This window comes from Arachis ipaensis, chromosome B6 (assembly GCF_059453495.1).
Source record: "Arachis ipaensis isolate K30076 ecotype BB chromosome B6, ASM5945349v1, whole genome shotgun sequence".
In the NCBI taxonomy this organism is placed as follows: Eukaryota; Viridiplantae; Streptophyta; class Magnoliopsida; order Fabales; family Fabaceae; genus Arachis; species Arachis ipaensis.
Genome location: NC_142441.1, coordinates 22,521,239 through 22,579,763, shown reverse-complemented (window position 1 = coordinate 22,579,763; position 58,525 = coordinate 22,521,239). Strand labels below are relative to the sequence as shown.

Below are 58,525 nucleotides of genomic sequence, written 5' to 3'. Positions count from 1 at the left end.
CGAAAATATCTCCCCCTTTTTCAAAATCTCTTTTTAATTAACTAATTATTTCAAATTTTAAATCTTAATTTTCGAAAATTACTAACATTTTTCAAAAACTATTTTCGAAAATCACTAACTCTTTTTCAAAAATTATTTTCGAAAATTCTCCTTCTCTCTCATCTCCTTCTATTTATTTATTCATCTATTAACACTTCATCCCACCCAAATTCGAACCCCCTCTTCCATCTGTGTTCGAATTTCTTCTTCTTCTTTTCTTCTACTCACACTGGGACCTCTATACTGTGGTAAAAAAGACCCCTATTATTATTATTTTTCTGTTCTCTCTTTTTCATATCAGCAGGAGCAAGGACAAGAATATTTTTGTTGAAGCAGATCCAGAACCTGAAAGGACTCTGAAGAGAAAACTAAGAGAAGCTAAATTACAACAATCCAGAGAGAATGCTTGGTGACTTTACTGCACCTAATTCCAATTTACATGGAAGAAGCATCTCCATTCCTACCATTGGAGCAAACAATTTTGAGCTGAAACCTCAGCTAGTTTCTCTGATGCAGCAGAACTGCAAGTTTCATGGACTTCCATCTGAAGATCCTTTTCAGTTCTTAACTGAATTCTTACAGATCTGTGATACTGTTAAGACTAATGGAGTAAATCCTGAAGTCTACAGGCTCATGCTTTTCCCTTTTGTTGTAAGAGACAGAGCTAGAGTGTGGTTGGACTCTCAACCCAAAGACAGCCTGAACTCTTGGGATAAGCTGGTCACGACTTTCTTAGCCAAGTTCTTTCCTCCTCAAAAGCTGAGCAAGCTTAGAGCTGATGTTCAAACCTTTAGACAGAAAGAAGGTGAATCCCTCTATGAAGCTTGGGAAAGATACAAGCAGCTGACCAAAAAGTGTCCTTCTGACATGCTTTCAGAATGGACCATCCTGGATATCTTCTATGATGGTTTATCTGAGTTATCAAAGATGTCATTGGATACTTCTGCAGGTGGATCCATTCACCTAAAGAAAACGCCTGCAGAAGCTCAAGAACTCATTAACATGGTTGCTAATAACCAGTTCATGTACACTTCTGAGAGGAATCCTGTGAATAATGGGACGCCTATGAAGAAGGGAGTTCTTGAAATTGATACTCTGAATGCCATATTGGCTCAGAATAAAATATTGACTCAGCAAGTCAATATGATTTCTCAGAGTCTGAATGGAATGCAAGCTGCATCCAACAGTACTCAAGAGGCTTCTCCTGAAGAAGAAGCTTATGATCCTGAGAACCCTGCAATAGCAGAGGTAAATTACATGGGTGAACCTTATGGAAACACCTATAATCCATCATGGAAAAATCATCCAAATTTCTCATGGAAGGATCAAAAGCCTCAACAAGGCTTTAATAATGGTGGAAGAAACAGGTTTAGCAATAGCAAGCCTTTTCCCTCATCCACTCAGCAACAGACAGAGAATTCTGAGCAGAATCCATCTAGCTTAGCAAATCTAGTCTCTGATCTATCTAAGGCCACTGTAAGTTTCATGAATGAAACAAGGTCTTCCATTAGAAATTTGGAAGTACAAGTGGGCCAGCTGAGTAAAAGGATCACTGAAATCCCTCCTAGTACTCTCCCAAGCAATACAGAAGAGAATCCAAAAGGAGAGTGCAAGGCCATTGACATAAGCACCATGGCCGAACCTGTAAGGGAAGGAGAGGACGTGAATCCCAAGGGGGAAGACCTCCTGGGACGTCCAGTGATCAATAAGGAGTTTCCCTCTGAGGAACCAAAGGAATCTGAGACTCATCTAGAGACCATAGAGATTCCATTGAACCTCCTTATGCCATTCATGAGCTCTGATGAGTATTCCTCTTCTGAAGAGAATGAGGATGTTACTGAAGAGTAAGCTGCCAAGTTTCTTGGTGCAATCATGAAGCTAAATGCCAAATTATTTGGTATTAAGACTTGGGAAGATGAACCTCCCTTGTTCACCAATGAACTAAGTGATCTGGATCAACTGACATTGCCTCAGAAAAGACAGGATCTTGGAAAGTTCATAATACCTTGTACCATAGGCACCATGATCTTTAAGGCTCTGTGTGACCTTGGTTCAGGAATAAACCTCATGCCCCTCTCTGTAATAGAGAAACTGGGAATCTATGGGGTGCAAGCTGTTAAAATCTCACTAGAGATGGCAGACAATTCAAGAAAACAAGCTTATGGACAAGTAGAGGACGTGTTAGTGAAGGTTGAAGGCCTTTACATCCCTACTGATTTCATAGTCTTGGATAATGGGAAGGATGAGGATGAATCCATCATCCTAGGAAGACCTTTCCTAGCCACAGCAAGAGCTGTGATTAATGTGGACAGAGGAGAATTGATCCTTCAAATAAATGAGGACAACCTTGTGTTTATAACTCAAGGATCTCTCTCTGCATCCATGGAAAGGAAGCAGAAAAAGTTTCTCTCAAAGCAGAGTCAAACAAAGCCCCCACAGTCAAACTCTAAGTTTGGTGTTGGGAGGCCACAACCAAACTCTAAGTTTGGTGTTGAACTCCCATATCCAAACTCTAAGTTTGGTGTTGGAGAGTCTCAACAATGCTCTGGACATCTGTGAGGCTCCATGAGAGCGCACTGTCAAGCTATTGACATTAAAGAAGCGCTTGTTGGGAGGCAACCCAATTTTTATCTAACTATATTTTTTCTTAGTTATATGTCTTTATAGGTTCATGATCATGTGGAGTCACAAAATAAATATAAAAATTGAAAACGGAATCAAAAATAGCAGAAGAAAAATCACACACTGGAGGAAGCATCTGCCTGGCGTTCAACGCCAGAACAGAGCATGGTTCTGGCGCTGAACGCCCAAAATGGGCAGTATCTGGGCGCTGAACGCCCAAAATGGGCATCATCTGGGCGCTGAACACCAGAATTGCACCCTGGAGAGGAGCTGGCGCTGAACGCCCAGAACAAGCATGGTTCTGGCGTTCAACGCCAGAAATGGGCAACAAATGGGCGTTGAACGCCCAAAATAGGCACCAACCTGGCGCTGAACGCCCAGAGTTGTGTGCAAGGGCATTTTACATGCCTAATTTGGTGCAAGGATGTAAATCCTTGAACACCTCAGGATCTGTGGACCCCATAGGATCATCTCAGGATCTGTGGACCCCACAGAATCCCCACCTACCTTATCATCTCTCTTTCCATTCATGATCATCCCTTCTGTTTTCCATTTACCACTCACATCCATACACCCATCTACCTTCAAAATTCAACATCTCTCTCTCCCACCCAATCCCACCCATATGGCCGAATACACACATCCCTCCATCTCCTCCATATCTTCTTCTTCTTCTTCTATTCTTTCTTCTTTTGCTCGAAGGCGAGCAACATTCTAAGTTTGGTGTGGTAAAAGCATAGCTTTTTTGTTTTTCCATAACCATTAATGGCACCTAAGGCCAGAGAAACCTCAAGAAAGAGGAAAAGGAAGACAATTGCTTCCACCTCTGAGCCATGGGAGATGGAAAGATCCATCTCACAAGCCCATCACTAAGAAAAGGATGGAGAAAACAAGAGAGCACATTCATGGATCTCAACAGGCACATGAAGAAGCTCATCATCAAGAAATCCCTGAGATACCTCAGGGGATACAGTTTCCTCCACAGAATTTTTGGGAGCAAATTAACACCTCCCTAGGAGAATTAAGTTCCAACATGGGACAACTAAGGGTGGAACATCAAGAGCACTCCATCATCCTTCATGAAATAAGAGAAGATCAAAAATCAAGGAGGGAGGAGCAACAAAGACAAGGAAGAGACATAGAAGAGCTCAAGGACATCATTGGTTCCTCAAGAAGGAAACTCCACCATCACTAAGGTGGACTCATTCCTTGTTCTTACATTCTCTGTTTTTCATTTTCTATGTTAAGTGCTTATCTATGTTTGTGTCTTCATTACATGATCATTAGTAGTTAGTAACTTTGTCTTAAAGTTATGAATGTCCTATGAATCCATCACCTCTCTTAAATGAAAACTGTTTTAATTCAAAAGAACAAGAAGTACATGAGTTTCGAATTTATCCTTGAACTTAGTTTAATTATATTGATGTGGTGACAATGCTTCTTGTTTTCTGAATGAATGCTTGAACAGTGCATATGTCTTTTGAAGTTGTTGTTTAAGAATGTTAAATATGTTGGCTCTTGAAAGAATGATGACTAGGAGACATGTTATTTGATAATCTGAAAAAATTATAAAAATGATTCTTGAAGCAAGAAAAAGCAGTAAAGAACAAAGCTTGCAGAAAAAAAATATATATATATATAGGCGAAAAAAATATAGAAAGAAAAAGAGAAAGCAAGCAGAAAAAGCTAAAGCTCTTAAAACCAAGAGGCAAGAGCAAAAAGCCAGTAACCCTTAAAACCAAAAGGCAAGGGCAAATAAAAAGGATCCCAAGGCTTTGAGCATCAGTGGATAGGAGAGCCTAAAGGAATAAAATTCTGGTCTAAGCGGCTAAACCAAGCTGTCCCTAACCATGTGCTTGTGGCGTGTAGGTGTCAAGTGAAAACTTGAGACTGAGTGGTTAAAGTCAAGGTCCAAAGCAAAAAAAAAAAGAGTGTGCTTAAGAATCCTGGACACCTCTAATTGGGGACTTTAGCAAAGCTGAGTCACAATCTGAAAAGGTTCACCCAATTATGTGTCTGTGGCATTTATGTATCCGGTGGTAATACTGGAAAACAAAGTGCTTAGGCCACGTCCAAGACTCATAAAACAGCTGTGTTCAAGAATCATCATACTGAACTAGGAGAATCAATAACACTATCTGAACTCTGAGTTCCTATAGATGCCAATCATTCTGAACCTCAATGGATAAAGTGAGATGCCAAAACTATTCAAGAGGCAAAAAGCTATAAGTCCCGCTCATATGATTGAAGCTATGTTTCATTGATAGTTTGGAATTTATAGTATATTCTCTTCTTTTTATCCTATTTGATTTTCAGTTGCTTGGGGACAAGCAACAATTTAAGTTTGATGTTGTGATGAGCGGATAATTTATACGCTTTTTGACATTGTTTTTAGTACGTTTTTAGTAGAATCTAGTTACTTTTAGGAATATTTTCATTAGTTTTTATGTTAAATTCACATTTCTGGACTTTACTACGAGTTTTTGTGTTTTTCTGTGATTTCAGGTATTTTCTGGCTGAAATTGAGGGACTTGAGCAAAAATCAGATTCAGAGGTTGAAGAAGGACTGCTGATGCTGTTGGATTCTGACCTCCCTGCATTCAAAATGGATTTTCTGGAGCTACAGAACTCGAAATAGCGCGCTTCCAATTGCGTTGGAAAGTAGACATCCAGGGCTTTCCAGCGATGTATAATAGTTTATACTTTGCCCAAGTTTAGTTGACGCAAACTGGCGTTCAACGCCAGCTCTCTGCCCAGTTCTGGCGTCCAGCGCCAGAAACAAGTTGCAAAGTGGAGTTCAACACCCAAACTGGCACAAAAGCTGGCGTTCAACTCCAAGAATGACCTCTGCACGTGTAACATTTAAGCTCAGCCCAAGCACACACCAAGTGGGCCCCGGAAGTGGATTTATGCATCAATTACTTACTTCTGTAAACCCTAGTAGCTAGTTTATTATAAATAGGACCTTTTACTATTGTATTAGATATCTTTTGATCATTTTTAGATCTCTAGACCTCCATGGGAGGCTGGCCATTCGGCCATGCTTACCTTCTATTCACTTATGTATTTTTAACGGTAGAGTTTCTACACTCCATAGATTAAGGTGTGGATCTCTGCTGTTCCTCAAAGATTAATGCAAAGTACTACTGTTTTCTATTCAATTCATCTTATTCCGCTTCTAAGATATTCATTCGCACTTCAACCTGAATGTGATGAACGTGACAATCATCATCATTCCCTATGAACGCGTGTCTGACAACCACTTCCGTTCTACATTAGATTGAATGAGTATCTCTTAGATCTCTTAATCAGAATCTTCGTGGTGTAAGCTAGAATGATGGCGGCATTCAAGAGAATCCGGAAAGTCTAAACCTTGTCTGTGGTATTTCGAGTAGGATTCAATGATTGAATGACTGTGACGAGCTTCAAACTCGCGATTGCTGGGCGTAGTGACAGACGCAAAAGGATAGTAAATCCTATTCCAGCATGATCGAGAACCGACAGATGAATAGCCGTGCCGTGACAGGGTGTGTTGACCACTTTCACTGAGAGGATAGGATGTAACCATTGACAAGGGTGATGCCTCCAGACGATTAGCCGTGCCGTGACAGGGCATTTGGATCATTTTCCCGAGAGAAGACCGAAAGTAGCCATTGACAATGGTGACGCATTACATAAAGCCAGCCATGGAAGGGAGTAAGACTGATTGGATGAAGATAGCAGGAAAGCAGAGGTTCAGAGGAACGATTGCATCTCCATACGCTTATCTGAAATTCTCACCAATGATTTACATAAGTATTTCTATCCTTCTTTTATTAATTAATTTCGAAAACCCCATTACTATTTTATTTCTGCCTGACTGAGATTTACAAGGTGACCATAGCTTGCTTCATACCAACAATCTCCGTGGGATTCGACCCTTACTCACGTAAGGTATTACTTGGACGACCCAGTGCACTTGCTGGTTAGTTGTGCGAAGTTGTGAACCATGGTATTGGCATCATGTTTTTGGCGCCATTACCAGGGAAAAAAAGAGCGATGAATTTTACATAATCAAAGTGTAATCACAATTTCTGCGCACCACTTTCTCTCTGCATAACTTGTTCTTTTTGATCCTCTTAGAGGTTGATGGAGAGGCAGGATTGTGTATATGTACTTTTGGGTTTTGGATATGTATGTATATATGTGTAGATATTCTGTGGCCAGTCTTGACTTCGCAGGCTGAGTTAGGAGCTTGTTATTTTGTATCTTTGGCACTCTATTCCTACTTCTGTTATCATATGTTCAATAGTTATGGTTTCCTTAGCACGCAAGTTAACTCGTTCCTTGAGCGTTGCACTTTTATTTCGCGATTTTTGTTTCTTCTATTCTTCAAGGCTCCTAGCATATTATAATTCTTCTGCTATTATATGTACTCATTTTATTTTAGAGGTCGTAATACCACACCACCTCTGTTTTACGACTTAAGCGTAAAGCTTAGTGTGGTAGGGTGTTACATTATGGTATCAGAGCAGTTCGTTCCTATAGAGCCTGAAAGACGGACTGATTGTACTTCTGTGCATTCTCTGTATATGTGTTTATGTGCTATTAAGATATCTGATTGGTATATATGGCATAAACTTTTGTGAGCATGCATTTGGAACTTAAAGCATTAGACCTGCGATATTGAGACTGATAAACTTAATATCACTTGTTTAGTGTGTATAAGAACCAGATGTCGACTCGTGGACGCGGTCGCGGGTGAGATACAGGTAGGATAGGCACCGTTACTCCTAGCCCGGTAGGGAATGATCCAGTAGACTTTATGGCTACCCTGGGAAATATAGCTACAGCTATGCAGGCAATAGCTGAGGTGCTGGGTAACCAGATAAATCAGGGTAATCACGGGAATAATAATGATGAGGATGGTCCTATGACACTTACTACGTTTCTGAAAGTTTGCCCTCCGACTTTTAGGGGAACCTCAAATCTCACTGATGCAGATAATTGGATCCAGGCTATGGAAAGGGCGTCACAGGTTCTTGAGGAGCAATGGGTTGAATTTGGAACTTATCAACTGCAAGGTGAGGCTCAGTATGGGTGATAGTGGACACGATGTATCCTACAGGCAGGTGGCGCTGTGATAGTCGGGATATTGGTTATTTAAGAATCATATTTTGCTTGATTATTTTGAGAAGTCAGTATAGTTTATGCCGGAAAGGTCAGAAGTGCCGGTTGTGGTGAATAGTTACTATTTAAACTCCATGATAGTAAACTGTTCTGGAACTGAATGTCAGGGTATTATGTTATTAACTGCGGGAGTATTAGGTGATGATCAGAGTTTAGAGCAGATTATAATTGTATGTGAATTTCCAAATATGTTTTCGGATGATATTAATGAATTTCCACCTAACCGAAAAGTTGAATTTACAATTGAGTTGGTGCCTGGAGCCGGTCCGATTTCGATTACTCCTTACAGGATGTCACCTTTAGAAATGGCTGAATTGAAAGGTCAGCTGGAGCCTGAAGGATCTGTTGGGTAAGCATTTTATCCAACCAAGTGTTTCTCCGTAGGGAGCGTTAATATTACTAGTAAAGAAGAAGGATGGAAGTATGCGCTTGTGTGTTGATTATCGGTAATTGAATAAGATCACTGTGAAGAACAAATATCCGTTACCTAAAATCGACGATCTAATGGATCAGTTACAGGGTGCCAGTGTGTTTTCTAAGATTGACCTGCGATTTGGGTATCATCAGATAAGGGTTAGAGACGAGGATATTCCAAAAACTGCTTTCAGGACACGATATGGTCATTATGAGTATACAGTGATGTCTTTTGGGTTAACTAATGCCCCAGCAGTATTCATGGATTATATGGACAGGATTTTCTGACCGTATCTGAATAAGTTTGTTATTGTCTTCATTGATGATATTCTTGTTTATTCTAAGACTGAAGAGGAGCATGCTGATCATTTACGAACTGTGCTACAAATTCTGAGAAACAGGAAGTTATACGCTAAGTTATTTAAATGCGAGTTTTGGAAGAGTGAGGTAAAGTTTCTCGGTCACGTGGTGAGAAAGCAGGGAATAGCCATGGATCCTGCTAAGGTAGAAGCAGTGATGAAATGGGAGTGATTAACTTCAGTAATAGAGATTAGGAGTTTCCTAAGTTTGGCGGGATAGTATCGGAGATTCATTAGAGGATTTTCACAGCTCGCCTTACCCTTAACTAAGTTGACTAGGAAGGATACGCCTTTTATCTGGACTCCAGAGTGTGAGGAGAGTTTTCGAGAATCGAAGCACAGATTGACTACTGCACCCGTATTGGTATTGCCTGAGCCAAGTGAACCGTTTGAAGTATATTGTGATGAATCACTAAAGGGTTTAGGGTGCGTTCTAATGCAGCAACAGAATGTTGTAGCATACGCCTCACGGCAGTTAAGGCCGCATGAAATGAACTACCCGACACATGATTTAGAACTTGCTGCTGTTGTGTTTGCTTTAAAGATCTGGAGGCACTATCTCTATGATGTTAAGTTTCATGTTTCCTCAAACCATAAGAATTTGAAGTATCTTTTTGAGCAGAAAGAGTTGAATATGAGTCAGAGAAGGTGGATGGAGCTTTTGAAAGATTATGATTTTGAATTGAATTATCATCCAGGAAAAGCGAATGTTGTGGCGGACGCTTTGAGTCGAAAGTCTTTATATGCAGCTTGGATGATGCTACGGGAGGAAGATTTACTGAAAGCATTTCAAGGTTTGAATTTGGGAATTAGAGAAGAATTTAGAATTTTGTGTTTGAGTCAGTTGCAGATTTTAAGTGATTTTAAATCAGAACTTCTGAAGGCTCATCGAGACAGTGAAGCGTTACGTAAGGTATTACCAGTAGTCGAACAGGGAAAACAATGGAAAGTGTCAGAAGGACAGGATGGTTTGTGGAGGTTCAAGAACCGGATTGTTGTGCCAGATATTGGAGACCTGCAACAAAGTATCTTGAAGGAAGCTCATAAGAGCGGATTTTCAATTCATCTAGGGAGCACTAAAATGTACCAAGATCTGAAAGCAATGTTTTGGTGGCCAAGAATGAAGAATGATGTGGCATTGCATGTTTCTAAATATTTAACACGTCAGAAGGTTAAGATTGAGCATTAGAGAACATCAGGGACCCTTCAGCCTTTAGAGATTCCACAATGAAAATGGGAGAGTATCGCAATGGATTTTGTGATAGGGTTGCCTAGAACCCAATCAGGTTATGACGCTATTTGGGTGGTTGTGGATCGATTGACGAAATCAGCTCACTTTCTTGTTATCCGAATAAGTTGCACAATGGAGGAATTGGCTCGAATGTATATCAAAGAGATTGTCAGGTTGCATGGTGTGCCTTCTACTATCATATCTGACAGAGATCCTCGTTTCACATCAAGGTTCTGGGGAGGTTTTCAACGTGCATTTGGGACTCAGTTAAGCTTGAGTACTGCGTATCACCCTCAGACAGATGGTCAATCAGAGAGAACTATTCAGACCTTGGAAGATATGCTAAGGGCCTGTGTTTTAGACCAGCCGGCGAGTTGGGACCGGTATATGCCATTAGTAGAGTTTGCTTATAATAATAGCTATTATGCGAGCATCAGAATGGCTCCATATGAGGCTCTGTATGGCAGAAAATGTCAATCTCCGTTGTGTTAGCATGAAACTTGAGAAAGGAGTTTATTAGGGCCTGAGATGATAGCTGAAACGACTGAGCAAATAAAGAAGATTCGTAGTCGAATACTTATAGCCTAGAGCCGCCAGAAGAGTTATGCTGATCAGAGGCGAAAGCCTTTGGAATTTGAAGAAGGGGAACATGTCTTTTTGAAAGTTACACTAACCACTGGAGTGGAAAGAACCATTAAGACTAAGAAACTAAATCCCCGTTATATTGGACCGTTTGAGATCCTAAAGAGAATTGGGCCAGTGGCTATAGAATTGCCTTACCGCCGTATCTTTTGAATTTGCACGACGTATTTCATGTATCGCAGCTTTGGAAGTCTACTCCTGACGCAAGTCATGTTCTATAACCAAAACCAATCCAAGTAAGAGAAGATCTAACACTTCCAGTAATTCCAGTGAGAATTGATGATACTAATATTAAACGATTACGCGGAAAAGAAGTATCATTGGTAAAAGTAGCTTGGAGTCGAGCTGGTATTGAGAAACATACCTAAGAAATCGAATCAGATATACGAAAAGACTATCCACATCTCTTTTAAGGTAACTAGATTTGAATTTTGAGGGCAAAATTCTTTATTAGGTGGGTAGGATGTAAACCCCGGTTAAATTAGTAGATAATTATTCAATAAATTAGTTTTTAATAAGAAAGATTATAAATGTGAATATTATATTAAATTAGGATAGAGCTCATCGAAACGAGAATTTTGACACTAATTTTGAGAAAATCGGTCCAAGATTGAACCGAATGGGCCGAACCAGTTGAACCGGATCCAAACCAGACCATCGGTCCAACCAGACCGACCTATTAAATGAACCCACGCATTGCATCTCCCTCATTTCAGCAACGTGACGCTGAAAGCTTGCGTCCAGGGAGAAGAACAAAAACTTCACCGAACCCTTACGGCAATCGTTCGTACGCCGTAACTTCTCCGTCTGAGGTCCGATTGCCGCACCGTTTGTGGCCACGCATCCACCGCATTGAGCTCTACATTTCTATCGGAACAATTTCATAGGTAACTTGCTATTTCACCTCAGTCTCCTCTTTCCCCCAGTTTTTGAGTTTTGAGAAGGGGTATTGAATTTCTTTGATTTTTGATGTTTTAGGATCCAATTAGCTTGAGAAAAACGTTCACTCTTGCTTATGTGAAGCTTGGGTAAGGCGAGGATACAATAATTCTATTTTATTTTCATTGAATTTGAACTTTGAGTATTAAATTGGATATATATGTGTTATAAATGTGTATTAGGTTATGAATAAATAATTGGAGCTTGGAATTGTGGATATTGGAACTTGGAGGAAGCTGAGCCTAGTGTTTATTGAATTCTGGAAGGGCTGTGTTTGTTTTGGAAGGGCTGTGTTTATTATAATTAAAGCGCCTTAATCGTTACGTGGGAATTGGCCAAGGTATGGTATAGGTTTCTTGCATTTAATATATAATGTTCTGTGAAAACTTAGGCTAGATGACCATATGATAAGTTGGAATGCAGGTGTATATTTAATGTTTAGTAATTTGTCGATGAATATATTTGGTTGAAGTTTATTAGATAATTAGTTATTAATTTTGGATGGTGAATGTTGTTATGTTAATTTGAAGGGAATTATGGTTGAATGTTATTATTGATGAACATGGTTGGTTTGGTGTTTGTTGATTCACTAATGATTTGATGAATTATTGATTTGAGGTATAACTATTGTGGAGGTTGTTGTGATAATGAGGTATTTTGTTTTAGAAGCCTAGGATTAGTGAACTATGATCTTTAGTTGAATTTTGGTGGTTGGATTTAAATATTGTATGAGTATAATTGTTGATCTGAAGTAAATTTATTGTGGTGATTGTTATGATGATGAGGAATGGTATGTTGAATTGAAAAGAAAGCAGGTTTGGATCCGAAAAGGGTGGCAAAGTCCGAGTTTTAGAGGAGATGCTGCCGAAATTTTATAAAAAATTAGAGATTTTGTTTATATGATTATTTAAAAAGATTTAGATTCAAAGGTTATATGGTTTGATTTTGAGTTATTAAGAAAATGAGCATGTTTTAAGTTTGATTCATTTAGAAAAGAATGAATTATATTTTGAATTTGGAACTATTGATGGACGGAATGGGAGGTGTGATAATGAAGGATAAGGATTGAATATGATTGATGTATGATGATGAATGAAATGTGATTGAGAATGATGTGGATATTGATGAATTATAATTGAATTATTTAAATGGCTTATGAATTTGAATGATCTGAGATACGAGGTTCCCTGGGTTAAGTGCCATGGCTTGCCACCACGTGTACCAGGTTGAAAACTCGATACTCTGTTGACCCTACGACGTAAGTGTGACCGGGCACTATATAAATTCCCGGGAATGTTACCCCCATTGAGCAATATTGATTATTTGAGATAAAGCTATTCATAGACTCTTGGGGATGCACGTCGGGGGACAGTCTAAGGACAATTCAGACTTGTCGGGTTGGCTGGATAACCTACAGATGAGCCTCATCAGCCATAGGACAGGCATGCATCATATGCATATTACTTGAGCTACTTGCTTGTGCTTTAATTGGGTATGCCTATATGTACTTGCCATGCTAAATGTGTATTTGTTACCTGCAGTAATTGTAATCTTCTTGTGTTTGCCTTTATCTGTCTATTTGTCTGTGAAAATGCATGATGGAACTGGAGGCATGGAGGAATGGCAGTATGGGACTTAGATTTAAGGTTAAGTTAAGTTAGGTTTAAATATCCTTAGTAAACCACCTTTTATGGCTTCTGTTTAATACTTTAAGCTCTACAATCTGAGTGTCGGCGTTCTAGGATTGCCTCTGGCATTCCCAGGACCTTATATATTATGTGTGTGGCACCTTTACCATACTAAGAACCTCCGGTTCTCATTCCATACTATGTTGTTGTTTTTCAGATGCAGGTCGAGAGGCTTCTCGTTAGGCGTCTGAACTCTTGAAGCGAAGTGGTTACTGGGGTATTTTGTTATGCTGTGTTGTATATATATATGTACTTAGCTTTCTCTCCGCATAACTTGTTCTTTTTTATCCTCTTAGAGGTTGATGGAGAGGCAGGATTGTGTATATGTACTTTTGGGTTTTGGATATGTATGTATATATGTGTAGATATTCTCTGGCCAGTCTTGACTTCGCAGGCTGAGTTAGGAGCTTGTTATTTTGTATCTTTGGCACTCTATTCCTACTTCTGTTATCATATGTTCAATAGTTATGGTTTCCTTAGCACGCAAGTTAACTCGTTCCTTGAGCGTTGCGCTTTTATTTCGCGATTTTTGTTTCCTCTATTCTTCAAGGCTCCTAGCATATTATAATTCTTCTGCTATTATTTGTACTCATTTTATTTTAGAGGTCGTAATACCACACCACCTCTGTTTTACGACTTAAGCATAAAGCTTAGTGTGGTAGGGTGTTACAATTCGTGCTTGTTTCAACGCTGGCTGATGATTTTTTGTAAATTGATAAGATCCTTGCAAACTTTTGACATATGATGTGTCCCTCCTTGATGACAAAGGGGGGAGAAAAATGAAAGAAGGGCTGAATTGCTGAATTGAAATTGTTTTTTGCTGTCCTGTTTGGATTGAAACTGTTTCTTTGTTGTTCGGTTTGGACATGAACATTCTGTTTGAACATGAGCATTCTGTTTCATATTTGTGCTTTGTTTTGGCTCATTGTTTTGAGCACTCTGTGTTAGAGAATTTCAACTTGAGCTCTGATTATATTTTGAAAAATTTATTTGCTCAAGTGTATATATATATATATGCTGTCTAGATCATGTTGTGAAAATAATGGCTCGGTCTTAAAGGTTCTATGTTTTGAAATCTTTATCTTCTTGGAACTCTTTAGAGCTTGTATACAAGTGATGGCTTTCTTGAATATTTTGTTAATCAAGCACACATTAAGGGGGAGCACATTGAACAAAAGAAAGGGGGAGATTTTGGCAAATCTTCAAAGGGAAGTTATCTAATCCTAATCCTTTCAATTCAGTTTTAATAATGTTTGTCATCAAGGGAGAGATTGTTGAGTTTGAAAAACTTGAATTATTATGATGATCAAACATTATTAAAATATTAATTAAAAAACCAGTAATTTGTTAATTGCTTCCAATTGGTTGTATGATGGATTTGGTTTAGTGTGCAGGTGAAAAATAAAATTATTTTTTGGCTCAAGTGATAAAAGCCCAATTTTGTTACTAAACATATTTCAGCCCAATAATAATTGTCCACTTCTAGTGGTTGAATATTAAAAGAAGAAAGATCCAAAGAGGTCCATATCACAAGCCCATGATGAAATGAAACAATTGACCCAAGGTTGAGAGAGGAACCCATTCAGTGATCACAAACCAAAGGGAACTCAAATTGTCAAAGTTATCATTTTTGGTTACTGGAAGTAAAAATCCAATTGAGTTTAATTTCATTAAAAGTATGCTTCGGTTACCAACTCCACTTGTTACTGGAACTTAAAATTCAACTTGGTTAATTGCAAGCATTGGTAACCGAACTCAAAATTCAATTGATTTAATTACTTGCCTTGGTAACTGAAAAAGAAAATTAAATTGAGTTAATTGCATTGATGGTTCCACACATTACTCCACTCCTTCAGTAATGTGAATGGAATTTCAATTCATTTAATTGTTCTTTGAAAAACTTTGTGTCTTCTCTCTCCTCTCTCTCTTTGCATTCTGTCACATCCATCAGAGGAAGAAGAAGAAAATACAAGTTATCAAAGAAAAGTAACAGTAAGGCTAATGGAAGAAGAAAAGGATAGGGTGATGGCCTTTGAGAAAAGAAGATCCAAAGCATGGCGTGGCTGAGATCTTTTCCACTAAAGGCAAGATGTGGAGAAGAAGCTTCAAGATCTCCATCCCTAAAGTAGAAGCGATCCGTTTCGGTCAGAGAAGAAGATCTCTGAGGTGAAGCTCGTTTCCACTTTTGTTCATCCATCACAGAAGGTAGCTACTGTAGCTACGTGGAGGAAGAAGCAAAAATGGAACAGATGGAGCTGTCAAGGATCAAGAGTTCATCAAGGGTCAGAATTTTTTCTTGGGGACAAAGTCAAGATGGAGGGCTCAAATTAATGAAGCTTGATGAGAAGGGATGAGAGAGAGGTACATGCATGTTGATTTACTTTCGGTTTTTCCTCTCTCTTCTCTCTGTACGAACCGGCCTTATGTGATAGAGAAGATGTTGGTGGCTTGGTTGAACCGGTTTCAACCTTGGAAGTTTTCCCTTCTATAATAAGGGAAAATGGTCAAGGGTTGAGACAAGGAGTGAGACCACACGTTTGGGTTCTCATAGCTCTTTGAGCTATTTATTCTTCTCCTTCATGGCTTTCATTGAATATTTCTTTTTCTCAGTGAGTCTGTCTGTGTTTCATTGGTAAAAGGCAAAATGTGAGGTTTTGTAAGAAAAAGCCAATGAGTGGAAAAAGGCAGAGAGTTAAAGAAAAAGCCATTATTATCTCAGAAATTCTTTGTATGTATTTCTGTTTTGTTGTCATGATCCTGAGGGGATTCTGATAAACCTCTATTTCATGGTTTATCTTGTACTCATTTGAGTGGTTTTTATCTACTCTTTACCCACTTATTCATACTATTTGCATGGTTTTACATTTGCCTTCCTAATTATATGCTTTGATTGAAAACATGTTTCTTTGAACTTATATTTGCTTATTATTAATCCTCTCTTATTACCATTAGATGCCTTGATATGTGTGTTAAGTGCTTTCAGAGATTATAGGGCAGAAATGGCTCAGAGGATGGAAAGGAAGCATGCAAAAGTGGAAGGAATACAAGAAGTTGGAGAAATTGCTAAGCTGTCCAGCCTGACCTCTTCACACTCAAACGGCTATAACTTTAGCTACAGAGGTCCAAACGACGCGGTTCTAGTTGCGTTGGAAAGCTAACGTTCGGGGCTTCGATTTGATATATAATATGCCATAGTTTCTTTGACTCTAGGCGACGCGACCGCGTGCTCCATGCGGCCGTGTCGTAGTGACGGAAATCAGCGTGTTTGAATTCTTCTCCAGCGATTTCCGGGCTATTTTCGACCCAGTTCGCGGCCCAGAAAACACAGATTAGAGGCTATAAAGTGGGGGATTTCATCCATTCATAAGGAGGCTCTCATATAATTCACTTCTCATGATTTAGATTAGTTTTGAGAGAGGTTCTCCCCTCTCTCTCTTAGGATTTAGGACTTCTCTTAGTTTTAGGAGTGACTCTCAATCCCAGGTTCTTTATTTTTATTTAATTTATGAACTCTTTCATGTTACATATAATTTTCTTAATTAATGTTATTTGAGGTATTTCAATTCATGATTGCTTTCTTTTATTTACATGATTACTGCTTCCCATCTGAAGACATTTTTATTCCAGTAGATTTACTCTCTTCCTTTTGGTTTTTGTTAAGAAATCAGTAACTCAGGAGTTATCCAATTCAACAGCATAATTGTTAATTGTTATCTTGCCAATTGAATTGAACTTCAATAATCCCAATCTTTTCTTAGGAAATAAATAGGATTCGAAGATCAAACTAATTAATCCCTTGACTTTCCTTTACTTTAGTAAAGGTTGACTAAGTGGAATTAAGATTCAATTTTCATTATCATTGATAAGGATAACTTGGTCTGGACTTTCAATTTCTAATACCTTGCCAAGAGTTTATGTTTATTGTTATTATTTTATTCCCTCTGCCATTGCTTTTCTAACTTTTTACCTTGATCCAAAAACCCCAAAACATACATTTGCATAACCAATAATAAGAACATACTTCCCTGCAATTCCTTGAGAAGCAACCTGAGGTTTAAATACTCGGTTATCAATTTCAAATGGGTTTGTTACTTGTGACAACCAAAACGTTTGTACGAAGGGATTTCTGTCGGTTTAGAGACTATATCTACAACGCGACTGTTTTTATGAAATTCTTTACTAGCAAAAATCCTAACATCAAAATGGCGCCGTTGCCGGGGAATTGCAAACCTGTGCCTTATTATTGGTTATTGTAAATATTTTTTTGCTTTTTGCTTGTTTATTTGTTTTTATTTTTGTTTTTATTTTTACTTTTTCATAAATTAAAAGGTTATTGATTTTTTAAAAAAAAAATTTCAAAAATTTGTTCTTAGTGTTCACCATGTTCTTCAAGTTGTTCTTCGCGTTCATCTTGACATTCAAGCTGTTCTTAGTTGTTTTCTTCGTTTTGATCTAAAAATTTGAAATTTGGTGTCATTTTATTGTTTTTCTCTTTCCTCATTAAATTCAAAAATATTTTTAATTAATTTTTTTTCGGAAAAAAAAATTCATATTTTTTTTAAAAATTTTTTATCTTATCTTATCTTATTTCAAAAATCAAATTTCAAAAATTTAAAATTCAAATTTCAAAATTTCAAATTTCAAAAATTAAAATTTCAAATTTCAAAATTTAATTTTCAAATTCAAAATTTTAAATAACCTTTTACTTTAAATTTGTTTTTATTTTTATTTTTAATTTTTATTTACTACTATGAACTCTCACCCCTTTGGCTATGAGTCTGGTTACAATTATGTTGTAGGAAGAAGAAATTACAATGAGAATAGGTATCAAGGTTGGAACAATCAAAGATGGGAGGAGCCACAAGGATTTGATCAACCCTTATAGCAACAACCACCTCCAATGGACTATCAACAACCACCACCATATGCCTATGAACCCTTTCCTCAACATAACTTTGGACCACCACACTCACAAGCCCATTTCTGTCATTCACCTCCATATAACCCCAACCCTTAACCACCATACCAACCACCTTATGAGCCATATGAACCATATATAGAACCACCCCAATTCCAACCCAATTACTCACAAGAACCACCACTTCAATATTCACCATCTCCATATCCATCAATCCAAGAGCACTATGATCCTATTTATGAAAGCCGAGTGCATCAAGAGACAAAGGATCGTTTCAAGGAAACAGTGGATCGATTTCATGCAACCATTCGTCAATTTGAGCAAGCGATAATTCAATTAGCTTCCCGACGTTCGGACACTCAAGGAACCCCCATGGCTTCATGTGGACAATCTAATGAAGAACGTAGCATGAAGGAGATACTAGAAACTCCAGTGAACAGTACGGAGCATGACTTTGTACTGGAACAAGTGGAGGAAGCCGGAATTATTGAAGAAGAAGAAGTGGTTGAAGACTTAGGAGATGCAGAACCTCCATGAGAAAGTCCAGTCATAGAACCCCCTTTCAAGACGTTTGAAATTGATGCTGAGGAGGGTGTACAACCTCCAAGGCATATCACAGTTGAAGACTTGGAAGAGGTTGATCAAGTGATGGAGATTCAAGAAGAAGAAGCATAACCTCCCATGCCCTTGGAAAGCAATGAAGAGGAGATTGAATTGGAAGAAAGCTACCAAGAGGAAGAGGTTGAAATTGAAGAAGCTTGCAAAGAGGTGGTAATTATCAGAGAAGAGCACAAGGGAGTGCAGCTTGCATTTTCATTAAAAATACCTCCCCCTAAGTTGCCATCATCCTTCACAATATTCAAGTGGGTAAAATTATCTCCTAACCGGTTACGAGACAAAAAGAAAATGTCTCTTGACCTGTTATGAAACAAAAAGCAGAAATATCTCCTAGAGCTATTCTAAAAGGCAGAAAGTAATATTCAGAAAAAGAGGGCTAAGATTCAACCACCCCTTCTCTTAGCCATTGATAACCATCATATCCCAATTGACCCAATGGATCTTCTTTTCCCTTTCTTTGTTCCCCCGGTAAAACTAATTTACTATATAGTCTAGTGGTTGTATAGACCTTTCGATAATAAGAAAAAGCCTATTATGTAACCTGGAATGGCTTAGGCGACCGATTTCACTAACACTTCTTTTTCCGATCTTGATAAGCACTTCTTGTAACAACCCAATGGGACTCTAGACTTTTTATTATTTATATAGATATTAGCTTGTTGCACTATCAGTGTCTCGTAGGTTAGCCATTTTTTTAACATACGGTTCTTTCACAGATAAGGTTATACATTCAGAATATAGAATATAATCTAATTAAATAACAGGAATTTAGAGAGTCATCACAGATTGTCAAACCAGCATTCATATATATACATACCAGAGGTCATTTCATAACAGACTCTTTAGACATACAACGTTCCTAGAAATCTGGTTCATTCAGGAAACTCCTAGTCGGGTATCCAAACTAGAAAAAGACAATAAAGTACTATCCCTCACAAATACTACAGAAGGAGGGAAACAAAGTCTAACAACAAAAGATGATCTATCCTAAGGTCGCCTCTCAGTCGAGAAATCGGTCAACGGCTGTCCTCATGGGGTTTGTCTTGAACTGTACTTGTACCAACTACTTTGTCTCCTGCATCGGAGCAATTGTTGTCCAAGAATCATAATCGAGATCCTCGTCAGAAGAAGAAGAAATAAATCCAGTTCGGACAGGCTTCGTCGGTCCAAACTTCTCTCATAGAGGATCGAGTTGAGCATTTAAGGAGTCGATTAGCATCGGATTAGGTTGAGGCTCTGGTGAAGGAATGGGCTGAGGCTGTGATGGAGGATAGGGCTGAAGGCCAACGTAACTCGAATCGGGGTGGAACCGATCATGAAAACACTATGGTGGAAAGGTGTGATAGTCACGATCAGGGTGGATCTGAGCAAGCTCGTAGTTACATAGGGTTGGTCGGGATCGAACTACGAACTGTACAGTGGATAGGCGAACAGACGACCATAGCCGATGTACATCCGAGTACACAGCTCTCCCCAAACAATAGTTGTATCTAAGAAATGATCCTCATATGAATGTTTCTCGAAAATCTCTACGAACAGTACCGCTGTTGTGGCGATCAATGTGGAATTCTCCATTTGTAAAAAAGTGGAGGGAAGGGGGTGAGAACCTACGGTTTTCAGTAGGGTACTAATGTGAAAAAAATGTATCATTTCCGTAGATCCTAGGGCAGGGCTCTAGCATCCTATCTTATTCATTCCTTAGTTCTTTAACCCTAGGTTTTATACTAGTTTCCTCTCCACTCCGTAATAGCGCGTCTCTCTTTATCTCTATCTTAGTCTTCTATCTTTGTAAGATTACAGAGGATAAGCATACACAAGCACAAAGGATCAATCAATCACATAGCATCCACAGAAAATACAGAATACATAAGTCACAGAAGTGCAAATGCGCAACCAATATAATGCATGCCTGTTTTTAGTGTAGGCCATGAGTTCATGCGTGATTGACTACCCGCAACCCGAAATTACCTAAAAAAACCCACAATATAGCTTCTCACTGAATCAGTTAGCATAGGTATCACATGGGCAGACCCATGTCAGTCAGATACCGAGGCCACATGAGCGCACCGTGTCAATCAAGCCAAAAATAATAATAATAAGGCTATAGCATAAGTGTGCATTCAGTGAGAAACGGATACCATATGGGCAAACGCATATCAATCAGATACTAAATTATTCTTAAAGTGGGCATCCCCACACTGGCAAACTTTGTCCGCTCTGTCCGTTTTTCCAAGCTGTATAAGCATCTTAGGACTTAGCTCTATTCTCTAAAAGCATTTCAGCTCTATCTCTTCATTACTCTTTGAGGGACCATTGTCCTCAGTTCTTTGGTAAGCTTATGAACCTTTTTATTTTCTATCATCTTTGTCCTTTGTATTCTTTATGTTCATCCTTTAAGTTCTTTGTCTGTTCATCAATACTACTCCTCCCTTGGCGATTCTCAATTTTTACATTAGGTTTCTTATTCTCTTTTCTCATGATCGTCATGGCGTTCCTTTCTCCCTTTCTACTATATGGTTTTTTTTTTAATCTTAATTTATATCTTATTTTCTCTTGACATCCTTCGTCTCTTATTTCCAGTTTCTTTGAAGAATTATGTGCTCTACTTTCTCTCTAATTATCATAAGGAGTCTTTTAATCTTTTCTCTTGAAATATTTAGGCTGTCTTTATTCATAATTACTATTTTATCCCTAATTTTTTACTTTCACTATTTTAACTCTAGATTTTTATTAGAATAAGCGTTTTTTCCTTAGTTGTTACACCTAATTATTTTCATGCTTATCTCTTACCTAAATCCTAACTCCCAATTTCTTTCCCATCTTAAAAATATCAAACGACTTCGGAATTGTATAAACTTTATATCCACGCAATCGCATCTCGGACTAATATTTCTAACAAGCTAAATATCTTAGTTTTCTAACTACTATAGCTCCAGAAACTGAAAAAAATCATGGGTTCACTGAAGCGCCAGTAGCACAGGACTTTGATTCCTTACAAGGTTGCTATACGTCACATAACGAATGCGTACTAGCCCATTTTCTTGATGCAGATATTTTAGAGACACTAGGATTTATTTTGATTTTAGTCTCAATACATTTTGATCTAATTTTAATTTTACATAATTTTTACAAAAGAATTGCCCTGCATCTCCAAAAACTAGAAATAGACAGTATTAGAGCTCACTTCAAAATTTTATATAAAATCCAATTTAGATATGATGATTCTCAAAATTAACATGGTTCAAGTAGACTCCTCTAGGTTTCTATTGCAACTGGTTTCAAGGTAATATCATTCATGATGAAGTAGTTATGCACATTAGAAGTTGGTTCTGTTATGCATAATTCCGTTTTGGCGGAATAGTGAGTACCACTCCTTTCAATTTGCATAATTCACTCTTAAAAACTTGGATCACCCTAAAATTTGGATGGAACATACTAGGCATATCTAGCTTTCATTTACAACTGATCACAACTCAAAACTCATTCAGAATTGGAAGTTATGTACATGGGAATTAATCTATAAACTTCAATTATATTTAGATATTTTAAAAATTTCGGCAGAGTTTCATTTATAAATAGAATGTGCCACAAACTTTATCCCTCAACAATAAACCCTAAACAAGTAGTATGCATATAAAACTAAATATCTTAACAACCTAAATCCACTAACCTATATCTAACCTATCTTAACAACCTAAATTCACTAAAACTAGAAAATTGAGCATAACTAAATTAAACTAACTAACCAAAATAGTATGCATATAAAAGACTTAAAATAGTACTCACGCTATCAAACCATCAGTCCAAATCGTCATCCGTACGATGGGAGCTGGTGGAGGGCCATCTAACTAAGATCCGTGAGAGGATTCCGGTACCGTGTGTCTGTCGCTGGAGGCATTATCGTCGTTGAAACAGTGGGTTGCTGAGCAGATAAAGGTGGTGGAGGAGTCCACTCTAGTGAAGCGGCCGGACGACTTCCTAGTTGTGAGGGTGGTGCAGCAGAAGGAGCCACGTAGTTGGGGTTAGGGACCATGATGAATGGTTGATCTTGTGCACCCGTTCCCTGTGACGTCCGGCCAGGGGTAGTTAGAGTAGAGGATGATGACCGAGAAGTCGCAGGAGTACCAGTAGACACCCTCCCTCTACCACAACCACGAGACTAATTCGTGACATCTCTGCCTGTCGTCATGTCTGCAAAGAGCATACGAATTAAATTCAAATTTGCAACCATTAAATTTGGCTAAAACTTCCGAAAACATAATTCTTTACTTAGAATTAATCAAATTAAAATCTTATAAAATTCAAATTTGCAACAACAATTCCCATCATTCTTATTTTTCAATTTCATTGAAAATTTTATAAAAATTTTGAGAAAACCTCCCTTAAAATTTAGATTTCTCCACCTTTCAAGGATTCCATCCAAACCAAATATCTTTCAACCCTACTCAACTTTTTAAATAACAAACAATTTACTCAACGTAATTTTTTTTGGTTTGTTATCTTTAATTGTCTTTAAGTTATTAATTTTTTCAATTATTAAAGCAACAAACAAGGATTCAAATCCTAATCCACCCACTAAAAAACTTCAGCATGTTACTAGTAAATTATATATATTAGTAGATCTATTAATCCCTTTTTAATCTTTAATTAACTTTCACTCAATCATTTAAATAAAATTCAAAAACATAAATCATAATACCTAAAGCGGTAATCAACTCAAAAACCTAAATCATAATACTAATTAATAACTAAAACCTAAATTAATCATAAATTTAACTAAAACAAAAATAAAAATTAATTAAAAAATGATCATATTTAAAGCAACACACAAGGATTCAAATTCTAATCCATTCACCAAAAAACTTCAAGCATTATTACTAATAAATTTTATTAGTAGATCTATTAATCCATTTTTAGTCTTTAATTAACTTTCACTCAATCATTTAAATAAACTTCAAAAACATAAATCATAATACCTAAAACGTTAATCAACTCAAAAACCTAAATCATAATACTAATTAACGACTAAAACCTAAATTAATCTTAAATTTAACTAAAACCAAAAGAAAAATTAATTAGAAAATGATCATGTTTAAAGCAACAAACAAGGATTCAAATTCTATTTCACCCATCAAGAAACTTCAAGTATTGTTACTAATAAATTTTATTAGTAAATCTATTAATTTTTTTTAATCTTTAACAACTTTCACTTAATCATTTAAATAAACTTCAAAAACATAAATCATAATACCTAAAACGTTAATCAACTCAAAAACTTAAATCATAATACTAATTAATAACTAAAACCTAAATTAATCATAAATTTAACTAAAATAAAAAAATTAATTAGAAAATGATCAAGTTTAAAGCAACAAACAAGAATTCAAATCCTAATCCACCCACCAAAAAATTTCAATTATTGTTATTAATAAATTTTATTAATAGATCTATTAATCCCTTTTTAATCTTTAATCAACTTTCACTCAATCATTTAAATAAACGTCAAAAACATAAATCATAATACCTAAAATATTAATCAACTCAGAAACCTAAATCATAATACTAATTAACCGCTAAAACCTAAATTAATCCTAAATTTAACTAAAACAAAAAGAAAAATTAATTAAAAAAAGATCATGTTTAAAGCAACAAACAAAAATTTAAATCCTAATCCACTCATCAAGAAATTTTAAATATTGTTACTAATAAATTTCATTAGTAGATCTATTAATTTCTTTTTAATCTTTAGTCAACTTTCACTCAATCATTTTAATAAACTTCAAAAACATAAATCATAATACCTAAAACGTTAATCAATTCAAAAACCTAAATCATAATACTAATTAATAACTAAAATATAAATTAATACTAAATTTAACTAAAACAAAAAAAAAAATTAGAAAATGATCATGTTACTAGAGAAGAAAGAAAGGAGAAAGAAGACGGGTGACTAGAGGTGGTTGCCAGTGATCGCCGAAACATCAACAACTGTTGTTGGAGGCAGAGGGAGCAATGATGGAAGCAGGGGCGGAGCCAGGTGGTAGGAAAGGGGAGTAATGGCCCGCCTAATTTTAATTTTTTACATGTAAATTTCAGTTTAGCTTCTCTTAAAATTTTATTTTAGTCTTATTTTATTGTATAAATATTTAGCCCCCTCTAATATTTTATCTAACTCTGCCCCTGGATGGAAGAATGCTGGTGGTGGCCGGCACTACGAGAATAGCTGGCAGAGGTGTTTGGTGGAGAGAGAGAGGGGGCCGTTGGAAGGGACTGTTGAGGGAGAGATGAGAGGGAGGTGAGGCAGTGAGAAGAGAGAGAGAGATTCGAAATGAGGGAGAAGAAGATTTGCAGTTCAAATTTAGGGCACAATTATCATCGAATTTACCAAAAGATTTATTCGACGGTAAAGTTTCACGATACTTCAAAATATAATATTTCACTAACCTAAATTATCGCTGAATTTATCCGCCTGTAAATTCGACAGTAATGCACACGTCAATTACTTTTTTTTTTTAAATATTATTAGCGAAATTACCGGCGAATTTATCATCGAAAAATAGAATTCGACGGTATTCTTTTTCTCGACGATTGTCAAATTTATTGGTAAATCTGACTATAAACTCAATACTAATATTTGACAATAAATCTATCATTAGTCAATGTTTTTTTTTTGTAATGTGAATCGAATAAAATTCTCTTTTCAAGTTAAAAGTTTCCAAGCACTCTAAGGGTAGGCATGTTAGAACATGCCAAATTTTATTTAAACCATCCTTCCAGGTTTTGAAAACTCTAGTGTGCAAGAAAACTTAGTGTTGAAAAGGTCCTATTGCCTTGGTCAGCGTTTGGTTTTTCGTTATCTCCTCACCCTTTGGCATTGCTGGTTCCTGCCTCTTTCTTCCTTCAACGTCAATTAGCTTTCAAGTCAGCATGGTTTATTATTATATTATAAGATTGACTTTTGAATGAAAATTTTTTCTTTTGCTTATTAATAACCACACCTTGTATTATTATGCATTCAATTAATATTTGTTCTAAAAATATATATTAAAATTTTGTTTATAAAAATATAGAAGTTATATTTTTAAGATTTTGTGTCTATTTTTAATATATTGTTAGATATTTATTAAAATAAATATTTAAAAATAATAATCTTAACATGAAAGAGCACGCATTAACTAATAAATCCTATTATTATTATTATTATTATTATTATTATTATTATTATTATTATTATTATTATTATTATTATTATTATTATAAAAACAATCATATCATCATCATATTATATTAAATTATATAGTCAATCATAAAAATAATACAATGTAAGATTGACTTTAATACCAAAAGAAAATAGTTTATTAATTAGGAAATTACAAACTATAAAATAAGGTGATATGGCGCTTCAAATAGGGAATATATTCTATAAGAATAGAATTTGTATTTGAGAACATGAGAATACAATTATAAATATTGGATTGATATAAATGACTAAATTTAAACTACTTTTTAAATTCAAATATATATTCATTAATCATGTTTAAGCAAGTCACCATATATATATTGACTAATCGTTTTCCCCTTTGTTTCCCGCCCACAGACGGCGTTAACTAGCTTAAACCACGGTTTGACCGGGGAGCCCAATTATTTTGAAGTCTGCAATCAAAATAAAATAATAGTAAGAAGAAGAAGAGGAATTCAAAGGTAAAAAGCACAGGATGATTCATAAAGCAACCATTCGTAAGTATTATTTTTCTGAAAGACACCGCGTGGCATGGGTGCTGACAATGACATTATGGGTGATGCTTCTCTCTATATATATTATCCAACAAAACAAATTGCTTTCCTCAACTCCACCTCCACTTACCTCCGCAGAAGAAGATGGCACTTGTAAACGAAATTATGGGTTCTTCATTGATAGAGCGGTCCTCACGATGGGTTGTCTCCTCCTCAACAAATTCAAAATCAAAACCAGTGTTTCAGTTCATAGAAATGAGAAAGGAAAACACAAGATCTGTGAGGTTGACGAAGGCTGCAAAGTTTCCTGCAGCAGTTGTCAGCGAGGATTTGGTTAATACGCTTTCCGCCTCCACCTCCGCCACCGCCCCCTTGCACGCAAAAAAAGAGAAACCAGTGCAGTTCAAGGTTAGAGCTGTAGTGACGGTGAGAAACAAAATCAAAGAGGATTTTCAAGAGACAGTTGTCAAGCATGTTGACGCCATCGCTGATAGCATGATAGGAAGATGTATTTTCCTGGAGCTCATCAGCACTGACATTGATCCAAGTAATTATTTGATTAATTAATTAATAGTTCGTTTTCTCTGCCTCTCTCATAATCATGATTAACATCCATGCTTGCCAATTCAGAGTACTTTAATTAGGAAAACAATTAATTAATTTCTGGGCTGTGTTGTGTTGTTTAGGAACGAAAGGTCCAAAGAAGAGCAAGGAAGCAGTGGTGAAGGACTGGTCGAAGAAATCGAATGTTAAAGCGGAGAGAGTTACTTACACTGCTGAATTCATTGTGGACTCCAATTTTGGGGATCCGGGTGCGATTACGGTGAGCAACAAACACCAGAGAGAGTTCTTCTTGGAAAGTATAACCATCGAGGGGTTCGCCTCTGGCCCACTTCATTTCCCTTGCAACTCATGGGTAAGGCCCACCACCAAGGATCATCCTGGAAAGAGGGTTTTCTTCTCTAACAAGGTACGATTATCCTTTTTCTTGATCCAGCTTCAAATGTTCATGTCAAAGTCAAACTCTTCAATATATACCAACTAGTTGAACTTGTTGGCCGCCAATTCTATTTAATATTCAAACCTTTCTAAACAAGCGAACTTATTTATATCTATCTACCTTGAGAAATGGTATTTCGTTCCTGGGTAACCAGCAATGAATATTGAGTATTAAATTAAATCAATTAAATAGATATTGACTATTGAGTATATATAAATTAAATAATTCTAGAATTTATAATTAGTTAAGGAAAACTATCAACATTCAATAACGAGTTTGACTTCTATATATATAGATATAATAACTAAATGAAATTAATTATGTATAAAACTAAAGAAAGTTAAAAATAATAAAAATGAGCCACGGCGATGTTGACTTCAAAAGCACTATAGTAGCTTTTATGAGTATTGTATCACTGTCGATGGATGTTTGACTTTGAGGCTTCTCATATAATTAACGCCAAGGATAAATTATTACTTTTATTTATAAAGCTTAAACACTAAAAAAATATATTAATTCATGAACAAAATTAGTTTTATACTTCCAATAAATAAATAAATTATTATTTTTATCTATCAAATTTTAAAAATTAAAAAAATTTATTATAAATAAAATCAATATTTTAATATTTGTCATATTAAAATTATCTTTTGTGAGTATAGAATTATGTTCTGAACTTTTATAGATAAAAATAGTTTATTCTAATATCAAAGAGAAAATATTTAAATGTGAATTATTTTAAAAAATAATTGAGAATTTTAATAATTTATTTTTTATTTATCTGCTTAATTTTTAATAAGTAAAAGATTTAAATATATATCACTTTTAAAAATTTTAAGAAAATAATTTAAACATTTTATTTAAAAATTAGAAAAAAAAAGTTTAGCACACCTAATCATATTTAATTATTTTTATGTTTCGAATGCCCTAAATTTTTGTATATTCAATATTTGTTGAATCAATTATCATGTACTGCTAATGCATTTTATCAAAGAAAGGAAAATTCTCATTTTTTTTCTTTGCTTTTTTTTCTTTTCTGAAAATTATATATATAATCTGTTATTGATTTTAATTTTACAGCCATACTTACCTAGAGATACACCCACTGGGCTTAGAGTAATGAGGGAGAAGGAGCTAAAAAACCTTAGAGGAGATGGCACAGGAGTTAGAAAATTATCCGACAGAATATATGATTTTGACACCTACAATGATTTAGGAAATCCAGATAGAGGAGCTGACCTCTCCAGACCAACTCTCGGTGGATCCCAAGAACATCCATACCCGAGACGCTGTCGTACTGGCCGCTCCCCAACTGATACCGGTAATAGCAGAATCATTCAATGTATTATTTATTGTTTAAGATTTTTGCGTCATAGAATATTAGAAATTGGTCCAACGAGAGAATCAAATTTTTCAATCGATAACAAACTAACAAAAGTTTTAAACACGATTCTTTTTAAGTAAACAATCAAAAAGGAAAGAGAAAGAGAGAAGAAGTAATTTTTAAAAAAAACGAAAATATTAAAATTAATTAAATATTAATCATAAAAAGTTAGCTATTAAATTTTTTTCACATATATAAATTGTTCAATTAAAATTTAGGATTTAACTAATTTGTACTCTAAGAACACATTTTTAAAATATAATAATAAAATTTTTTTAATATTTTTAATGTATTGAAAATATAAAAAAAATTAAATTATTACATTTTATAATAATTTTTATAAAATATTTTCTTTTATAATATGCTTAAGCTATGTTTTTAAGGCGCAAGTAGCAAAATTCTAAAATTTAATGTATGAAAATATCCAAAAATGACGGATACAGAAGTAGTGTTAAATTAGCATAGATAGATGTTGAATAAATTATATATAGATAACCTAATTTAATTTAAATTAAACTTTTAAAAAAGTATTATAAAAAAAATTAGAAAAAAATCCAAAATAGCCTGACAATTACCTCGAAAGACAACGAGACCATTGATAAAAAAAATCTAACCCGATCCTTTGACAATATTATTTTTTTTTGGCATTGAGGCTAATCAATCCCAAAAAAAATATCAAGTGCCAAATTGGATATTTTTTTTCTTGAGATCTCGTTATCCTTTCGAGATAATTGTCAGGGACAGATAGGTATTCACTCAAAAAATTATGATGAGTTTCAGCTGCGTAAGATCTAAGATGTATATATATTTGTATATATGTTGTGAATCTTTTTTGGTTGGATTGATTATATATATTGATTGTATGGTGCAGATATGCGTGCAGAGAGTCGTGTGGAGAAACCACATCCTATGTACGTACCAAGAGACGAACAATTCGAGGAGTCTAAGCAGAACACATTCTTTATCAAGAGGCTCAAAGCAGTGCTTCATAACTTGATCCCTCGCCTTAAGGCTAGCCTTTCTGTTAATAACCATGATTTCAACGATTTCTCAGACGTTGATGGCCTTTTCAGTGAAGGCTTGCTCATTAAGTCCCGCTTGAAAGACGACCAATCTTCTGTCTTAAACAAAATCCCACTCCCAGAATTGGTCACTAAGATACAAGAATCCAGCCAGGGACTTCTTAAGTTTGACATCCCCAAGATTATTTCCCGTAAGTATATATAATATCCCTTATTTCTTTGTCTTTTAATTTCCCTTTCGATTTGAATCTTAATTGGATATCTCAATACTTCATTTTAATTTTTCAAATTATCTATCCTAAAATTATTTGACATACTTTTTATAAATTAAAATTAACAATGATATAATCTTATCTTATTATTAATATAAAATTTTAAAATATACATAAATATAAATTATTTTATTATAATTTTATTTATATTTAACTATAAACAAATTCAATATAATAATAATATTTATGATAAGTTATTAGATATATAAAGTAGTCAAAACATATACATGTACAAATGATATATTATTATTATTATTAAAATAATATTACACATTTAAATTTTTTTTATTAACTAAATTCAACCAAGTTAATTTAACATAACAAAAATTACATTCAAAATTTTTTTGTTAACTAAGTCCAACCAAATTGGTTTAACGTAACAAAAATCAGTTATGATTAGTATTATTTTAAATCTTATTATTTAACTTAGTTGAATTTGATTTATAAAAAAATTTGAACATTACTCTTCTTCTTCTTTCATATATATATATATATATAAAAAAGAAGAATTATCCATCTATGGACATTCGTTCTAATAATTTAATGATGAAAAAATGTGAATTTAAGTATTATGAGACTAGGCTACTGACAACTTCTAGAAAGATATGATAATTTTATATTAAATTATGGAGAAATATTAGAAGATAATATTTTTTGTTAATATTTTATTTTTATATTATTAAAATTTGAAATTTAATATTTAGTAGTAATTTAATCATGTTATATTTTTTTCTCATAATTAATCAATGATTAACAATATATACTTTAACGTGCATAGTGGACAAGTTTGCCTGGCTACGAGACGACGAATTTGCCCGCCAAGCAATAGCAGGAGTCAACCCTGTTAACATTGAGAGGCTTCAAGTTTTCCCACCCGTAAGCAAGCTTGACTCAAGAATATACGATATCCAAGAGTCTGCCCTTAAAGAAGAGCACATTTTAGGCCAACTTAATGGCATGACAGTACATCAGGTACCTGCCTTGGGATTACATGCTCTTCCATACGCACACACACACACGATTATTGATCTAAATTTATTTTTTTGAATTTTGCAGGCAATAGAGGAAAATAAATTGTTTATGCTAGATTACCATGATATCTACTTTCCTTTTCTGGAAGGGATCAACAGCGTTGACGGTAGAAAATGCTACGCTACGCGTACCCTATTTTTTCTGACACCCCTTGGGACTTTGAAGCCTATAGCTATAGAACTTAGCCTGCCTGGATCAAAACGAGTTGTTACCCCTCCTGTAGATGCAACTACCAACTGGATGTGGCAGCTTGCCAAGGCTCATGTTTGCGCCAATGATTCTGGCGCGCATCAACTTGTCAACCATTGGTAATTAACTAGCTAGAGCCATAGCCCCGTTAAATTCATCTTCAATTTCCATTATCAGTAAAATTGAATGACAAATTATTTTATATATGAATTAGAATTCATTATTTTTTATTATTAGTTAATCATTAATATTTAAAAGTATAGAATAAAATATGTTATTTGATTAATAAATTAAAAGAATTAGACTAAATAAATTAAATTAATAATCGAGTAGTAGCTAAAAATAATAAATTTTGATGACCTAGTATTTCTCTTATTTTGATATTTTTTTGATATATTAAAATTAACCATCAACTAATGTAAAATATGTATTAAATATAAAATATAAATTAAAAATAATTAAATTATATACATATTTATTATAAATAAATAATAACCGATTCAGGGACTAATTTTTTTTATGCACCTAGCAGCAATTTTGAAAAAAAAAATTGCTAATTATGTTATGTATTTATAGGTTACGCACACATGCGTGCATGGAGCCTTTTATATTGGCTGCTCATAGGCAATTGAGTGAAATGCATCCTATTTTCAAGTTGTTGGATCCACACATGAGATACACATTGGAGATCAATGGCATAGCTAGGCAGGCCCTTATCCATGCCGATGGAGTCATCGAGTCTTGCTTCACTCCTGGACGCTACTGCATGGAGATCAGTTGTGCTGCTTACAAGAACTTGTGGCGCTTTGACACGGAGGGCCTCCCCGCCGATCTCCTCCGCAGAGGAATAGCAATACCAGACCCAACCCAACCAAATGGCCTAAAGCTATTAATACAAGACTACCCTTACGCAACGGACGGGCTTCTCATCTGGTCTGCTATAGAAAACTGGGTCCGCACTTACGTGAACCATTACTACCATGGCCACGATGGCCAGCTTGTTTGCAATGACAAAGAGCTACAAGCTTGGTACTCAGAGTCAATCAACGTGGGCCATGCTGATCTCAGCCATGAAAGCTGGTGGCCCCCACTGAACAACAACGAGGATCTCGTCTCCATCCTCACCACCCTCATCTGGACAGCATCCGCACAGCATGCAGCTCTTAACTTCGGGCAATACCCTTACGGTGGTTATGTGCCAAATCGTCCCCCGTTGATGCGAAAACTAATCCCGGAAGAGGGCGAGGCTGAATATAAGAATCTCATAGCAAACCCGCAAAAGTACTTCCTAAACTCTCTACCGAGCCTGCTGCAGGCCACAAAGTATATGGCTGTGGTGGACACACTCTCCACTCACTCCCCTGACGAGGAGTACCTGGGAGAGCGGCAGCAGCCCTCCATATGGTCGGGCGATGCGGAGATCGTGGAGGCATTCTACGCGTTCTCGGCAGAGATCAGAGACATAGAGAAGGAGATTGATAGAAGGAACTGTGATCCAACACTTAGGAACCGCTGCGGGGCTGGTGTCTTGCCTTATGAGTTGCTTGCACCTACCTCCCAACCTGGCGTTACATGTAGAGGAGTTCCTAATAGTGTCTCCACTTAAATCATAAATCATAACATTAATTAATTCAACAAATTATTAGTCATCATGCATGTTATTTCTCACCATCTCATTCTACGCTCCATATTTTGTATATATTTAGCGGTATATATCATTTTTTATTTAGTAAGGCAATAATTCAAATAAACTTGTATTAAATTATGGGTCACACTACTGTAAAGATGTAAGGTACAGAGATTTTTTCTGAAATTTTTATCTATGGACACGTGTCTTTATTGTCTCTTGTAGTAATCAGCATGTGACCATGGCTGTAGAAAAACTGGTGGCTTGGCTAAAAGCACATTTGAGCTAAGTGATCATATATAAAAATTTGACAATTGACAACCTTATTTATTTTTTATTTGAGAGTTTTAAGAGTTTTGTTTAAGATTTTTTTTGCCTAATAACAATTTTATAGTAATATAAATTTCTAATGGAGGTTTATAAAAAAATATTTTTAACAAAGACTACACGTTTTTTTAAATACACTAGTGTATATTTCCGTACATTATACGAAATAATTAATAAAAATATATAATTTTTTTTATTAAAAGAGATTAAATAAAAATATATATAATAAGTATTATTATAAACATTTTATAAAATTATAATTAAAATCAAAGTTTAATTATTTTTAATATTAAAAATAATTAGTATTTATTTTAACTGATTTGGATTGATTGAGTGATCATCTCACTCGTCTACCTAATTAAGTATTAGAATTTCGAATCCCGTCTTGTGTATGTAACAACTCATTGGCTAGTGGCAGACCCTTAATAAATGGAGTTTCAATCCGTGGATAATTAGTTCTCGATCTGCCGAGTTGGAAAATACAGTAAAAAAAAATAGTATTTGTCTTGAAAGTAGAACAATTCTAATTGATGATAGCAATACTTATGGAGATTTGCCTTTGTTAAAATTTAACTGTGACAATTTTATTTATTGGTATCATATTTATTGAGGAAGTCAAACAATATGATCAACGTTATTACGGATTAAAATTTTATATTTTATTACATGATTTTCAAGCTTCTAAACTTATAAACTTATGTCATTACAAAAACTATTAGATTGATTAATATTTTTTGGCAATATTACCAAAACACTGTAGTTGAATATATTAATTTGTGTAAAAAGAAACTATAATAACTTTTGATATTCAATATATAATTTATTCTATTGAAAAATGAATTATTATTCCTAAATTGGAATATATGTTTTTCTCCATTTTTAAATCATTTTATTTGATAATAATTGCTATTAAAAAAAATAAATGACTATACTATTTTATAATATAATGTACAAAATAATTTTTTATTTTAAAATTAATTTTAGTTAGTGAAAAAAATTCAAAATATTTTCTTACAGGGATTTAAATTTAAATTTAAATTTAGAATTGATTAACAACTTACCTTTTTTAAAATTTTAATAACAAAAACAAAATTAGTTAGCTGCAAAATATTCAGTATTTAATAATTTTAATAATTTAAATTTTAATTACCAAAAATTGAGTTAGAAATTAATTATAATTTAATAATCGATGATATAATATATATATATTAGTACACAAATAATAATATCTAATATATCATTTAATTTTTTTAACAAGAGCTAATGTATAATTTATTGAGAATTGATTTATTGTCTAAATTTTTTTATAAACTTTGTAGTATATGAAAATAGTGATCTTATTTTTTATTATTATTTAAAATATTATTCATAATTTTTTATTATGTAATTAACTTAATTAATATTATTCATTGTCTTATATATTATTTATTAAATTATTTAATATTTATGTGGTTTAATGAATCAAACAAAATTTTAAATAATTTAATATCTATTCTAATTAAATTAAATATTTGATTAGTTATGATGGATGTAATTTAATGAATCAAATAAAATATTAAATGATGGAATATTATTTATTCTAATAAAATTAAATTAAATATAATTAATTAGTTATAATTAATACAGTTGAATGAATCAAACACGTTAAATTAAAAAATAATTTAGCTAACTTGTCTCTTAAGGACATATTTTAAAAAATATTTATTTTTCAATAATTTTTATAAAATATTTCTTTTTATAATGTTTTTAGCCTATGCTCTAAGGGCACAGTTAGCAGAGCCCATAAAAAATACTTAATTAGTTAATACAAATAATTAGTATACTTGATTTGGTTCAATATTAAATTAAAAGAAATAAATGTGAAAGGAAGAGATAAAGAAAAAGTGAACGAATAAAAATGTGTAGTTATCAAAAGACAATAAAAAAAATCTTTTTTATTTTTCTATTTATTAATTATTAATTTATTTAATTAATTTTGCACCATTTATTATATGTTATTCATCTTACAAATTAACACAATTAATTAGTTTAATTATAGATAATTATTTATAATTGATATAACTCATTTTACTATACTTTCTAAAAAATTAATTAAAAAGGCACGTTTTAATTTTTTGTTAAAGTAAAATAAAATAAAATACATAAATTGAATAGATATAAATTTGAAAATTATAAAATTTTATTAATAATTCAAATAAATTAGTACCATAAAACTGAATTTAATGTCTATTTAAAATAATTACTGAGCTTCTATTCTTCTAATTATTAATAATTTAAACATAATAATACACTATAACTTATTTTTTTATTTATTTTAAGTAATTACTAACATTTTATTTTTTTAATTATATTCTTGTCTTTTTTATCATACATGCTTTCGAATGGCAAAATTACAAACATTTTTTTAAAATGCTCAAATGCGTTATTACTTTCCATTAATGGCAAAATTACTCGGAGATTCAACGGGATGAACGCATATTGGATCAGATTGGATATAGCCAAAATTTCGATCCGATCTGCACTAAAATCATTGGATCCAATATCCACAGTTTTTAAGTTTGGATTCGCTCTGATCCGTACATTTGCGGATTGGGTCAGATCAGATATATTCGCAAAACACAAAAATATTTTTAAAAGTTTATTTTTATTGAAAAACCTATTATTCACTTATTGACTTGAGCATTGGAGTGTTTTTTACAGATATTCACTCCCTTATTTTTTTAATACCGACATATAATTCATCTCGATGAAAAAGCTTGCAGAAACTTATCGACAAACGAGCTATATAACCACCAACCTTCACAAAAATAATAATAATAATAACTCTAAACTTAAACCCAAATCTTATACTCTTAAATCTTAAACAATATAAGTTAAAGCTTACCCCCTAATGTGCAATAGCTTTTTTCTGTTTATCAAAAAGCAAAAAAAAATTACATTTTCAAAAAACCAAGATGACCCTCATTTTTTTGTTTAATGAAATTAAGTTCTTAGATAAAAAGAATTAGTAAAAATTATTTTTAGCATAATTATTAAATTCAGTTTGATTTTGTTAGTCGAATTGGTAAATTCAGTTTGACTTAGTTGATTGAATTAAACATTTGGTCATCAATCCATATTGGTCGTTAAAAATAATAACAAGAGGTCGGGTTCGACACAGGCTCCACTATAAGGAAGTCGGGAACGAGGGTTAGCTAGCAGATAACACTTATTTGAATAAGTAATTGCCCCTAAAATCTCTCAACCCACTTCCAAGAGTCAAACCTCAACTTCCCTAAGATAAAGGGACGGTTATCCTCCTTAAAAGGCGGAACTACTCCAACGGTGGTTATGGGTTCACCACTATAACTTGTTGAAAATAACTTAGTGTAAGTTGATTCAATTGGCACAAGTATTAGTGAACACATCTATTTTAAATTTTAGTTTCACACTTTTGACTATTTTATATTTTTTATCTATGCAATACCGATTTTATCGGTTTAACTAATAATTAATCAGTTAAACCAAATAAATAGTGAACTAGTAATTTTATCGGTTCGATTCTTACAACTATGATTCAACTCATTCTACTGATCGGTTTATCAGATTATGGTTTATGGTTGACTGACTTCGGAATACAAATTTCAATTTACAGATTCGGATTCAACATTCACATCTCATCCTCCATGGTTCAAGGTTTAGGGTTCACGATTCAACGTACATTATTACGATGTCCTTTTACTAAAAGAGATAAATACATCAACTGCGATTTATGATTCCGAGTATAATTTTTACGAAATTTGGTTCTCTGGCTCCCAGACCATGGTTCACCGTTTTCACGGTTGCGAATTTCTGGGTTCGGCTTGCGGGGTTCAGGTTCTAGAATTAATCTTGCTGTGTACTGTTCCAAAAAGGAATAACCAAATCAATTGACTTTTTACGGTTCAGGATTTGACTTTTAGAAATTTGTCTATATCGTTTCGTCTCTCAAGGGTATACAAATTGTGTTTTGTAGATTAGGGTTACGATTTTCGTTCTTTGGGTCTTCCAAGTTTGGAGTTCAAGGCTCATGGTTTATATGTTTCGTTATCATATTTATTATTTATTAAATAATTCGATATTTACTCTAATCAAATCAAATAATTAATATAATTAAATAAATTAATTAATTTGATATAATTAATTATAATAAATGGTAAAATTTGAATGTCTAATCAAATTAATTAATTGATATAATTAATTAATTATAATTGATTTGCTTTAACGAATCAAATGAAATAAATCAGGAAACACCTTAAGAGCATGTCGCATTAGTTCTGTTATTAAGTGCAAAAATCTTATTTTTATATAATAGAATAGATAAATAATAAAGATATTTTTTTAAATTAGTATAATTGTGTATTATTCATTAAATATTAATTGTAATATTGTAATATAATTATAATAAAAATATTTTTTTAAAATAAATTTATTTAGAGAAATATAAATTGGTTATTAATAACCGGTGCCATTATCATATAATTATCATATTATTATTATTATTATTATTATTATTATTATTATTATTATTATTATTAGTTGATTACTTTTTTGTTCTCGGGCCCATTCATTGCAAAGGCAAAGGCATGCAATGATCCAACTATCTATTTGGATATTGTCCAAAAAAACAAATTAAAACCAAACAGAGCCATCCACCATTCCAGCGTAGGAAGCTCGGCTCTGTAGTGGGTTAGCTTTCTCTGCACAATTCTACGCTGCTCCCACTATCATGGCTCATGGACACGTGTTGTTATTATCTTCTTCTAATGGGAATATCTGTAAATCTTTATACACTTGCATCTGTACATTATAATTATCCTTAAATTATTGGTATCATATTACACCACTGATTATGAATTTTTTTTTCTCCCTCAGTTATCTCTATTTTATAAGCATAGACTTTCTTCAACTTCCTGTTCATACCTCTTTTCATCAATCGTTTCTAAAATTTTTTTCCCCACTCAAACACTAAAAAATCACTTGAAATATATTAAATCATTATTTTAAAGAATTTTATGTTAATTTAGCTTTTTACGGCATAAAATATCTAATTTAATTATTTTGGAGTGGTACCTCCGAGAATTGAGTTTTTTGGATGGTTTGTGTTTGTGGGTAGAGTTAATTCCAATGAGAGGTTAAGTAGGCTAGGCATTATTCTGCCAACTGATAACATCTGTGTACTTTGTAACAAGGAGGTAGAATCGGTCAAGCATTTATTTCTTCTCTGTGAACTAACATCGCAGGTGTGGTGCGGTTGGTTGCGGTCCTTTGATGAAGTTTGGGCTATTCCTGATACCATAAGAAAACCTGATACCACAAGAAAACTGTTTGAGAGTTAGACTGGTTGGCATAAGCAAAAACAAGAGTAGAAGAGGTAGCTGACTGGGTTCTTTGCAGTGATTTGGAACATTTGGGTGGAATGTAACGCTAGGATCTTCAATAATAAGGAAGTAGTGTTCTTTTTGGTTGTTGATGACAATACCGGCATTGACAGGAATGTTATGCATTTCCATGTAGTACTTGTTGTTTGGCTTATTTGCTCTACTTTACAGTGTCGAGCTTCTTTGTTTCAAAAAAAATTAAATTGATGGTTAATTAACAAGGATTATTAAGAAAAGGGGAAAAAGGCTCACAACCAATTATTTTTAGGTAAAAATTTAGGTGAAGTCGACTTTACGTGAATTTAATACCTGACAGTCGTTAAATGATTTAACTGATTTGACTAAATTTTCATCTAACAGCTCTCAGGTATCAACTTCACGTGAAGTCGACTGTACCTTATTTTTATGCACAATTTACAACGACAAATTGAATTTCATAAAGAAGTCGTTCACTAAAGTATTAATTTGGGTGAAAATTTAGGTGCAATTTATAGGCAATAATTTGAGTATAGATAATAATTTTATTCTATTTTTTGAAAATATTTTTATTAAAAAATATTTTTAAAATATTTAATTAATCATATTTTTATTTTTATTGAATATAAAAGTAAAAATACTCAAATCAATCAATTAATTTTTTATATTTTTAATAATTTTTTTTAAATTATAATTTTAACATGTGTCGTAAAACACAAGATAGCAAAATTCATATTAAAAACTTTACTTTGTAATAATTTTTGCTTTAAAATTTTCTCCAATTAAACACCTTATAAATAGCTCAACTAGTTTCTTTGGACACTTGTTATTATTGTCAGGAACACTTGTTATAGTTTAAGCAATAACTTGTTCACGCTAAAACACTAGAATATTCTAAACACAAACATTTGGAAACCTCGGGCCAACAAGAAAATTACAAAGCATGGTCTAGTCATCTACTATCAAATGAAAGTGTGTAACAAATTTCAAAGCAGAGAAATTAATTGCATGCAAACAAAAAAGAAATAGGGAATATAGGGAATATAGTAAAATATAAACGTAAAAGTCTATTAGTGTGATTGTTTTGGCTTCGGTTCAAGTGAAAAAATTTTATTTTTTTCAAAAATAAAATATTTTTATTAAATGTTAAACATATTTAAATATATGTCAGTATTTTTGTTAAAAATTAATTATTTATATTTTTCTAAAAGTTAATAATATTTTATTTGAAAAATAGAAATATTTTTTTTTAAAATCAATCTAAATTGACTCTTACTCTGATTTATTTTTTGATATAAAAAAAGAAACTATACTGTTTTTATTTTACTTTATTTGTCACTTTAAAATATTTGTTTTTTAATACAAATTCATATCGTAAATATTATCAGATAATTATTATCATCATTAGTTAATTTGATACTCTTCTGTTATTAATATTAGTGTTGATTAATTTATACATTATTAAATTAAATATTTATATTATTAAAAAATTGTTGAAGATAGTTAATATATATATTCTAACCATTTTATGAATGTTATAGATATATATTGTTTTTAACTGTTTTTTTAAGGTTTAATTTAGATATATTAATAATTTAAAATATTTTATATATTTATTCAATTATATTTATGTGATTAAATTAAATAATTATTTTGTTAGTAATATTATATAATTAAATATATGTGTAAAATTTTATATTTAATGTATATCAAAATTAAATTATAAAAAAAACAAATGAAAAAGAGAAATGTTGTTCATTTGATCCAGAGGTGGTATTTTCAATTGTTGAAAATTTATGTACAATTGACTTCACGTGTGAAGTTATAGCTGAGAATCGTTAGATAAAAATTTAGTCAAATCAGTTAAATTATCTAAGAACTTCACATGAAATTAACTGTGAGTTTCCTCTCCAGATGGAGACATACGTGGTTGCTAATAAAGGGCAAAGCAGTCATGCAGCCACACCATACACATACAGCACAAATTCAAACTAACACCTCCTCAGCTTGGCCACCAAATTCCTAATAATATTGTAGAATTATACCTCCATAAATACAGCACCTATAAGCTGGTCCCCGATGCTTCAAACCTCTTCATTCCAAATTCCAAATTCCAATTATGGCCAATTCTCTAAGACTTGCCTTTCTTGTTCTTTTCCAGAGCTCGTTGGCTCTGTCTTTAGCTCACCGTTACCCAACCAAGTGCAGCTTTGACAAACTAGTCGCACTCGAACCCACCAAACGGGTTGAGTCTGAGGGTGGTTTTACTGAGTACTGGGACTCCAAGAATGACCAGTTTCAGTGTGTTGGAGTTTCAGCCCTTCGCTACTCAATCAAACCCAAAGGGCTCTTGTTGCCTCACTACATCAACGCTCCAAGACTTCAATATGTACTTCAAGGCACGTATATGCATGTTAAGCCATTACAATCATATATATAGTATCATACGCTTCAATTTGTTCTTTCTAATTAATTAATCATCTGATCTATCTTAGTTTCCATCATTGCATGCATGCAGGAACAGGAATTTTGGAAACGGTGGTTCCAGGATGCCCTGAAACTTTCCGAGAGCAAACACGGCACGGAGACCAGCATCAGAAAATCCATGCCACGAGGGAGGGAGATGTTATCGTAGTTCCAACTGGTTCTGCGCAATGGATTTATAACAGTGGTGAAACTGATATGGTTATATTTTCAGTCATAGACTCTGCCAATGAAGATAACCAGCTGGACCTGAAAGTCAGAGTAATAAGCTAATTCGTTAATCATTATTACCATTTCATATTGTTATTATTATTATTGTCGAATGTGTGTATATTATACTTAAGTATAGATAAAATTATTGCAGAAGTTTTTTCTAGGTGGGAAACCGCAAGAAGAGAAGGGAGAGGAAGGCAACATGTTCAGTGGATTGGAATTGAAGACAGTGGCGGAGTCGTTGGATATTGATATGGGGATAGCAGGAAAAGTGCAAGGAGTGGACGATCCAAGAGGTTCGATGATCATTGTGGAAGATGAGCTGGAGACTTTAAGCCCCGCGGTGGAAGAGAGTGGTAATGGTAACGGCCTGGACGAAACAGTGTGTACTCTGAGACTTGTTCATCAGCTAGCTGAGTCCACAGATGCTGATAAATACAACCCACGCGCTGGATTCTTGACTGCTCTCAACACCCCTAACCTTCCCGTCCTTCAATATGTCCAACTTGGCGTTGATCGAGGTGTTCTCTACAAGGTATATACATTATTGAAAATAAATAAGTTTTAATTTCTGACAGTAACAATGAATTATTGACGAGATGAATGTGCATGCAGAATGCTGTGATGGCGCCACACTACAATTTGAACTGTCACGCTGTGATTTACGGAACAGAGGGTAGGGGATGGATCGAGGTGGTGGGAGAAAATGGAAGAAAGGTGTACGAGGGAGAGGTGAGGGAGGGGCAGATACTGATCGTGCCGCAGCAGTTTGTGGTGGCGAAGAAGGCTGCAGAAGGCAGCGATGAAGGGTTTGGTTGGATAGCGGTAAAGACGAGTGATAACCCAATGATAAGCCCTCTTGCTGGAAAGCTTTCACTAATCCGGGCAATGCCTCTCCCTGTGCTCATGAACTCCTTTCGCTTGACCGCAGAAGAAGCTATCAGCTTGAAGAAGAGAGGGGAGCTAACTCTCTTTAGCCCTGACCCTGCCCAGACTCAAATATAATAATTAAGTTGCAGACATTCTGGGCCACTGTCTCTATCTATCTATGTATGGAATAAATCACTCCTCTTCTCTTCTAGTCCAGTGCTGGAACTAAATGAAAGAGCCAATCAAATGCTAAAAGAAAAAGGGCACCACTACCTTTACAAGTTAAGTGATTAAGGTTTATATAACAAAAATCTAGAAAACTAATTTTTAGGTAGTTACCATTAACTAATTTTAGGATTTAGATTTATAAATTAAAATTTAAAATTAAATATTTATGATTTAATGATTAAAATTTAAAATAAATAAAATAATGTTTAAAAAATTGATTACTTAACCTTATTCTAAAATGAATTCATAAATTTTTCCGGTGAAATAAATTTAGATTATATATGGTATGCAAGTGAGTGTGTCATGTATATCATGTATATAAATATAGGATTAGATTTATATTACAACAAGAAGGATATGATTTATAATAAAACTGAACGAGTACCTAAAAAATATATAAAGATAACGAATGTTGTGTTATATATTTTTTGATTGAAAAAATTATAAAAATAAAATTAAATATATAAATTAAAATTATAGTCGAATTTATATATTTTGTTAGCTTAAATTTATGAGTTGGTATGAGACTTTTTCTTGAATAAATTTAAAGAGTAGTTTAATAATCTATATGATGAAAAGAAAGAAGAGAAAAAAGGAGATTTTTTTAGTGATTTTCTTTCTACCAGAAAATAATATCATAAATTCGTAAAAATTATATGTACAATATAAAGTTAATATTTAGATTAATTTTTAAAGTTACACTTGTATCTCAATTTAGTTTTTTAATTTAATATTTGTGATTCACGTTAATCTTAAATTCTGCTTTTGTCATAATAAAACCAATATGAAATAGACAGATTATTATCACACTGAATTCTCTAATTATTATCTAATATGATAATTGAAAGTTTTTATTTTAACTTTTTTTTAAAAAGCCTTTAAAACACTTAAATGAGATTAGTTTTAGGATTTAAAAGTCTTCATATAAAAAAAATTAAGGTAAATCCTGCGTAACAGCCGTTAGCACGCCGCTAACATTTTCACCAGCACACCAAATAAAATAATTGAAATTTTAAAAATTAGATTAAAATATAAATATAATTTTAAGAACCAATTTGAATAATAATTCCACAATAATGTCATAAAAGTGATCAGACATAGTAATAATATCTACAAAATTAAACAAGTTAAAGTTAATAATCTAATCTATATCTATTCCAATCTAATGTAGTATATATAAAAAAAAAGTCACATATCCAAACAATAAAATTGGTAAGATCGATGACATTATGATACAACTTGAATAAATAGTAATGTTTTGAAAATTGAATTGGTGATCCAACTAGTAAAATAACTAAAAAAGTATATTTTTAAATATACTTTAAATATATTTTAAAATGCATCCAAATATATTAAAAAAGTATTTTTTATTAAAATATAATTGAATATAATTAAATATAAAAAATTACATATGTCTAATAGATATCAAATAAATATTATATTGGGTAAATTATATTTTTTATTTTTATCACTGAAGTTTGGCAAAAGTTTTAAAAATATCCCTAGATTTTATTTTGTTTCAATTTTGTCCCAAAAGTTTTCGATTTGCATCAAATATACCCTCAACGACTAAATTTTCAAAAAATTTAAGACTAATCTAACAATAATACATGAAAATTATGCTTGATTTGCTTGTGTTGAGGATTGTTCTTATAATATTATTGTTGAATTAATCTTAAATTTTTTAAAAAATTAGCTGTTAAGGATATATTTGATGCAAATCGAAAACTTTTGTGATAAAATTGAAACAAAATAAAACTTAGGAATATTTTTAAAACTTTTGTCAAACTTCAGAGACAAAAAATATACTTTACCCTATTATATTCAAAATATATCTATCATATATATACCGTAACTCAACAAAATATTCCGTACCTGATAGGTTATGTCGTTGTGGTTCAATAGTTAAGACATGTCAAGGGTATACCTATCAAGTTCTTCTCCTCTGCAATTACAAAAAGGCCTATCTATAAAATAAGTTAAATTACTTTACACAAACTTTAATATTCAGAAAGGTCACATGAGTTTTTTTTAATCCTCGTAATATTTTATAGTGATTTTTAATTTTAGTTGTTGTAAAAAAAAGTTAAAACAAATAAAATAAAATAAAAAAAAATATTTGTGTATACTCACGTCTAACTTGTTTATTTCCGTTAATAATTAACAAAAGGCCGGCTGACATATTATATTAAAATAAATTTTAGAAAACCAACAGTTTCAATAAAAAAAATTAATTGGTATTAATTTAAACTAAAATATTATATCCACACCAAAATTGAACTACTATATATTTTTTATAAATACATATACTAATTAATTTGTTTTTTTTAATACGTACTAGTTAATTTTGGTGGAGAGCTTACGTACTTGTTTGTTTTATTAGTTTTTGACTTGTTTGTGATGGGAGGCTTGGCAGTTGGCACTGGGCAGCAGCCAAAGCAGCAGTGTATCACCAACATAATGTCAACGATGGACTAATGGACAGGTTGTAATTTCGAATATGTCCCTTGATTCGGAGACCTCGACTGCCGCCACGTCCGGCAGAGATTGGTTCTTCCCGTCACCGTCGTTCTTTCGCTCTTCTTCTTCGCAATACGGCCGTCGATTCTACTCAAACCCAAAGCCTTCCTCCTCTCATCCGATCTCTAATCGGCCCCCGGCAGCGTCAGCCTCAGGCATCCGTCATCGCCGGAGAGTCAAATTCGCTCGGAATCCGACTCCCGCCCCCACTCTCGCTCCCACTCAGGAGCTACCACAGATATCCGATGCCAAAAATGCTTCCAAACACAACCTCTCTTTCCTTTCTCAATTTCGTTGCCACTTCGCACTCGCGGTAAGTAGCTGCTCAACCTTCTCTTTATCCATTCATCTATCTATCTATGTGTTTCGTTTGTTATAACTTCAACAATCGCGTGGTGTGGGAGCAGACGTTGACAATTGCTGCTTTATTGTTGCTGCTACTCAGAAATATGCATCTTCAGAGCCAAGTCAAAAAGCTGCAGGCAATTCTTGTTCTCTATAATGCTACATATATGCTCATTCTTTTCTGCTTAATCAAACTTTTATCCTTAATCATCTTCATTTACTTTTTTTTCTTTCGTAGGGTGAGATTCTCAACCTCAACCTCAGGTTACGTGCATTCCATGAGTTGGACTCCATGAACATTACGAGTTCCACATTACTGGGCGATCATTTTTCAAGTGAAAACTTGAGAAGAAATCTATCTCTCTTTTTCTCTTTTACACTTCTATTCATCCCCATTTTTATTTTCAAGTATATAGACTACGTATCAAAATCAAGATTTTCTGACAATATATCAGAACAAGTTTCACTAAACAAGCAAATAGCATACCGAGTTGATGTATTTTTATCAGTTCATCCTTATGCTAAGCCACTTGTGCTGTTAGTTGCAACATTACTGCTAATTTTACTAGGAGGATTGGCCCTTTTTGGGGTAACTACTGAGGATCTCGCTCACTGTCTTTGGCTATCTTGGACCTATGTTGCTGATTCTGGCAATCATGCTAGCTCCCAAGGATCTGGTCCGAGGTTAGTTGCGGTTTCAATTAGTTTTGGTGGGATGCTTATATTTGCAATGATGCTTGGACTTGTCTCTGATGCCATTTCTGAGAAGTTCGACTCACTGAGGAAAGGAAAAAGTGAGGTAGTTGAGCAAAATCATACTTTGATTCTTGGCTGGAGTGATAAATTGGTAAGATTCTGGAGTTAATTTCTACCGGATTTCATTGTAGTAATGAATTATTCGTTAAAAACAAAACAATTCAAACATATATATGTCAGCTGTTTATTTATTTATTTACTTTTATCAAGATTTTGTGCATCTCCGTTTGGATATTTTAATTTCTCATGTATCTGAACCACAATAATATGATTGGGTGTGCAGGGTTCATTACTAAATCAACTTGCCATAGCCAATGAGAGCCTGGGTGGAGGAACTGTTGTAGTGATGGCTGAGCGAGACAAAGAAGAAATGGAGCTTGACATTGCAAAAATGGAGTTTGATTTCAAAGGAACATCCGTCATATGCAGAACTGGGAGCCCACTGATTCTGGCTGATCTTAAAAAGGTATATGATTCTTCTTTATATTTTCATTTGGAATTGTTATTTCCTGTTGGTCTAGTTTGATATATGAATTCTAACATTTACCAACATATTAAGAGTGTAAACCAACCTCAAGTATCCATGTTGATCCATGTCTCACCAATTTCTGTTGAGGTCTGGCCAAGGAATTATTAAGGAAAGGGAATACCTTTCTTTAAGATGGCTATTTGTCTTAGTTTTACATGTTTTAGATAATTAAATGAGTTCATTGTTTCTTTTAGGTCTCTTTTCCCGCTTGAGCTCACACTATGTGATCTACAGGTATCTGTTTCAAAGGCGCGTGCAATAATTGTCCTTGCTGAAGATGGGAATGCTGATCAGGTCAGATTGAGTGAAATCCACTACAGGTATTAATAAGAAGGGACAACCATTAACTTGCTTTTAATCTGGTGCAGAGTGATGCACGTGCTTTGAGAACAGTCTTAAGCTTAACTGGAGTCAAAGAACGATTAAGAGGGCACATAGTGGTCGAATTGAGTGACCTGGACAATGAGGTCCTTGTTAAACTTGTTGGGGGTGATCTTGTTGAAACTGTTGTAGCTCATGATGTCATTGGCCGCTTGATGATTCAATGTGCCCGGCAGCCTGGTCTTGCACAGGTCATAGTCTACTACTTTTCATGATAAAATTTTAGTTATATGATGCATAAGGTTAATCTAGTTTGTTTTTTGCTTACTTTTTTTGTTAAAATCTTTTTAATAGAAAAAAAAAATTGTTTGCAAGCCTATGATTAGTTTATAGACCTGATTGGAAAAACTATTATGAGAAAATTGAATGTGTGTTATATGATGTTTAAAATTGTATAAATGATCTACAATATATCGTACTGCAATTATCACCCACTAATTGGTAGATACTAATTTGCTTAAACTGTTACAAGTCACATCTTATCGTATACGATAAATATGAACATATTGAGCCTATTTGGTTGAGCTTTGCCTTTTATGAAAAATACTAATTCAAAATCGGAAGTAGAAGTATTTTCTATAATAAGTAAGAGTTGTTAAATTCTTTGGATGTAAATAACATAGAAGTACCTTTTTTTTCTTTCAAAAAGTTACAATTAAGTATAGGGAGAGAATGAATATGAACATATTATACACAAAAAAAAAAAAAAAAAAAAAAAAAAAAAAAAAAAAAAAAAAAAAACTCAACAAACTACATTGTGGTTGATAGTTTACATTTACAAATTACAATGTATCATGTATCATTTATATTATTTTAGGCTTCTTCGCTATATTGAGATTTTTTTTATAGGATGATGTTGTTTTTATGACTTCCGTATGGTATGTTCTCTTAGTTTCCATTACAGATCAGTTTGTGATGATATTATGACTCTATCCCTTTTATGATATCTCCTCTATAATAAAGTTTAACCTGCTAGTAAGTGAAATGCAAACTTGTGGGCTTTCATTGTCAGATATGGGAAGATATACTTGGATTTGAAAATTGTGAGTTCTACATCAAAAGATGGCCACAGTTGGATGGAATGCAATTTGAAGATGTATTAATCAGCTTTCCTGCTGCAATTCCTTGTGGGATCAAAGCTGCAACATATGGTGGTAAAATTATTTTGAATCCAGATGACTCCTATGTTTTACAAGAAGGGGACGAAGTTCTGGTTATTGCAGAGGATGATGATACTTATGCCCCAGCGTCCTTGCCTATGGTGCTTTGTGAACTCTTAAGCATGACAGAACTGATAATATAAAAAATGGAATTCATTTTTTTGTTTTGTTTGTTAAGGTCTAATAATGAGCATTTCACAGACTGCTCAAAGAATAGTCCTAGCCCAAGAAGTCAATAATATTATATTTTGCAGATGGATGAGAACACCAAATGATATGGTTCCTTAACTCCATTCCTTGTTGATATCAGGTTTGGAAGGGAAGCTTACCGAAGGACTTTGTTTATCCAAAGTCTCCTGAAAGAATACTTTTTTGCGGTTGGAGGCGTGATATGGAGGACATGATCATGGTAATTCTATTTTTGGTTTAGGAACCTTTTCAAACTCATCACTTGGTTGTGACGAATTGAACTATTTTTGTGAGATTACTGTTACATGTTGATTGCTGACAGAGAATTTAGTGTTAAAATGGGTCAATCATCTTGCTGAATAGGTTTCTTGCGAAACTGCATACTTGAATGCCCTTAAAACTGACATTGATTTACATGATTCCAACATTAAAGGATGTGCCATGTTTGTCATCAATCATACCATGTTTTTATTTGTTTGAATTAATGTTCTTATTATGTTAGTAGTCTTATGTTAATAATCTATTCAGCTAGGCTTGTACAGTTTCACTACACTAGTACTTGATCCAGATTAATAAGTGCCGCTTGTCTGTATCTAAGATTTTAATATAAACATCTCTACGTATTATTTTTTATGAGCTATTATACTTTCTTATTTTGGTTGTCCAAATTCTCTCTGTTCCTTCTAGGTTTTGGATGCATCTCTAGCACATGGTTCAGAGCTCTGGATGTTCAATGATGTTCCTGAAAAAGAGAGGGAAAAGAAACTAACTGAGGGCAGCCTTGACATAAATCGGTTGGAAAATATATCTCTGGTTAATCGTGAGGGGAATGCTGTGATACGTCGTCACTTAGAAAGTCTTCCATTGGAATCATTTGATTCTGTATGTGACATTTATGAAATTCCTTTTTAGGCATTATTACTACATGTTATCCAGTAGAGATAATTATGGTAGTAGCATGTAGCTAGTGCAAGTAGGGTTAAAGTTATGCTATCATATATGGTGTTAGTTTTTAAATTGTGTCTATATAATTATGCCAATGCTATTTAATTATGTTGGCAACTTATTTTAGTTTCTGGCATTTGTAGATATTAATTTTGGCTGATGAATCTGTAGAAGATTCAGCAATTCAAGCTGACTCCAGATCTCTTGCCACGCTACTTTTAATCCGCGACATACAAGTGAGTATAGAGTATGGAGCTTTTTGCTACTCAACAAGCATTCTTGTCCTTAAACTGTAGACATAATGCACAGAGCTGTTAAGCTAAAGCAATAATAACATCTAAACATATTAATATGTAGGATTACATGATCGGATATTTTGGCAGAATTCCATTATTTGTTCTATATGGTTTTGTCTTGTGGCAATGCTGCCCACGATGTCAGATATCAAACTCCCATGATGCAGCATGTAGTCCACATTGTCCCATTAAATTGCTTTTAGTTCAGTATATTTATAATTGGATCATCATGTGTGGCTTCCTTTTTTTAAGTGTTACAACCATTATTGCTCAAGTTCTTTGGTTTGTATTCTAAGTCTAATTGGTTGAAAGAATTATAATTTTCTTCTTACTAAATTCAGAGGCTTTAGGATTCATCTACAAGGTAAAATTTCATGGTAGATGGTAATGTTAAGTTTTTTCTATTCTCTAGTGTCTTAGGCTAAAAAGTAATACTAGAATTTTCTGGGGAACTCCTCTGTCTTAGACTAATACTAGAATATTTAGTTATCTTTTCTTTAATGTTTTGTATCTAAAAAGTATGTATGTTTTGAGTTCAGGCTAGACGTCTTCCTTATGAAGCTATGGCCAGTCAAGCTCATGGAGGAAGCTTCTCAAAAGGCTCATGGATTGGGGAAATGAAGCAGGCTTCGGATAAAACAGTTATAATAAGCGAAATTTTGGATCCTAGGACAAAAAATTTGTTATCTATGTCAAAGATTAGTGATTACGTTTTATCAAATGAACTTGTCAGCATGGCTTTAGCCATGGTTGCAGAAGATCGGCAAATAAATGATGTATTGGAAGAGCTCTTTGCAGAGGAGGTACTGTTCTTATAGCAAGAACTGATAAACTAGTTATTTGATATTAGAGGAGCAAAAAGAGCAAGTTTTTTTAATTAATTAATTGTAAATGCGATATTATAATTTTTTGTTTTTAAATTACTTCAGTCTTTGATAGTTTAATCATTTCTTTTCTGGATCTTTATCAGGGAAATGAGATGCACATAAGGCAAGCAGATCTCTACCTCCGTGATGGTGAGGAATTAAGTTTTTATGAAATAATGTTACGAGCTCGGCAGAGAAGAGAGATAGTGATAGGGTACCGTTCAGTGAATGCAGAAAGGGCTGTTATTAACCCCCCAGCGAAAACTGAAAGACGAAAGTGGTCATTGAAGGATGTCTTTGTGGTCATTACTGAAAAGGAATGAGTTATTTGTCATTTGTGGGCAAGGCAAACGTGTATGTTATCCACACTGTTGATCTTGGAATTCTAAAGTGCTCTTGAATGCTCTGGAAAATGAAAAGAATCGCTTATTTGAAAAATGCTGATATATACTATACCAGTTCTGAAGTCTTGTGGAAAACACTTGTTTGCCCGAATAGTTGGTGCTTTTTGGTGCATTTTCATATGCCCGACTAAATTCTCTTGTAATGTCTTTATTTATTCATTTATTTTTATTTCAGATACTTCATCTAATGTGTTTTAAGTAGTCGTCTTGGTATTACTTCTAGGAGAACATTGTGGCTTTCTGAAATTGTTTGGAAGCCGTATATTTTGGTAATATGAAGGTAAGGTATCCTTTTTAGTTTTTATTAGTAGTTTCGCATTGCAATGGATTGCTTGAACCAATGCAAAAGTTTAGTTATCCAGTAGCATACTTTTTATACAATCTTCATAAAGATGATTGTTTTACTATTTATGGAGTTCTTGTGTGAAGTAAAACGGAAAAAAAATAAACAGTATACGTATTATTTAAAAGAACAGTGTGAAAATTTGTAACTATGGATTTTGTTATCCTACACTCATCATGAGAATTAGGAAGGCAAACATCTTCCATATTTTTACCCAACTTATCTTCAAATATGTAACCAAAATATTTTAAATTATTTACTAAGTTTATAGGCATACTTAAGATTATTGAGATAAAAACGTGGTATGGGTGAAAAATTGTTCTTCAATGCTGGAATCTATTAAAAAGAATATATATAATTAAAACTTTACAATTTTTACCAACTTCATAGGGACGGTTAAAATTAAATATTATTTGAGATAAAAATTAAAATTTATTCTAAATACAACCTACTATCTAAAAGGTCTAAATTTTTTTAGATGTAACCTATGGTCTAAAAAATCTAATTTCCACTCTTTGGACTCTTTTAAGGCCCACATATTTTTGGATCAGTTCCGTGCAGCTTGATACCGTCTTAATAGCTTTTCGAATTCATCCTCAAATTTATAACTACCCTCAAAGATTTAAGATCTAATAATTATCCAGCTAGTGCTATATAAAGAGGAGCATTCAACTCTTTCAGATATGGAATCCATCCTACTAACCTTGCATCTAAGATACCCACTAACTTGAGCGTTAGAGTATCTTTACAAGTCACTACCCCCTCTTTTTGTTGACGTTGCTTGGCAGCCATCTGTGGACCGAGAAACCAAATTGATGGTTATCAGTGGCTAAGAGAAGGGGGGTTGAATCTTAGCCCCCTTTTTACTTGATAATGCTTGCTGACTTTTGAAACCAATCTTGGAAACCTTTTGTCTTTTTATCTCATGATTAGCCACGAGACTTTTTCTTTTGTCTCGTCCCCAGCCACGAGACTTTTCTTTTTGTCTTGTCACTTGACACGAGATATTTTTGATTTTTGCTCCTGTGTAGTAGAAACAGAAATGGAGTAGAGAAGAGAGAAAATTGCACCCAGATATATCCTGGTTCAGCTGCTAAGTGCAGTGCAGCCTACATCCAGTCTCAATCACAAACATGATGGAATTTCACTATAATCTTCCTGATTACAGACTGTAAAGTGCTAACCCAACTTACAAGGGGATTCCCACAGAATCATGAAACACAACACAGATGTACAAAGGAACTCTAAGGACATCTATGGCTTTTTCTCTTAATTTTGTACTCTCTGCCTCTTTCCACTCTATGGCTTTTTCATTACAAACCTCACTGTTTACCTTTTTCCATGAGACTCAAGACATGACAAAATTAAACAAAAAAATTACAAAATGAAAAACATTGAAGGAGAAGAGGAAACTATTAGCTCAGGTAGCTCTGAGAACACTGTGCCTTGCACTCTCAAACTTTCTCCTTGAATCAAACCCTGACTGTTCACCCATACTTATAGGGAGAAGCCTCCAAGGTTGAAACCAATAAACCTAGCCAACTCCTTCTTCTCCAAGTAACAAAACTGGTTCGGCCAGAGAGAGAGAAGAGATAATCCATGCAATAACCAACATGCAATTACCTCTGGTCCTTCTTTGGTCATCACTCTTCATCAATCTAAGCTCTCCATCCTTAGCTTGCTCTCCAAGATGGATTTCTGGCCCTTGATGCCTCATGATGATGATGACTTCTTCTGCTCCACTTTTGCTTCCTTCCTCACGTAGCCACCCTAGCTACCTTCTGTGATGAGTGAACTCAAAAGTAGTGACAAGCCATCTCCTCCAAGATCTTCTCTTTGCTGGCCGAATCTCCTTCTCCATTTTTGGTATGGAGGAGCCAAGATCTCATCACCATATCTTTCCTTTCATGGTTGCAGATCTTAGCCACTACATTTTTTATATTTTCTTGCTATCATTATGATGGCCTTTAGACGTGCCTTTCCTTCTTTTCGGTAGCTCAATGTAGCTTCCGTGGCTTGCTGTGTAATGACCGAAGAGAAGAAAGAATGAGAGAGAAGAAACAAATGAAAGAGAAGCAATTAAATGAATTAGTCAAAATGAGTGGAAAAAGTTGCTTTTACTTCCCTTGCTTGAGTGGCGTGTTGCATCAACAAATCAATCATGACACTCACACACTCTCTCATTTATGTTTCCAATGCATGTATTAATTCTCTTCAATAAAGCTTTGAGTTCCATTACATGCTTAAAGAAGAGATCCGTTGAAGGCCTTAGCAAATGATAACATTTGCTTTCCTAATGAATTTATTTTCGGATCATGCATTGGGGGAACAATTTTGGGCTTGTATCAATAATGAGTAAAGCTGGCCCAATTAAACAAAATATAGTTTCAGCCACAATAATTTAACATCAAGGCTGAATGAGAATTATTCCAATGGACTTGCTTAAATATTATGTTGTTCATAAAGGAATCTGCACAGCAAAAATTATTACAATTAATATACTTTAATAAAAAATAATTTAATAATTTTGCTGGTAATAATGTTTGATCATCATCAATTTAAATTAGAGTTTTCCAAACTCATCAATCTCTCCCTTGATGACAAACATTATTAAAATTGAAATGGAAAGAAATTTAAAGATTAGAGTATAGAGTACTCCCTTTGAAGATTTGTTTTTCTCCCCCTTTCAAATTGTCACAAGACTCCCCCTTAATATTTGCCATTCTTATCAAGGGAAGCACTAACATGTAACAGTTTTAATCAAGCTCAAAGTAACAATGTTATTCAACATATTAATTTTGAAATGTTGAATGCTTGATTTATGAGCAGAGTTGGATTGATAATCAAAACTCATTTGTTATCATAAATTGATTTTCTGCTCAAACTTTACACACATCAATTGAGTACAAAGAAAAAAAATGATGTTTAAAAGATTTTCAAATATTTTCCAGTCAAGATATCAGAGCAATATTATTATGGCAAGGAAAATATTTTTGGAACACATATGATCACATGGCAGCTTTTAGATTTTACATATCAAAGTTTAAAGGAACTGCCAAAAAAATTATCAAGCCAGCATGTTTACCAAGATGAATCAGAATATTCTTATTTCAATAGAGGCATGCATATTCATCAAGATGACTCAACAACTAGGCATTCATATAATCAAAACAAATGCATTGCCAAACATCATAAACCAAATGCATTTCCAGCAGTAGTAATCACAGTGAAACAAATCAAATATTATTAACATGTATCCTTTTAACAAGGGTGATCATGAATTTTCAAACGAAAATTTCCTCCACAAATCAAATATTATCAACATGTATCCTTTTAACAAGGGTGATAATGAATTTTCAAACGAAAATATCCTCTCCTGTTCCCCTGTTCATCCCCTATTTTTCATTTCAATTTTCAACACTTTCTCCCCCTTTTGTCATCAAAGGGGCACCTGCAAGAAGATTTAACATGAAAACAGAATATGCAAAATATAACCCAAAAGTGTCTACAAAGTATCGCAGAGTTATTGTTCCAACGGAAACAAGCCAAAACAAAGTACCAAATTGAGCCTAAGTGTGCCAATATCAAACAGTAAACATAAGTTTAATCATCAGAGAGATTAAAGTCAGATCCCTCGGCCCCTGCTTCACTACCCACTTCATCATCCAGGCTTTCTAGCATTAGACCGACCCTTTCTTGGCATTTCTTCCAGGCAGACTCATTTTCATATGCAAGTTTGCGTGCAGACTCATGAAATTGAACCATGAGATCGGACATGTTTGAGAATTCTATGAGAATGTCTCGGAGGGAATCGGTCGCCTTTGAGGATTTTGGCCGGCTTTCAAAATCATCATCCGAAGCCATAGATTTCTTTCCCTTTTTAACAGCGCCGCCTCCTTTGATCATAGAGACTTTGTTTTCTACATCCTCATTTGTTAAATCTACCTTAAAGTACTCAAAGATGCATGTGAGAAACATTCCATAAGGTAAATTAGCCTTTTTTGTACTCTTTACAGACTCCCACATATGTCTAATCATGAGATAACTAAATGAAATAGAAGATGAAGTAACGAGAACAAATATTATGAGACAATCAGATACGGTTATCCTGTTATGAGAGCCACTCTATGGGGTAAGAATGTGAGTTATGATGCGGTGCAGTAGTGAGTTGGTTGGTCCAAGAGCCTTGTGAGTAGGAACGGTGCCGTCTAGTCCAAGAGCTTGATTAAAACTTTTACAGGTTAGTGCTTCCCTTGATAATAATGGCAAATATTAAGGGGGAGTCTTGTGACAATTTGAAAGTAGGATACCATAATCTAAAATTACAAGTCCCCTTAATGTATCTAATGATGCATTTAACAGCCGTAAGATGGGATTCTTTTGGTTGAGATTGAAACCTTGAGCAAACACCCACACTTTGGACAATATCCGGTCTAGAGGAGGTAAGGTACATAAGTGAACCTATCATTCCTCTATACCTTGTTTCATCCACATCTTGGCCATCATCATCCTTTTCAAGTTTTGTGTTAGGGTGCATTGGTGTACCCATTGGTTTGGAATTTTCTAGGCCAAACTTTTTGATAAGTTCTTTTGCATATTTTTCTTGGTGAATAAAAGTACCACTAGGAGTTTGTTTGATTTGGAGACCAAGAAAGAAAGTTAGCTCTCCCATGAAACTCATCTCAAACTCACTAGTCATAAGTTTTCCAAACTCTTCACACAAGGATACGTTGGCCGATCCAAATACAATGTCATCAACATAAACTTGAACAAGGAGTATATCATCATTAGATGCTTTAATAAATAAAGTAGTGTCGGTGGTACCCTTTGAAATTGATTTTCCAACAAGAAAGCACTAAGCCTTTCATACCAAGCTCTTGGAGCTTGTCTAAGACCATAAAGAGCCTTAGATAGTTTAAAAACATGATTTGGGAAATCTTTATGTTCAAAACCGGGGTGTTGAGCCACATACACTTCTCTATCAATAAATCCATTAAGGAAAGCACATTTAACATCCATTTGAAACATTTTGAAACCTTTATGGGTAGCATAGGCAAGAAGCAACCTAATTGCTTCCATTCTAGCTACCGGAGCAAAAGACTCATCAAAATCTATACCCTCTTCTTGATCGTAACCTTGGGCCACTAATCTAGCCTTGTTACGAACAACTTGTCCATCCTCACCAAGTTTATTTTTAAACACCCACTTAGTACTCGTAACTTTCTTACCATCCGGATGAGGTACTAGTGTCCAAACCTCATTCTTGTCGAATTGAGCAAGCTCTTCTTGCATTGCTTTGACCCAAGATGGATCTTCAAGAGCTTGTTTGACATTGTTGGGCTCCATTTGTGACAAGAGGGCAAAATTACTTGGTTCGGATTGCCTTTTGGTGGAGGATCTTATTGTTACTCCTTGAGAGGGATCACCAATCATGAAGTCATGAGGATAACCCCTCATAGACTTCCATTCTCTAGGCTTCCAAAGTGGTGTTGAGCTTTGATGAGTTTATGGTGGTCTCACTGTTTCAGTTTCTCGTGTCTGCTCAGGAGATAAAATGAAAATGTCTCCTCCAATCTGACGAGACAAAACTGGATTGGCAGATTCTTCATTTTGAGCAGATTTGGGATTTTCTTTACTTGTTCCAGCATCTTTACCATATGAATTATTATCTATCACAACACTGGGAATTAAATTAGAATCACAAAAAGTAACATGTATGGATTCCTCTATGGTTCTATGCTCTTTGAGATAAACTCTATATGCCTTGCTTGTGGTGGAATATCCAACAAACATTCCTTCATAGGATTTTGGATCAAATTTTCTAAGGTTTTCTTTATTGTTAAGTACAAAGCATTTGCATCCAAAAACATAAAAGTACTTAAGATTTGGAGGGGTTCCTTTCCATAGCTCATAAGGGGTTTTCTTCAACCCTTTTCTAATGATTGTCCTATTCAAAATGTAACAAGCTGTATTCACAGCTTCAGCTCATAAAAATTTAGGAATCTCATTCTCACAAAGCATAGCCCTAGTCATCTCTTGAAGGCTCCTATTCCTTCTTTCAACCACCCATTTTGTTGGGGGGTTCTAGGACATGAAAAGTTATGAGAAATTCCTAAGTCATCACAAAATTTTTCAAAATCTTGGTTTTCAAATTCTCTTCCGTGATCACTTCTTAAATGAGCAATTTTTAAATCCTTTTCATTTTGAATTTTCTTGCAAAGAGTGGAAAAGGCATGGAAAGCATCATTTTTATGAGCAAGAAAAAGTACCCAACCAAATCTAGAGTAATCATCTACCACCACAAGACCATAGTGTTTACCTCCTAAGCTTTGAGTTCTTGTTGGACCAAAAAGATCAATATGTAACATCTCTAATGGCCTTTTGGTTGAAATTCCATCTTTTGGTTTAAAGGAGGATTTTACTTGTTTGCCCAATTGACAAGCATCACAAGCAAGATCCTTATCAAATTTGATATTTGGAATTTCTCTAACCAGATTTTTCTTAACAAGCTTAGAAATTTGGTACATGCTTTGCATGACCCAACTTTCTATGCCATAGCCATTTTTCAGATTCAAGAGATGTAAAACATGTCACATTTTGTTCTTTCAAGTCCTCAAGAGTTAATCCATACACATTATTGCATCTTTTAGCTTCAAATAAAATATCCCCAGTTTTCTCACAAACAACCAAACATACAAACTTCTTAAAAATAACTTCAAAACCTAAATCACACAATTGGCTAACACTAAGTAGATTATGTTTCAAACCATTCACAAGAAGGACATTATTTATACAAGATGAAAATTTTTTACCAACTTTCCCAACAGCCACTATTTTTCCTTTTGCATCATCACCGAAAGTGACAAGTCCTCCATCATATTCATCAAGCTTTATGAAGAAGGTTGTCTTTTCGGTCATATGCCTAGAGCATCCGCTATCCATATACCACATAATTCTCTTTTCGTTTGGATGCTAGGCATACCTACAAAACAAGCTTAAGTGACCTCAGGTATCCAAATCTTCTTGGATCCTTTTACGTTAAACCATCTCCTATGTCCTAAGCCATTGTAATAAAAAACAACTTTATAAACTTTATCACCAATCATTCTTTCACCAAAAAAATATTGAATAGGAAAGTGTCCATTTCGATTGCATAGTCTACAAAATCTTGGAGTTGCTGTTTTGTTAAAGTAGGTGGGGTCTTGAAATCTTGTATCATTAGAGGATGAAGCAAAGTTTTCAAAATGAGATTTTTCAGCAGATTTATAAAACCCCAGCCCAGCCTTATCATAAAGAGGTTTTTGACTAGCCAAGATTTGATTAAGATTTTCAAAACTTTGAGTGAACTTGGCTAAGTCTTCCTTAAACCTTTTAACCTCTTTAAGCAACTCTTCA

At 33.9% G+C, this 58,525-nt stretch overlaps 3 protein-coding genes and 1 non-coding gene across 4 annotated transcripts; 3 read left to right on the top strand and 1 right to left on the bottom strand.

Annotated features, from left to right (window-relative positions):
* Nucleotides 1-804: 804 nt before the first annotated feature.
* LOC148554864 (small nucleolar RNA R71) lies at nucleotides 805-912 on the bottom strand. The gene has a single exon (XR_015887178.1). It is a non-coding gene; the product is annotated as a small nucleolar RNA R71 (small nucleolar RNA).
* Nucleotides 913-26,393: 25,481 nt separating this feature from the next.
* LOC107646151 (linoleate 13S-lipoxygenase 3-1, chloroplastic-like) lies at nucleotides 26,394-33,234 on the top strand. The gene is made up of 7 exons (XM_016350344.3): nucleotides 26,394-26,920; nucleotides 27,060-27,343; nucleotides 28,454-28,694; nucleotides 29,629-29,970; nucleotides 30,830-31,023; nucleotides 31,108-31,391; nucleotides 31,849-33,234. Exons 1-7 carry the CDS (start codon nucleotides 26,518-26,520, stop codon nucleotides 32,876-32,878), a joined length of 2,778 nt encoding a protein of 925 aa, XP_016205830.1. The 5' UTR covers nucleotides 26,394-26,517; the 3' UTR covers nucleotides 32,879-33,234.
* Nucleotides 33,235-40,568: 7,334 nt separating this feature from the next.
* LOC107646150 (11S globulin subunit beta) lies at nucleotides 40,569-42,479 on the top strand. Its single transcript, XM_016350343.3, has 4 exons — nucleotides 40,569-41,000; nucleotides 41,120-41,346; nucleotides 41,450-41,833; nucleotides 41,914-42,479. The coding sequence occupies exons 1-4, from the start codon at nucleotides 40,721-40,723 to the stop codon at nucleotides 42,301-42,303; spliced, it is 1,281 nt and encodes a 426-aa protein (XP_016205829.1). The 5' UTR covers nucleotides 40,569-40,720; the 3' UTR covers nucleotides 42,304-42,479.
* A 2,264-nt stretch (nucleotides 42,480-44,743) lies between these two features.
* Nucleotides 44,744-50,875, top strand: LOC107646148 (ion channel CASTOR). The gene is made up of 12 exons (XM_016350342.3): nucleotides 44,744-45,229; nucleotides 45,324-45,398; nucleotides 45,500-46,108; nucleotides 46,301-46,483; nucleotides 46,781-46,840; nucleotides 46,915-47,118; nucleotides 47,940-48,188; nucleotides 48,398-48,496; nucleotides 48,964-49,158; nucleotides 49,365-49,457; nucleotides 50,057-50,320; nucleotides 50,488-50,875. Exons 1-12 carry the CDS (start codon nucleotides 44,897-44,899, stop codon nucleotides 50,704-50,706), a joined length of 2,583 nt encoding a protein of 860 aa, XP_016205828.1. The 5' UTR covers nucleotides 44,744-44,896; the 3' UTR covers nucleotides 50,707-50,875.
* The last annotated feature ends 7,650 nt before the right edge of the window (nucleotides 50,876-58,525 follow it).

Coding starts and splice junctions, on each gene's coding strand:
- LOC107646148 (XM_016350342.3), top strand. CDS start 44,897: ATGTCCCTTGATTCGGAGACCTCGACTGCCGCCACGTCCGGCAGAGAT. Junction 45,399..45,499: donor GCCAAGTCAAAAAGCTGCAG/GCAATTCTTGTT, acceptor TTTCTTTCGTAG/GGTGAGATTCTCAACCTCAA. Junction 46,484..46,780: donor TTCTGGCTGATCTTAAAAAG/GTATATGATTCT, acceptor TGTGATCTACAG/GTATCTGTTTCAAAGGCGCG.
- LOC107646151 (XM_016350344.3), top strand. CDS start 26,518: ATGGCACTTGTAAACGAAATTATGGGTTCTTCATTGATAGAGCGGTCC. Junction 28,695..29,628: donor CCGCTCCCCAACTGATACCG/GTAATAGCAGAA, acceptor TGTATGGTGCAG/ATATGCGTGCAGAGAGTCGT. Junction 29,971..30,829: donor CATCCCCAAGATTATTTCCC/GTAAGTATATAT, acceptor TAACGTGCATAG/TGGACAAGTTTGCCTGGCTA.
- LOC107646150 (XM_016350343.3), top strand. CDS start 40,721: ATGGCCAATTCTCTAAGACTTGCCTTTCTTGTTCTTTTCCAGAGCTCG. Junction 41,001..41,119: donor ACTTCAATATGTACTTCAAG/GCACGTATATGC, acceptor GCATGCATGCAG/GAACAGGAATTTTGGAAACG. Junction 41,834..41,913: donor ATCGAGGTGTTCTCTACAAG/GTATATACATTA, acceptor ATGTGCATGCAG/AATGCTGTGATGGCGCCACA.